This window comes from Bombina bombina, chromosome 6, assembly GCF_027579735.1.
Source record: "Bombina bombina isolate aBomBom1 chromosome 6, aBomBom1.pri, whole genome shotgun sequence".
Taxonomy (NCBI): Eukaryota; Metazoa; Chordata; class Amphibia; order Anura; family Bombinatoridae; genus Bombina; species Bombina bombina.
Window position 1 is genome coordinate 866061954 of NC_069504.1, and position 72089 is coordinate 866134042.

At 39.0% G+C, this 72089-nt stretch overlaps 1 protein-coding gene across 1 annotated transcript; it reads left to right on the forward strand.

The window, feature by feature from the left end:
- The first annotated feature begins 5181 nt into the window (after positions 1-5181).
- LOC128664714 (zona pellucida sperm-binding protein 3-like) lies at positions 5182-37035 on the forward strand. Its single transcript, XM_053719522.1, has 9 exons — positions 5182-5358; positions 6812-6930; positions 7076-7179; positions 7247-7424; positions 7499-7619; positions 27507-27598; positions 27777-27913; positions 33639-33838; positions 36832-37035. Exons 1-9 carry the CDS (start codon positions 5203-5205, stop codon positions 37033-37035), a joined length of 1311 nt encoding a protein of 436 aa, XP_053575497.1. The 5' UTR covers positions 5182-5202.
- The last annotated feature ends 35054 nt before the right edge of the window (positions 37036-72089 follow it).

The window sequence follows — 72089 nt, forward strand, 5'->3', positions numbered from 1 at the left end:
GAAGTGGGACGATCGCAATATGGGAATTTAGTTGGAAATGAAGACCCCTCTTTGAGATGGGCAGTCCTTTCGTGGAGCAGGGGGAGCAAGTGTCGGGGGAGGAGCGGGAGCAAGCACCTCTGTAGCGATCAGGAAAGGACTCTCTTTTCAGTTTAATGATGGGCAATGTCGTTTTGCAGGTGCCTGTAAGTATAAACATTAATGTTCCGGTTATGGAGGGGCCCACACCTTCTCCAAGTGTTTCAAGCAGAGTAGGCAGGGTGGCAAACTGGGAGAGGCGGGTTTACAGGGCCCGGACCCCAGTGAAGGTCACAAGGATGGTCCCGTGGCTAGAATGATACGGTAAGGGAGGCACTAGTCAGCGGGATGCTGAAGTACTATTGTCTGGTTTTAGTTCTGGGTTTTGGATCCCATTCAGGGAAGGGGGGAGTTGATGGTGCATGGGAACTTGAAATCTGCTAAGGAATATCCAGAGGTCTTGTGGGGTAAGATATTGAAGCAGGTGTCATTGGGTAGGATGGCAGGGCCTTTCTGGGAGCCTCCATTGGCCAATTTGAGGGTTTCTCCATTTGGGGTGGTAACTAAGAAGGCCAAGGGCCAATTCCGGATGATCCAGCACCTATCCTTTCCGAAAGGGGCTTCTGTTAATGATGGTATTGACCCTGAGATTGCTGCGGTTCAGTACGCGTCATTTAACAGGGCAGTGGAGTTGGTGCGCAAAGCTGGGGTAGGGGCTTTGTTGGCCAAGGTGGATGTTGAAGCGGCCTTTCGGCTCTTGCCAGTTTATCCTAGGTGTCACCACTTATTGGGTTGCTTTTTTGAAGGGTCGTACATTGTGGATCTTTGTTTTCCCATGGGCTGTTCAATTTCATGTTCATATTTCAAAAAGTTTAGTTGTTTTATGGAATGGGTGGTTAAACAGAGATCGGGGCTTGGTTCGGTTGTCCAATTTTTAGACGTTTTTTTGTTTGTTGGGTCGGATGGGTCTTCAGTCTGTACAGAGTTGATGGAAGCCTTTATGGAGGCGGCAGCTGATTTTGGAATACCAGTGGCGGAGGATAGGTCAGAAGGTCCCACGACTAGTTTGAGTTTTATTAGAATACATATTGATACAGTTAGGATGGAGTGTAGTTTGCCCAAGGTTAAGGTGGAGAATTTGCTGAACAAGATTGAGTGGCCTCTGGGGAAGCAGAAGCTTTGCCTGAAGGAATTGCAGTCTCGGATTGGCAAGCTCAATTTTGCATGCAAAATTATTCTAGTGGGGAGGGTCTTTACGAGGAGGCTGTCGACAGTAGAGGCAATGATGCCCTTTCATAGGATTTGTCTGAAAAAAATGTAGGGTGGATTTGAAGGTTTGGTGGCAATTTTTGAAGAACTTTAACGGGAGGACAAGGGTTCAGGAGGTGGGAATGTTGGATTCGGACATTCACACAGATGCTTCCGGGGCATTGGGATTTGGGGCCTTTCTGCAAGGGAAATGTTGTATGGGACAATAGCCGAGAGACTGGGTGGGGGCTGGACTGACTAGGAATCTAATGTACTTGGAGTTATTCTCGTTGGTGGTGGCTTTGCATGTTTGGCCTGATATGCTGTCTGACAGGTGTGTGATTTTCCATAAACTGTTTAACTGCTTCATCCCCCCCCCCCCGTTTGTTGCGTCTTTTTGTGTTAAAATGTTTGCAGTGCAATGTTTTGGTTAGAGCTGTGCACTTTTTGTTAACTGGCACCAGATGTGGAGGAACAAGGGGAGGAATGTCTGGAAGTCCTTTGGGAGATGGCCTTTATGACAGACTGAGTTTGGTGAGGGGAGCGTTAGCTCATGGGACATGGAAATTATATGTGCAGGTATGGTCTTTATGGGGACACTGGTTGCAAGGAACGGGTGTGGTCGATTCAACGGAAGGGCGGATAGCTGCACTTTTGGATTGGATGGAGGAATGGGGGAATGTGGGTATATCAAATTCCATGGTGCAGAGGAGGTTGGCAGCATTGGCATTTCTGTTTCAGCTGATGGAGTTGGAGGACATTACTAAATGCTTCATGGGGAAGTTAGCAGCTAGAAGCCTGTGCAGGGGAAGGGTGGAGTTGGATGGCAGACGCCCAGTGGTTTTTGCACTGTTGCAGTGGGTGGTGGACAAAGTGCAGGCAGTATGTAGATCACAATACGAGACAATGTTGTTCAGGGCGGCCTTTGTTTTGGTGTTTTTCTGAGCAATATAGAATATCAGAAATGATTGGTAAAAGTAAGAGGGATGTGGGAGGAATGCAAGTATCGGACGTGGTGGTTTCTGGGGAGGTATTGTCAATTTGGTTGAAAAAATCAAAAACAAATCAAGAAGGAAGGGGTTCTTAGATCAGAATGGGGCGATGGGGGGACCGAGTTGTCCAGTGACTAGGATGGGGAAATACTTGGGAGCTAGGCCCCGGGGGGCGGGTCCATTGTTTATTCATTTGGATGGTTCATCTTTATCTCAATACAAATTTTTGGCAGTGTTTAGGAGAGTGTTGGGGGTGATCCGAGTGTCCCCTGGGGAATGTGGAATGCATTCATTTAGAATAGGGGCAGCCACCGAGGCTCACTCGTTAGGTATAATGGTTGAAGGGATTAAGAGAATTGTGAGGTGGGCATCTAATAGGTATAGGTCTTTTTTCTTGTAAGTCCCATCCAATGCTGGCTGATAGGTCACTCCAATATATACTGGGCTAGGAAGACAGCAAAAGTGAAAGAGAAGGGGGTGCAACTAGGGTTTTCTGCGGAGGAGGTCAGCTTACGCTGGTTTGGAGTGAGAGGTATGAGGAGGGACCAGTTACTGATCAAGGTAGTAGAATATGCTAGATTGTTTCTTCCTCCTGACATATTGCTTATACACGCAGGTGGTAACGATTTGGGATATATGTCCCAGTGGGACTTGGTGGAAGGGATGAAGCGGGATATCAGGAGATTGTATTAATTGTTCCCAAAGTTAGTAGTGATATGGTCTGAGATAGAGACTAGAATGAATCGGAGGGTGGCATGGGATGTAAAAAAGTTAGACTCTTCCCGTAGGAAGATGAACAGGATGATGAGCAAGTTTGTGAGAAAGTTTGGGGGGTTGTCGATAAGACATGTTGAATTTGAAGGGGAATCAGGGAAATGTTTTTTTCCTGAGAGATGGGGTGCATTTCAATGAGGTAGGGTTACACTTATTTAATTGTAATATGAAGGAGGGGGTTTCAAAGGCCGTTGAGTTGGTTGGCAGGGCTCAGCAGGAGGCCTTGCCTCTGGCGGAGTGCTTGCTTGGTGGAATAGACGATTAAAGTGGGGTACCTCCTGGGTGAGCAGGAGAGGAGTATGTGGGAATCGTCTATCTGTTAAAAAATTGGGTCTGCTATAGGGCAAGCACTGGTTGGGTGTTTTGATTGGCTATTTATTTACATGTTAAAATATTTATAAATAAATGCTGCAGCCTTTGTAACCCATATTGAGTGTTATGTTTTATTTCAAAATGACCTAGTAGAGGGGTCATGACAGCCCTGGATGAGACCACAGTTTGAGGAAGGGGCAATTGACCCGGTAAAGGTAGAAGATGGGTGAACCGAGCCCAGGGGGTGGAGGTGAAGGGAGGAGTTTAGAGTAGGGCATAAAATGGTGGGGGTGGCCAGGAATAGGCACCAAGAAGTTACAGGAGATTACGTGCGAGCAGAAGCTCCCGCTCTCGCTATTTTAAGTTGTTGGAGTTGGAGTAATTGTTGCAGCAGAGTTGGCGGAGTGCTTGCTTGGTAGACTAGCAGATTAAAGTGGGGTACCTCCTGGGTAAGCAGGAGAGGAGTATGTGGGAATTGATTGTTTATCTGTTAAAAAATTTGGTCTGCTATGGGGCAAGCACTGGTTGGGTGTTTTGATTGGTTATTTATTTACATGTTAAAATATTTATAAATAAATGCTGCGGCCTTTGTAACCCATATTGTGTGTTATGTTTTATTTCAAAATTACTTAGTAGAGGGGTCAAATAAATTTCAGGGTATTAAGAAGTGGTGCTGTGGGGCAGGTATTAAACCCCCCCCCCCCCGCTTATCATTACATTACTGTAGTACCCCCCCCCCCCTTCGCAACTCTGAAAATAAGGTAGTCCCCTTTTTTCATACTTGAATATGTACAGTAAAATGATATCCCTTCCACACCACTGCAGCAGAAGGCACTAGAAAATGATGACCCTTACCCTAAAGATATAAGTAAAGATTTAAGCATGATAATATATAAATAATATATTATGTACTGCACTCATATTAAAAGTGGCACACACTTCAGGCTTTAGCATTAAAATCATAGATAATGTATTGTCACTGAGGTGGTTCTGTCTGTTCTCTAGTATTGTAACTGAAATCTTTTGATATACACACTCTATAGAGAAAGTAAACACCTTGTAATTAAAAGCATTTCTCTTGTCTTGCCATTGAATAAAATATCAGCTAAGTCTAAACATTTTTAAAACAGCTTGTTTGCTGCATTTATTTTTCAACAGCCAAACTCCACCAACCACTTCCCTTATCTGGGAAAGCCAATCTTGGCTTGAGTCTTCAGACAATATGGCTAGCCAGGGTTACATTGCTAGTATAATATGCATTGTTTTGCAGTGGTTATCAGTTAAATGCAAATAGGGGAAAATATGTAGCAGGGTTTGCCATAAGTAATTAGCAGGGTGCATTTTAAGTTCTGAGAATTAGAAAATCCACAATTTCTAAGCTAAATTACATTAAAGGGAACAAAATATATAATGAATGCATATTGCAAAGTGGTTTTATTAAAATGAACTAAACTTTTTATATTAAAATATCAAGGTGTTTACTGCCCCTTTAATTAGGTGAGATGAGTATACAGGCATGTGATTATCTGCTCCAGGTGAAAAGGATCTACAAGTTGGGGGAGGGTATAAAGGCTTTTTCTATGCAGTATCCCATGGTGATTTTCATGCTGTAGTCAGAATGGGTTTGTGGTGGAAACTGAGCTGGCTGTGCCTGGTGTTTGTGGTAGCTAAAATAACATGCCAGATGAATGTCCCTGCTCGTAACTGGAGACAAGGAGAGTCTTCATGGCGCAGCAATTTTGCTCAGCCTGGGATTGGAGTTGCTCAGAGTTTAGACAGGGGATATTCTCAGATGACTGGTCAATCTAGACAGCTGCCCCAGCATCAGGCTATCAGTGTGCAGTGTCAGGAGAACAACATGGTGGTCACTGTACTGAAGGATCTGTATGGGACTGGAAAGCTGGTGAAGGCCTCAGACCTTACTCTAGGATCCCAGCTCTGTGGGCCCAGTTTCCAAAGAGAAGACAGTGTTGTATTCCAGAATGGGCTGCAGGAGTGTGGAATCCAGTTACAGGTACATAAGTCTATTTTGTCCCCCTTTGACTGCATAATATTTAAGGGGTTGCAATAAAAATGTGTGTTCCATACATATTGAGTAGGTGTAAGGTGTGTTTTTGTTTTGTTTTCTTAATACATCCCTTAACAAGCTGTCTTAAAGGGACCAGGGATAGGCACAAAGCTGTGGTGGACATTCTCAAAAGTAGAGGACACCAAAGCACACTTGACATTAAGAACATTATTTTAAAGTGCTTGGTGGTGTTATACTAGTGTAGATACATCTGACCCTATAGTCAGCCCTTGTCTGGCTATATGCATGTGCCAGTGTCACTACTGTGTCTTTGTATAGTGCTGGGTGTTATTATGCAGATACACATCCAGTATTTCACTCCAGGCTTTATTAATTCCTTATCACCCAATATCTTAACTTAATGCTAACTTTATTATATATATATATATATATATATATATATATATATATATATATATATATATATATATATATATATATATATATTTCAGAAAACATACTAAGGTTGTGACGGACACCCTTGCCTTTCCCTGAAAGGGACACTAAATATAATTTCTCATAATTGTGCAGGTTTTTGTGTTTTGGATGTATTTTTGTACAAAAAAAAATCTCTCAATTTAACCCAAACTGAGAATTACATTTGACCCTGCAGTGTTATGTTTATTTTAGTGATTAAATGATTGTTGCAGGAGTTAAAAATTGTCATGGCCTGTTCAGAATAAACATTATTATGAAAAAATGTTTAAAGAGGAATATTCTGTGTTAGCACACCTTACAAAAAGTTTATATACACATCTTTGGGAGTGCTGTCAATATGACAGTAATTACACACACAAAAAGGTATTGGTGCACAACTTTTTTTTTTTTTTTTTTTTTTTTTTTTTTTTTTTTTTTTTTTTTTTTTTACTGCTGCAAACAAGGGACAACTTTTTTTCTTTTTAAATAAAATTTGGATCTTAGTCACACAATATGGCCATATTTTGCTTAGCCAGTCACCACTTACAAGATGCCCCAATATAGACTGGTCCTAACACTACAGTCCTTTGCCTCAGAGGGCTGAATCATTCCTGCTTTTACTCTTTATAATAGAATGAGACTCCCTGGCTTAATATTCACTACTCTATTACACTGTCATGAGCACACCTGAGCTTGGGTGGGGTGCTTTAACTAATGGGAGATGGTCAGTCTCCCTGATTATGCTTTAATACAAATACATAATTTGGTTTAGCACACCTTACAAAAAGTTTATATACAAATCTTTTGGAGTGCTTCCAATATGACCCAGTAATTACACAAAAAGGTATTGGCGCACATAAATTTTCAAAAGCACAACCTATATTTTTTGAACTGCTGCAAACATCAAGGGACACCCTGTGTCTGTCTTGATGCCATAAGTTATCTGTCTTCTAAGTTTGCCTTGTTCCCTTTTTGATTGTAGATGACACAAGACTTTGTAATCTACAGAGTAGAGTTGATCTACAACCCTACTCCATTAGGTAATGCTCAGATTCTCAGGACCAATGGTGCAGTGACATTAATCCAGTGCTATTATCCAAGGTAAGTGATGCAAGCAGATATCCATTTTCAGTTGCACTCTGATTATTGAGGTAATGTAACTGAAACAATTCAGCAAAATCTTTCTCTGCTTGGTATTTAAATTTTCCTTTTTTATATGGGATACTATGTTTTTCTCTAATTTTAGACATGGTAATGTAAGCAGTGATGCCATTAAACCAACATGGGTACCCTTTATCTCAACTATATCTGTGGAAGAAACACTAGTCTTCTCTTTACAACTCATGAATGGTAAGTGATATTAACCTACCTAAAGTAAAAGTCTGATCTGTGTAATATTTCTATGCTCTTGCTTCAGATGACTGGAGTGCTCCAAGAACATCTATGGCCTTCCAGCTGGGTGATGTCTTCCATATCGAAGCCTCTGTGGATATTGTCAATCATGTGCCTATGATGGTATTTGTTGATAGATGTGTGGCCACATTATCTCCAGATACTAACTCTAATCCCCGTTATGACATAATGGACTTGAATGGGTATGTTGCTTAATCTGCAATAAAAATGGTCTATTAACTGGAGCATGTTAGACTGATTACATTCTCAATGACAGGTGTCTGCTGGATGGAAAGCAAGAAGATTCCTCTTCAGCATTTAGACCTCAAAGACCCCAGCCAAACAAGATCCAATTTGCAGTTGATGCTTTCAGGTTTACTGGGACAGATGTCTCCACGGTAAGTTATAGTTATACTTAAAGGTACATTTAACTCAAAATGTAATCTTCATATAATGGTTTTTATTGGAAATAGAACATTACAATATACATTCATTGTCTATCTTAATTTTGCTGTAAACTGCATTTTTAACTCTGGATGAAGCTAAAACAAACTCAATGTTTGCTAGTATTACACTCTCCAGTCAACATTTTATTATCCATGTGGCAACAATATCCTAGCTTGTTTTTGTCCCATTAAACAACGTTTAGTTCTAGAGAATAGAAATGATTTTGTCACCATTTAAAAAAAAAAACAAAAAAAAAACCTACTACAAATAGCTGAGCAGAATAAGTAATGTTTGTAGATGTTGGGGGGGATAAAAAAGTCCATAGTTACAAACTATACAAATTTAATATACTTGCAAAAAAGCTCCAGTTGAGCTTAAATTAATCCCATTAAGTGACCCATTTAACACAAACAATCCTATTCCTGAAATCTGTATTTAGCAAGTAATGTATCTAAACAATTTTTAAATGTATCTTATACTTGTACTTACCACCTCAGTTAATGCGTTCCACAATTTGATTGCCCTTACAGTGAACAAACATTTCCGCTGCAGGAGATTAAATCTCCTTTCCTTCAGCCTTAACTTGTTACCTCTTGTCACAATTTGTTTTGGAATAAACGGCTTCTGCCATCTCTCTATATGGGACTTCAAGAATATATTTCTATTCTAGTAATCATGTTACCTCAATCTTCTTTTTTTTTTTTTTTTTTTTTTTTTTTTTTTGTATCTCCTTGTAAAAGTTCATCCTGACCTTACACAACTTTGCATCATTTACAAAAATAGCTATTCTCCGTCACTTAATTGATACATTGCCACATGAGATTAATGTACAAAAACTCCTTTGCAAAATTAAAGTATCACATCAACTGTTTACCCTTTATCTATTTTTACTTTCTTCCTCATAGAATCTAATTAGATTAGTTTGACATGATAGATATCTCTCATAAAACCATGCTGACTTGAAGGGATTATATTGATGTAAATGAGATGAGTTCAAGTATATTCCCCACTATAGATGGCAAACTGGTCGATAGCTTCCTGGATCAGCCCTTTCCTTTTAAAAAGTGGCACCACATCAGCTTTCTGCCAGTCTTGGCGTTACTATGCCTGAGGATAATGAGTCTTTTTAAAAAAAAAAAAAAAAAAATAGGTTTGTCTATCAGTGCTAAATTCCAATAAAACCATTGGGTGTATTCCTTCTGGACCTAGAGATTAATTTCCCTTAATCATATAAACATTTTCCCTGATATCCTCTAGCAACAACCCACTTAAAGGTATGGGCTTGTATGTTCTAGTTTCAAAATATGTCTCATTGGTTCCTTTTGTGTATACTAAACTAAAGAACTGGTTTTGTACCTTGGCCTTCTCCCTATCACTATTAGACAATATAGGTACATTTAAAATGTCTGAAGGGTAGCATGATTGTCTTAGATTTTATTTTTGCCACTTAGTTACTTCAAACCCTAGAGGGTGTTTTTTTTTGTGTTTTTTTTTGTTTTGTTTTTTTCTTGTAATTGTTTGGATTTCTTTCCCCAATTGTGGCTATTTAGATTGCATTTTTGCATGCTTTGTTACATTCCTTGTATATTGTGTTGTGTCTCTATTTTCTTAGCAAAAATGTAGGTCAATTTTTTTTAATTTTTTTTTTTTAAATTTAGCCACATAAGCTTGGATTTATTTTAATTTTTATAACCATGTGGTATGTTGTGTAATTATATAAAAATATTATTGGAGAAAACTGTCCCAATTTATGTTAAACAATTTCCTTAAATCATTGAATTTTGCTTTTTCAAAATGAAGTCTTAGTTGATCCTTTAACACTGTTAAAAAAAAAAAAAAAAGTGATTTTAAATGTGACCATGTTATGATCACTGTTGCACACAAGTTATTTGACTTCTGTTATCTGTATCATTTTGACAGCACTAAATCCAATATAGCTTTATTTGTAGTTGGCTCCTCTATTAATTGTGACAAGAGGTTATCACTGAACATTTAAACAATCTCCCTTAGCTGTATTACTAGTTTCATTGGCCCAGTTTGGTCTGGTTAGGTAAAATCTCCCATAATTACATTAGTAGTCAATAACAGTGCTGTAAATATGGAAGGCTGAGTACCCTCCATGCCAAAAATGTTGGGGCTTGTAGCATGTTTGATAAATGTGTTATAAATTTATATATTTTTTTTTGCCCACTCTCTCAACCCACAGGGTCTCTACATTATCACCTATATCATACATTTTGTCCGGACTGTTATCTGATGGACACTTGTCCGACAGACATTTGTCCGGCAGATAATCCGAAAGACATTTATCCTGGCTGCTGAGTGGGAAAGAGGCTTAAATCACTGTTTTAGCTAAAACATTTTTAATAGTGGACTGGGTATAAAAAAATTAAACTTGATGACTTAATATTTATGTTCGTGTTAATAACATTTTTAATAAGATTGCCCTCTATTGGAATATTTGAGAATCAAGAAAAGACCATTAAATAAAAATGTGTGTAAAATACATTGTGAGGGTAGGAACCCATGGATAGGTTCCCAGAGGCAGTTGCGGCGCTTGAGTTACTGATTATAACAAAACTTTGGATCATATGTGCACTCGGCCGAATGTCTCTTGATTTAAGTAAATGTTATGTGCTATTGACTTTAAACAGTGAATACTCAAGATTAGACACTTTATTCTAACATTTTCTTTATACTGTTTATTTCATAATAGTTTTTTTTTAATAAGTTTTTATTGGTGAAAAAGATACACAACAATTATGCTCAGCAAAATAGATAACAGATTGCATTCAAACAGTCAAGGGTTAATTGACATACAAAGAGAATCATGTTGCCTAACTCAATGAACAGGTCTATAATGAAATCATTCATCCGCTGTGTATTCGCACGTTTCAGGAGTTATGTATTGGTTTGTCATAGAGAAAATCTCGTTTCTTTTTTTGGGAATTTTAGGTATCGTATGGCCATTTACGCCATACACATTGAGCCTGACAGTTAAGGGAGGTAAAGTATAAAACCTATAGAGTATGTATGCTTGAGAGTAAAACTGGAAGGGGTCGACACCTTCCTCTCTTTACAGGGAGGGGGGGGAGGTATTGGGGGGAAGTAGTGGTATCAGAAAGTGGAGGGGGGGAAGGGGCAGAGCAGTGAGGGGCACCCCAGGTCTGACATAGTGGGGCGCTTCCTCTAGGGGGGGGGCAGAGAACGTAGTCACAGGGAGGTCGCTAGGTTTCAGGAGACAGGGGAGATCATGTAGTTGGCTTTAGGTAAGTCTCCCAAGGTACCCAGATTAGGGAAAAGACGTCTGACTGTTTCCTAGTCCGGAAGACATAGTCTTCCATTGATTTAACGTACTGCAGGTAGTCAACAACTGCCTGCCATCTTGGGGGCTGTTGTTTCTTCCAATTCCTGGCGATTAACATCTTGACTGATGTCAGTATGTAGACTAACAGATATCTCTTGTGCCTCGGCAGTTTTTTAACTCCCAAATGTAACAGGGCTAGGCCTGGAGTGTCCGGGGTCAGGAGTTCTAGTACCTTGCAGACCTCACAGGTTTTCGACCAAAGAGGTCTGAGTTTGCTACATGACCACCATACATGGAGCGGGGTACCTGTCTCTCCACACCCTCTCCAACATAAGGGTGAATGCACGGGGTACAGGGTCCGAAGTTTGGACGGCACTAAGTGCCATCTGGAGATAATCTTGAAGTAGCATTGCGTCCTTCCCCTCCTTGGGTATAGTCAAGATACTAGCTTCCAAGAATTTGGGGAGGAAAGCTCCCTCTTCTCTAACCTCATCAAAAAGATGGAGCATGATATGAGACAGCACGTGGGTAAAGGTACGATAAAAGAGGCTTGTGAACCCATCTGGACCTGGAGCCTTGTGGGGCTTCAAGGTCAATATAGCTGTTTTGATTTCCTCCAAAGTGAATGGGGCAGTTAAATCCTATGCTAAGTCTTCTGTTGGAGGGAAGGTTTAACTTTGCCAAGAACTGCTGTGCAGCTATTCTGCAGGCTCTGGTTCCCGAGGAGTTGTTATCAAGATTATATAAGGAAGCATAGTAGTCGGCAAACGCCTTCCCTATACTTCTTGGCGAGTGGACTACGCCTGTCGCCGTAGAAATCATGGGGATTCTGGCCTGAACCGCACGATCTGAGCTTACGGGCCAACAGCCTGTCAGCCTTGATCCCCTTGTAAAAATACACCTGTCTGAGTCGAAGTAGGGTTGCCTGGACTCGTAGTTGCTCTCTTGGCAATTTCCTCCCTTATAGCACCAACTTGGTTGCCCATAGTGGGGGTGGGAGAATACTTGTTAGCCAGTTCCGCATAGAGCTTAGCAAGGGAAACCTTGTTTTTAGCTTTTAATAATGCGCTTTTTTTTTTAATAAAACGGCCCCTAAGGTAGGCTTTGAGTGCAGCCCACAGGATTCCCTGGGTCGTGTCACCCTTGTCATATTGTCTCCACTAGCTGGGGGATTTCCCCCTCTGTTAAAAGATGGTCAGGGAGCTTCCAAGAGGGCCTGGAGTCTGGGGGGCGCAAGATGGAGCACCCAGCACTGACAAGGTCGTGGTCCGACCAGGGGCATGGTCTAATTCGTGGGGCATAAAATTGATCCAAGGTCCAGGAATCGCACAAGAGGTAGTCGATTCTGGAGTAGGAGTTATGGGGTTTGCAAAAATGGGTGTAGTCTCTTTCTGTCGGTGCAAGACAGCGCCAGATGTCATATAGGCCATGTTGGTACATAAGTTTGTGCAGTGCATTTGACTGGGTGTTAAGGTTTCGGTCAGGGGGGCAAGCTTTTGGAGTTTTTTTTTATCTAAGGCAGGATCCCAGACCGAATTGAGGTCGCCCCCTATCAGTAGGTGTCCCCTCTTAACTTCTCCCAGTCTCCCTAGAAACTGTCTCAGAAAAGGGATCTGTTTAGCGTTTGGGGCTTAGATAGAGACTAGGGTGTAAAGGATTCCATTTAGTGTGCAGATTAAGATAAAATATCTACCCTCCGGGTCACGATCTACATATTCCACACTGCAACAGATATCTGTGAATCAAAATTGCTACCCCTCTCTTTCTCTGAGAAGGAAGCGGTTTTGCATATGGGGTAGTGTATTGGGCTGCGAAATGGCTTGGATTTGGAGTCCCAATGGGTCTCCTGGAGGAACACTATCTAATTTGTGAGCGTTGAGATAATTAGATAGAAGGCTACGTTTAGTGGGGGAGTTTAAGCCCTGGACATTAAGAGTAGCTATAGTTGTGGGTGCCATTGGGTTAGAAGACTTTGTCACTAGTTGAGTAAACCTAGCGTAAGTGGGGAGTTCCTCTGTGGGGGCAAGGAGGGGGGGGGCAAAGGAGGGAGAGGTAAATCTGTCTGCTCTCGAGTAAGTATTTGGGGTTGTTAAAAACTGTCAGGATATTTATCGATGTGTATACTACACTATCGCTATGAGTGCTCTTACCAGAAAATGTAAGAGATCACAACTATCAAGGTGGGGGGGAGGCCAGCATGTAGAGCCTGGCCCCAGTCAGTCATTCTGTGGCATGTGTCAGGTGGCCCTTAAGAGGAAGGTTCTCCAGTCAGGATCCTGTGTATCATTTCGCATATGGTGTGCGGTAGGTCGTACATGACAAATACACAGCCTAACATGAACAAAACATTAACGCGTCTCAGCAAGGGTGAACATAGCATAAGTAATTGAGCATTGTCATAAACTATTAGATATCAACTGGAACAGACAATAGTATTAGCAAAAATATTAAATAGACTATTCTTATAGTACAGCTCTCTACTAAAGAGTATTCACTGGCAACCAACATTAGTAATATGGTAACTATTCCCACGGTATAGACTTTGGGACATTTCGACGGAACATTGTCTGGAAGTGTTGTAACATAGCTACCCGAGGAAGGATTTGTACAGTCAAGGTGAATCCCTACATCTAGGAAACTGGCGGAGTAGCCGCCCTTATAGCTAACTGTGGTGGCTAATCTATTCTACAAATATAAACACACATTCCACAACAATGCTTGAACGTATTAACACTTATGTATCCCTCTGTGATGATAAGAGAACAAATATTAAAAGGGGAGGGGGAGTAGTATAGGGGGAACCTCAGAACAGTAGGGACTGAAAACATCCATGCTAGGTCCTTTTAGGAAACGGTAACAAAGCAAATCCCAAAAGGTACACCTGGTACCCTAAGGGAGAGCAGGGGGCCTCATTACCCAATGGTTAGCATGGGGTGTTGAGAGAGAAGTCATGTTGTGTCTGGAACCGTTGTCGCACTGCCAGGGGGCGCATGCTTTTCAGCGTACTGTGGTGGTTTCTTCTGAGGGTTTCCCACTCTTTGAGGGAGAGGCCGCCACTCTGGGGCCGAGGCCCTCAATCCCCTGTTTGGATCCTTAGGTATCTGAGTCAGGCGGATCTGGCGGTAAAAGGTCCCATTTTTGCATGAGTTCTCTAGCCTGTTGTGGTGAGGAGACTGTGTATTGAGGGCCTTCTTTGGTGATATGCAACTTGACGGGAACCCCCAACGTTATTTGATGGCTTTATCTCTCATCAGTCTGGTAAAGGGTTGGTAATGGCGCCGCAACTGCAGGGTGTGTGAGGTACAGGTCTACCAAGATCTCTCACTAGAGTATTGGCCCGGAAGGGTTCTGCCCCCCGCTAGAGCTCGGAGGAGTTTGTCTCTGAAGGTGTAATAGTGTAAGCGGACTATAACATCCCGAGGCTTATCACCTTCACTGGATCTGGGTCTCAGTGCTATGTGCGCCCGATCCATCAACATCTCTTGACCTTCTTCTGGGCCCAATATCGCAGCAAACATCTCTCGGAGGTATTTTTCTAGATCCTGTGGGGAGACTGTCTCAGGGATACCTTTCACCCGGATATTATTGCGCCGGGTGCGGTCTTCTAGGTCTGCCAATTTGACTTAAAGATCCGTAATTTGCTCAGCTAAGCATTGAGAGTACCCTAGAAGGTTGGAATGGTCTATCATCAGATCCTCCTGTTTGCGCTCTGTGCGCTCACCTATGGAGGCTGTCGCGCTTTAGGTCCGCGTGGCTCTTTTCAAATTTCTTAGTCATGATGCGAGGCCAGGAGTGCTGTGATAGAGTCCATAAGGTTGTTATTGACCTCCTTTTCAGCACGCAGTGACCGTCCCACAGCCTGGGTCAAAGTAGACTCACCGGTGGCCTCAGCTGAGCTACTAGCATCTGAAAGTTCTTCATCTGAGGCAGCTCGAGATCTGGAGTGGGGGTTGCTGAAATGATCCACCACTGTACACTTAGGGGTATTCAAGGGTTTCTGTTTCCTTTTGAATGTTTGAGGCATTTTGTTGACCTGCATGGGTTTTCAGTGAAAATTGCGGGCACGTGACAACACTATAATCAGCTGTTCTCTGGCTGACTGGGGCCTTGGCATATAAAAGTAACCTACATATCTTTAGAGTACATCTCGGTAAGGAGAAATGGTTAAACTTAGGATAGCTGGGTGAGCTATCTCCTGGCCACCAGGGCCCCCTCTCGACTCAGGGATAGGGGATACGACTCTAAGGAAGGGGAAGTGACCAGCCTAGACAGGCTAGGCCGGAAATGGTGAGTCTTGAGGGGTCACAGTCTCAAAGAAACAGTAACAAGGCAACTGCAATAAGTAAGGCAACAGTGGTGGGAGCCTGTCAGAAAATAAAGGTGGTTAGACTGACAATGGTGATGCAGTTATAATGGGCCCCCTAAGAGCACACTGGGTATGTTAGGTTGACAAGAGTATTTATATAAACTCTTTGTGGAATACCTGACTAGGGCTGTCAGCGCTGTTGAGGGGAAGCAATTGTTAGACAAGAAACAAGTAGAAAATAAACATCACACTACACTTCGTGCCTAGTGCTCGAAGACAATAACGCTGACGCAGCAGCTTCAGTAAAGACAATTGACTGTTATTAAATTGAGCTATGCATACACCTCAAGCAAAAAGGATTGTCTCTGTTAATCTCTCCAGCAGAGTAGAGGTTTAGACCTGGAGCCTTTAATATAAAGTAGCACTGCGAAGAGGCCCCAGATCAGCACTTAAATAATGTAACTTTTCAGATAGTCCCCAGTAGAGACAATTGTGCCAACTTTTTGCAAAATTTTATTGTAGGCCTTGTAGTTGGGCATCCAGTGCACCCTGCGAGAGAGTGTCCCCCCCAACAGACCCTGCCGTGGGTAGGTGCTGCAAGGGCTGACAAGCCCGCCAATGTGTTAGGTAGGTGAATTCCCCCTGTTTCAGGGAAGATGGGTTTAGTCCTTGTTATAGTACCCCTAGGAAGGGGAGAGGGTATGAGCAAATAGTCCAGCAATCTCAGTGACTTGGGGGTTCACCTATATGTGTCTGTATTGGACAAAGGGCCCGTAGAGTATTCTTTAAATGTGCTCCTTATAATATTTGTCCCCCGCAGGACTTAGAGCAATGAAGCAGGGTGTTATGTGTGAAAATTGGGAGAGGGACACAGTCTAGCTCTAACAAAAGTTTTTCAAATGCCCCCAACACTGCAGCATAGAAAAGTACTTATCAATTTTGCTAAGTGGCCAGCACGGGTCTTGTGGAAAACACCGGTGCCCGGAGTGTTAGAAGTGCTAGAGAAACTGAGAAAGTCTTACCCGGTCTGCAGGAGAGAATGCTGCGGCAGGGATTCAAGCCAGTGTCAGAAGCAGGGTCAGTGGAAATCACCTCTCCGAATTGTCGTTGCTCCTGAACTTGCGGAAAGACAGAGGGCCCCAAGGCCCAAAATGGCGGATGTTCGCGCCTTTTCTCTTGAAGTGCGCAGCGGTGGATATCGGCAAAAATAAGTCTCCTGATCCACAAGAGACGACTGATTCGACCGGGTTCCCGGGACCGGGCACTGTGCAGGGAGTGGTGAAAGGTAAGCGAGCCTCCTGTTGCGATCACCCCGCCAGAATCCTGGAGGTCTCTGGCTACACCGGAATAGATTGCTTCTCAGGGACAGCAGGAATCGGCTGTGTTGCGCTCCGGAGCGGATCCCCGGCCCTCCAGAGCGTGGATGATTGGCGGTTACTGGTAGCAGGTGAGGGTCGTCGGTCTGTGGTATTTAGGCACTGCGGAGCCCCAGCCCTCCGGAGCAACAACAGCCATGGGAAGGAGTAGCTCACCACCTCTGGAATAGCAGTAGGATCAGGCAGGCTCTATAGAGAGGTCTGTGCTTGCTTTGGTGTTGAGTAGGTGGCCCGGGGCAGATCACTATCTCTCCTTGGAAAGTTTGGGGTTAGTCTGGTCTTTCTGCTGCTTCAGGCGGCCCCGCTCCCGGCACCACAGTTAGTCTTCTCTCAGGTGTCTTTGAAGTAGGTGTTGCAGGTATGGCGGGTCCCCCCGCAGAGGAACCACATTTACTTTCAGTAACACCAGCTAAATAAACTTTAAAACTATAAATTAGCACCTAACTTGGCTGAATTCGTTAGTTTAATTCAGGAGCTCAGCACCCATGCGACTAGTCCTCTCAGTAGCTAGCTCCGCCCCTTCATAATATTTTTTTTTCTCAGTTCAACTCCAGAATCTTTTCAATTAACTCCCATTCTGCTTGTTCCTTATTTTTTTAAACTAGTCTGTAAATGCTTGGGTGGGTTACAGACATTCGTTGGTCAAATGCTCTGTGCCATCCTTCTAGAGAGTTGTTTGTTCTAGGTAACCCTAGTTTTGTTCTTTCAAAAGTGTTCCACATTGTAATATCAAACACAATTTATGCTTACCTGATAAATTTATTTCTCTTGTGGTGTATACAGTCCACGGATCATCCATTACTTGTGGGATATTCTCATTCCCAACAGTAAGTTGCAAGAGGACACCCACAGCAGAGCTGTTATATTGCTCCTCCCCTAACTGCCATATCCAGTCATTCGGCCGAAAACAGGCAGAGAAAGGAGAATCCATAGGGTGCAGTGGTGACTGTAGTTTAAATGAAAAAATTACCTGCCTTAAAATGACAGGGCAGGCCATGGACTGGATACACCACAAGAGAAATAAATTTATCAGGTAAGCATAAGTTGTGTTTTCTCTTGTAAGGTGTATCCAGTCCACGGATCATCCATTACTTGTGGGATACCAAAGCTAAAGTACACGGATGAAGGGAGGGACAAGGCAGGTACTTAAACGGAAGGTACCACTGCCTGTAAAACCTTTCTCCCAAAAATGGCCTCTGAAGAAGCAAAAGTATCAAATTTGTAGAATTTTGAAAGTATGAAGCGAAGACCAAGTCGCTGCCTTGCAAATCTGTTCAACAGAAGCCTCATTTTTAAAGGCCCAAGTGGAAGCCACAGCTCTAGTAGAATGAGCTGTAATCTTTTCAGGAGGCTGCTGTCCAGCAGTCTCATAGGCTAAGTGGATTATGCTTCTTAGCCAAAAAGAAAGAGGTAGCCGAAGCCTTTTGACCTCTCCTCTGTCCAGAGTAGACAACAAAGATGTTTGACAAATCTTTTGTAGCTTGTAAGTAAAACTTTAAAGCATGAACCATGTCCAGATTGTGTAATAGACATTCCTTCTTTGAAGTATTAGGACACAAGGATGGAACAACAATCTCTTGATTGATATTCTTGTTAGATACCACCTTAGGTAAAAACCCAGGTTTGGTATGCAGGACTACCTTATCCGTATGGAAAATCAGATAAGGAGAATCACATTGTAAGGCAGATAATTCGGAGACTCTACGAGCCGAGGAAATGGCTACCAAAAAAAACTTTCCAAGATAAGTTTGATATCTATGAAATGAAGAGGTTCAAATGGAACTCCTTGAAGAACCTTAAGAACCAAATTTAAGCTCCATGGTGGAGCAACAGGTTTAAACACAGGCTTGATTCTAACTAAAGCCTGATAAAATGCCTGAACATCTGCCAGACGCTTGTGCAAAAGAATACAGGGCAGAAATCTGTCCCTTTAAGGAACTAGCCGACAATCCTTTTTCCAAACCTTCTTGAAGAAAGGATAATATCCTGGGAATCCTGACCTTACTCCATGAGTAACCCTTGGATTCACAACAAAGATATTTACGCCATATCTTATGGTAAATTTTCCTGGTGACAGGCTTTCGTGCCTGTATTAAGGTATCAATGACTGACTCGGAGAATCCACGCTTTGATAAAATCAAGCGTTTAATCTCCAGGCAGTCAGTATCAGAGAATTTAGATTTGGATGGTTGAAAGGACCCTGAAGTAGGTCCTGTCTCAGCGGCAGAGTTCATGGCGGAAAGGATGACATGTCCACTAGATCTGCATACCAGGTCCTGCGTGGCCACGCAGGCGCTATCAGAATCACTGATGCTCTCTCCTGCTTGATCTTGGCAATCAGTAGAGGGAACGGTGGAAACACATAAGCCAGGTTGAAAGACCAAGGCGCTGCTAGAGAGGACCTGGATCCGTAACAAGGAAGCTTGGCGTTCTGGCAAGACGCCATGAGATCCAGTTCTGGTTTTCCCCAACAATGAATCAATTATGCAAACACCTCCGGATAGAGTTCCCACTCCCCCGGATGAAAAGTCTGACGACTTAGAAAATCCGCCTCCCAGTTCTCTACACCTGGGATATGGATAGCTAATAGGTGGCAAGAGTGAGTCTCTGCCCAGTGAATTATCTTTGAGACTTCTAACATCGCTAGGGAACTTCTTGTTCCCCCTTGATGGTTGATGTAAGCCACAGTCATGATGTTGTCCGACTGAAATCTGATGTACCTCAGAGTTGCTAACTGAGGCAAAGCCTGAAGAGCATTGAATATTGCTCTCAGTTCCAGAATATTTATTGGAAGGAGTGTCTCCTGAGTCCACGATCCCTGAGCCTTCAGGGAGTTCCAGACTGCACCCCAACCTAGAAGGCTGGCATCTGTTACAATTGTCCAATCTGGCCTGCGAAAGGTCATACCTTTTAGGACAGATGGACCAGAGAAGAGAATCCCTGGTCTCTTGATCCAGATTTAGTAGAGGGGACAAATCTGTGTAATCCCTGTTCCACTGACTGTGCATGCATAGTTGCAGCGGTCTGATATGTAGGCGTGCAATCGGCACTATGTCCATTGCCGCTACCATTAAGCCGATTACTTCCATGCACTGAGCCACTGAAGGGCGCGGAATGGAATGAAGCACACGGCAGGAATTTAGAAGCTTTGATAACCTGGACTCCGTCAGGTAAATTTTCATTTCTACAGAATCTCAGTCCCTAGGAAGGAAACTCTTGTGAGTGGGGATAGAACTCTTTTCCTCGTTCACTTTCCACCCATGCGATCTCAGAAATGCCAGTACTACGTCCGTATGAGACTTGGCAATTTGGAAGTTTGACGCCTGTATCAGGATGTCTAAATAAGGGGCCACTGCTATGCCCCGCGGCCTTAGGACCACCAGAAGCGACCCCAGAACCTTCATGAAGATTCTTGGGGCTGTAGCTAATCCAAAGGGAAGAGCTACAAACTGGTAATGCCTGTCTAGAAAGGCAAACCTGAGAAACTATCTTTGTGTATCGGAATGTGAAGATAAGCATCCTTTAAATCCACTGTAGTCATATATTGACCCTCCTTGATCATAGGTAGGATGGTGCGAATAGTTTCCATTTTGAATGATGGAACTCTGAGGAATTTGTTTAAGATCTTTAGATCCAAAATTGGTCTGAAGGTTCCCTCCTTTTTTTTTTTTTTTTTTTTTTTTTTTTGGGAACCACAAACAGATTTGAGTAAAAACCCTGTCCCTGTCCCTCCTTTGGAACTGGATGGATCACTCCCATAACTAGGAGGTCTCGTACAGTGTAAGAATGCCTCTCTTTACCTGGTTTGCAGATAATTGTGAAAGGTGAAATCTCCCTTTTGGGGGGGAAGCTTTGAAGTCCAGAAGATATCCCTGGGATATAATTTCCAACACCCAGGGATCCTGGACATCTCTTGCCCATGCCTGGGCGAAGAGTGAAAGTCTGCCCCCTACTAGATCCGTTACCGGATAGGGGGCCGTTCCTTCATGCTGTCTTAGAGGCAGCAGCAGGCTTTTTTGCCTGCTTACCTTTGTTCCAGGTCTGATTTGGCCTACAGACAGCCTTGGACTGAGCAAAAGTTCCCTCTTGTTTTGCATTAGAGGAAGTTGATGCCACACTTGCCTTGAAGTTTCGAAAGGCACGAAAATTAGACTGTTTGGCCCTTGATTTGGACCTGTCCTGAGGAAGGGCATGACCTTTTCCTCCAGTGATATCAGCAATAATCTCCTTCAAACCAGGCCCAAATAGGGTCTGCCCCTTGAAGAGGGAATGTTAAGTAGCTTAGATTTTGAAGTCCCATCAGCTGACCATGATTAAAGTCATAGCGCCCTGCACGCCTGTATAGCAAAACCAGAATTCTTAGGGGGGCGGAGCCAACTGCCGAAGTGATCAGTCGCACATAGCATGAGCTCCTGATTGCCTTTTATGAAAATGACATTTGCCTGAAAATCATACGATTCTACAACCTTTGTTGATAGCTCAGAGAACACTGATGCCTATTCAGTACCGGTATACATGACGGGTGTTTACATGACAAGACCCTGAAGACTAATTTACACAACATGCAACAGAGGCGAGAAGCGCCATCTTGGCTTATAGATGCTTTCTTCCTAACCCTCCTGTAACAACGTTATCAGCTGACCACCTAGAGTATAATGGAGAGTCTAAATAGATGGGAATCTGAAGTGCAACAACTCCTAGATGACCATTTCAGAGACTTAAAAAGAGATTTGGAGCTTGTCTTAAAAAGAGATTTGGAGCTGTATATATTCCCTACCTGACCAGACATCGATTGCGAAATCACCAAGTCCGGCTGTATACCCTCCTTTACGGAACGTAGCACCAGACACTATTGGGGAACTAAATACCAAGCAGAGGGATGCAGCTGCAGGATGGTACAAGCAGGACTCTACGGAAACTACTGACAGCCTAAACACGCAGCTACTAGATGTTGATGACTCAGAGGCTGGTATGTTACCTATACTATGGATCCCAGGCACGCATTTACCTACCCCAAACGCTGCCCAAAACAAAGAGCGGCTGTGGTCCGGGAGCAGGATCGGAGCCACTCACGGACACGGAGGACCAGTTCAGCAGAAGTCCCAGCCCGCCGGACCCCTAACAGTAAACGAGCTCAGCGGAAGAGAGTTAGGAGGAATGCTCGCTACGATGCCGGAGCCGACGGCGGGATAACATGGAGGCCCTATATAAGAGGGCATTGGCTGAGGCCTCTATTTTCATAGGATGGATCCAAGGGCACAATCAGATTATCTCCTGGCAAGTCCCAGTTATGCTTCTGACACGAACTGGTTTTGATTCTTTTAAGACACCGTTTCTTATCTCTTTTATTGGGACAGTGAGTGGCCAAAAATTTTGTTATAGATCATCCCTGTGTCTCGTGTGAGACTTAAAGTACATCAGGCTAACTTTATTGAGTATTAGTTCAGCCCATAATGACTTAAATGCAGATCATATGCAGCGCTATAGGACACATGGACAAATTTGTAGCTTATGGAGTAAGATAAACACATTCGTCCTCGGACCCCGCTCAGACACTTGAGTTAGTTCACATCTAGTTAATAGAGCTGAGTCATAAACAATCCTGGCTGCTATCTATGTTATTATGTGCTTGTACTTATCTGCAGCTATTAATCCATATAGCTCCCTATAATATTAGTTAATGTACGAATGAATGCTAGTTCTAATATGTCTGAAGCTGTCTACAACTGTTATATTGCATTAACTGTTTAATGATAACCTATGCTTTTCCTCTTAATACACTAATGTACATATTGGATAATTCTACTTGTTACATCTAAATAGGGGCAATACCTAATGGATCTATGGTATGCAGTCCCCACATTTTTGCATAGAAGTCCCTCTCTTGTATAGCCCCAGGTAATAAGACTGCAGTCCTTTCTGTTCTGCAATCTCTAAATAGACAGCACACTGTGCTGTAATAGAGGATGTTACATTTCACACTATACGGTTAAGTTATCTACTAGACCCTGGATTTGGTATGACTTATTACTTGAATTTATGCATATCCTCCTAAGACACTTATTCCCATTATAGCTATGACCTATGGGTTTATCACCCCATCTGTTATTTTTTTTAATACCAGACTTGGGTATTGCACCAGTTTCATAGGAGGTAAGTGTGTTCCCAATAAAACCCCAGGGCTTCATAACCCAACTATATATTGTACTACATATTTAAACAGAAGTTATTCCCTTCAGTACACATTCCCCCTTAAGGTAATATTTGAGGCTAGATGAAGTAAAAAATTTTGTGGATAATAACTATTAACTTGCTCCTCTTTATACCTGAAAGAGTCAATATATCTCAGATTGGACGGTTTAAATCGTCCTTCCTTTATGTACTTGTAATAAAAATTTAGATTTAGGTAATAGCTAACTCCGCAGCTTATTCAGCCTGCACAATTAATATTATTGTTATGAATAGACACTCTTGCAGTTAATATTATACACCATTATGTGTTAGTGCTTGTTAACCTTGCTCAATGTACATCTCTCTACGATCAGTAGGTTTATATTTTGTACGCTCACCTTTGTAACCGAGGGGACTAGCATATAATACAGTTTCTATAGGTTTTATGTTAAATACGCGAAGCAATGTCTACTTGCAGAATGGTTATATTAGTTAAGCAGAGGCTCCCAAGTGGCAGGTATTTGCCACATGTTCACATGACTAATAATTCATAGCTGGGTAACTAGATATCTTAGCCCATTTACTTTACTACATTACCAAGATTAATAGGCCCCCCCAAGTCTCCTACTATACTTCTATATTTCTATGGCTCCGCCCTCCACTCTCTCCCTAATATACATAGCGGTGCTTATCCGCTGAATATCCCCCTTCCCCCATTTATTATGCACGTGTTCATGCTCCTTTTGAAGCTTTTTAAAAAAAAAAAAAAAAAAAAACTAGTTTTCTAGACATCAGTTATCTATTATTTCCTATGCTCTAGGTCCATTGGGCCTAAAACAAAGCTCCTCATAGGCAAGCTATGCATGATATACTTTGAAGTTCCTTGCGAGCTAGACTCCTGACCATCAGATAACTATTTTTCATATTTTGTTCCCATAGGGCCTGAATCTTTGTTCCTAACAGGTCAGTCACATGTGATTATATTATTGAAAAATCGAGGTTTCATTAGCCTTTCACCAAGCTATTGTATGATTTCCGAAATTTTTCGGGTAACTATGTTTGTATTTTGTTCCTTTTACAAAATGGTGTATTATGTTTTATATATGTTCTACGCAAAAACCTCAATAAATTATTTAAAAAAAAAAAAACAGAATTCTTAGCCGTTTAGTCAAATGAACAATGGCATCAGAAACAAAAGAATTGGCTATCTTAAGTGCTCTAAGCTTGCCAAGTATGTAATCCAATGGAGTCGCTACATGTAAAGCTTCTTCCAGAGACTCAAAACAGAACGCCGCAGTGACAGGAGCAATGCATGCAAGGGGCTGTAGGATAAAACATTGTTGAATAAACATTTTCTTAAGGTAACCTAATTTTTTTTTTTATCCATTGGGTCTAAAAAAGCACAACTGTCCTCGACAGGGATAGTAGTAGTATGTTTTGCTAGAGTAGAAACTGCTCCCTCCACCTTAGGAACTGTCTGCCATAAGTCTCGTGTGGTGGCGTCTATTGGAAACATTTCTCTAAAAATAGGAGGGGAAGAGAACGGCACACCTGGTCTATCCCATTCCTTAATTTCTGTAAACCTTTTAGGTATTGGAAAAACATCAGTACACACCAGCACTGCATAGTATTTATCCAGTCTACACAATTTCTCTGGCACTGCAATTGTATCAGTCATTCAGAGCAGCTAAAACCTCCCTAAGCAACACGCGGAGGTGTTCAAGCTCAAATTTAAATGTAGAAATATCAGAATCGGGCATCTTTCCAGTCAGAAACATCACCCACAGACTGAAGCTCTGCTTCCTCAGCTTCTGCATATTGTGAGGCAGTATCAGACATGGTTCTTAAAGCGTCAGTATGCTCTGCATTTCGTCTAACCCCAGAGCTATCTCACTTACCTCTAAATTCAGGTAGTCTGGCTAATACCGCTCACAGTGTATTATCCATGACTGCCGCCATGTCTTGTAAAGTAAACGCTATGGGCGCCCTAGATGTACTTGGCGCCATTTGAGCGTGAGTCCCTTGAGCGGGAGTCAAAGGATCTGACACGTGGGGAGAGTTAGTCGGCATAACTTCCCCCTCGTCAGATTCCTCTGATAAATTTTTTAAAGACAAAATATGATCTTAAAGTGAAATCAGTACATTTGGTACACATTCTAAGAGGGGGTTCCACCATGGCTTTTAAACATAATGAACAAGGAGTTTCCTCTGTCAGAGATGTTTGTACAGACTAGCAAGCTTGGAAAACACTTTAAATCAAGTTAACAAGAAAATATAAAAAACGGTACTGTGCCTTTAAGAGAAACAAATTTTGTCAATTTGAAAAACAGTGAAAAAAGGCAGTAAATCTAAATTTTTACAGTGTATGTAATAAGCTAAAAGCATTGCACCCACTTGCAAATGGATGATTAACCCCTTAGTTCAAAAACGGATAAAAAAAAGACGTTTTTTAACATTCACAACAAACTGCCACAGCTCTGCTGTGGCCCTACCTTCCCCAATAAATGACTTTGGAAAGCCTTTGAGCCCTTTAGAGATGTCTAGCATTCAGGGGACTAATGAGGGAAGCTGGATGTCTGTCTGTAATTTTAACTGCGCTAAAATAGGACCCTCCCACTCATACTACAACAGTGGAAAGCCTCAGGAAACTGTTTCTAGGCAAAATTTAAGCCAGCCATGTGGAAAAAAACTAGGCCCCAATAAAGTTTTATCACCAAAGCACATAAAAACGATTAAACATGCCAGCAAACGTTTTATATTGCAATTTAATAAGGGTATTACCCCTGAGAGTAAGCATGATACCAGTCGCTATTAAATCACTGTATTCAGGCTTAACTTACATTAATCCGGTATCGCAGCATTTTCTAGCATTTTCCATTTCTAGAAAAAATTGTAACTGCACATACCTCAAAGCAGAGTAACCTGCACGCCATTCTCTCCTCAGACATGTGAGAACAGCAATGGATCTTAGTTACAACAACCTGCTAAGATCATAGAAAACTTCTTCTTTTTACTGCCTGGGATAAAATAGTACAACTCCGGTACCATTTAAAATAACAAACTTTTGATTGAAGATAAAACTATTTCACCACTCTCTCTTACTACCTCCATGCATGTTGAGAGTTGCAAGAGAATGACTGGATATGGCAGTTAGGGGAGGAGCTATATAGCAGCTCTGCTGTGGGTGTCCTCTTGCAACTTCCTGTTGGGAATGAGAATATCCCACAAGTAATGGATGATCCATGGACTGGATACACCTTACAAGAGAAAGTAGGTTTTCTTCTTGTACCTTGTTGTTGTTCGCCAATCAAGGTTTTTTTTAAAAATTTCAAAATTCAATCAATAGAACAGTAACATTTTATCTGAAGTCATTAAATGTTTCAACTAAATCTTCCACTGGCGCTAATGCTTCTAAGCATTTTATGATCAGCATTTTTATTTCATTATACCATATTTTTAAGACCAAAGATTGTATTTTTCTCCGCAGGCATTGGGGGGGGGGAGCATCTAAATTGTATTTTGTAAAAATATCAAGCCATTTATTGCTGCTCTTATAAAAGAAAAATCCAATTACTGTAGATTTTAAAATACTAAAAATATCATTAATCCTATAAATATTTTTTTTTCAGTATACTAATGGTATGATTATCTTTTATTAAAACATGTATTGTATACAACTAAAAACCTAAAGGAGCTGAGTCAAATGTTCCATCACAGAGCCAGTTTTTTTGCTTTTTTTTAGACAGATTAAATTTTCACTTTCGTGCATGATGAAATCTTCTCCTGGTTTTTCTTAATTCATTTAAAATGTTTCCATTTGGTGTTCGCTGTCGACGTACCATTTTGGCAAGAGTTTATTTTTCTTAGGTAGTACTCCTGCTTCAAGGGGGAAATTAGATGTGCAATTTTGTATTATGCTTGAGGTTACTTCCTCTGAAAACAATTGAAAAAAGAAAAACTTGCTAAAAATTCCGAGATACATTTCTTTCTGCATCAGGTGGATGTGAATGATTTGATGCGTCTTTTTTTCAATTATATCAATGGCTTTTAGCCTTCCTCCACAAACATTATTTTTTTTGTCTACAATGTATGCATAACCTTCATGTAACATATTTATTTTCTTCCTCCTTTACACGTCTTTATGAACTCCTATGTTTTTTTTTTTATTTATTTGATATGGTTTTTTAAATTTAAGTGTTTGTTACCTCAGTATTGCACAATATATATTTAAATTCTCTGCTTTTTTTTTTTTTTTTTTTTTTTGACAATTGTGTGATTGTGTTTGGCGTGCAGTCGGAAGCAGTGTATCTCGGACATATGTCTGACAGACGCTTCAGCATTCTGTCTGTTGGCATTTTATCAGAGCACTATCATAAATATCTTATTGAATGTTTAAGTTCAGGCATAATATGCATGCAAATTCAGAATAGGTTCTAATCTACCTTTCATCTATTGTCCATGCACAAACTTTGCCTGTTGAATCACCATATACAGGGTTGTGATTGGAAAGGGTTTATTTTTGTTTTGGGGAAACTGGGATAGATAAGATAGCATTTAAATAGTCTTGGGAACAAGACTCCCATATGCTTCAAGATAGACCTACACTTGACAATTTATATTCCATGACAATTTTAAAGTGTAGAAATGAAACCTGTTTTATGAGGACCTTCTTTCTCAGATCTACATAACCTGTAACCTAAGAGCTGTTCCAGTCACCCAGATACCAGATCCTATGAATAAAGCCTGCTCCTTTAGCAAAATCACCAACACGTGAGTAGATGTGAGGGGGCAGTTATGAAGTGAATTGTATATTTTCTTTGTATGGGGGGAGGGTGGTTTTCTATAGTCCATATTTTGAATTGTTTAACTGTGTACAGACCTTTTAGTATATAAACTTAATATACTGTAGCTTCTAAAGTGGTTTCATCTTAAGACTTTGTACCTATAGTTGGTCCCCTCTGGAAGGCACCAGTGACATCTGTATCTGTTGTGAAACTGGAAATTGTGCAGTCTCTGCTGGTCAGAGTAGGCGGATGGGGCCACAATATGCTGGAAGAAGACATTGGAAGAGAGGAACTAGACTTGGTAAGTCTAATAAAGCAACATTGCAGAATTATAACCTGCTATAGAAAGTGAGTCATTAGCTAGATCTGTTATGCAGAATCAAGACTCCTGAAAGTTTAGTGTTGGGAAAAAAATTAGTTATGTTTTTTATTTTCTCCTGACACCCCCCCCTACCTTTGCAACCAACAAAATAATATTTTTGTGTTCACTACTTTAGAACAAATTAATCAAATCAGGCTAATCTCTTATAAAGCAATAACATTCCATTTGTTCAAGGTGTGTGTGTGTATCCTACCAGGAGGGGCAAAGTTTCCCAAACCTCAAATGCCTATAAATACACCCCTCACCACACCCACAATTCAGTTTTACAAACTTTGCCTCCTATGGAGGTGGTGAAGTAAGTTTTTGTGCTAAGATTTCTACGTTGACATGCACGTCTCAGAATTTTGAAGCACGATTCCTCTCAGAGTATAGCAAATGTCAGAGGGATGTTATGGGAGTATCACCTATTGAATGCAATGGTCTTCCTAACGGGATCTATTTCATAGGTTCTCTGTTATCGGTCGTAGAGATTCATCTCCTACCTCCCTTTTCAGATCGACAATATACTCTCCTATACCATTACCTCTACTGATAACAGTTTCAGTACTGGTTTGGCTATCTGCTATATGTGGATGAGTGTCTTTCGGTAATTATGTTTTTATTACTTAAGACACCTCAGCTATGGTTTGGCACTTTTTGCATTAATATTAAGTTCTAAATATATGTATTGTACTTATATTTGCCATGAGTCAGGTTCATGTATTTCCTTTTGCAGACTGTCAGTTTGACTACATTTTTCTTGCAAATTGCGGGCAGGATTAGGCCCGCGGGTGCGCCAAATGCTAGACTTTATTGCGTCATTCTTGGTGCAAGAATTTGTTGGCGTGAAAGTACGTCCGTTGACGCAAGTTCGTCATTTTTGGCGTCGCAGTTGACGCAGAGTTCCTTACACAGGGTTGCGTCATTAGTGATGCGAGTGTCATTTCCAGATGTTGGCGCCAAAAAAAAAAGTTATGTTGTGCGTCATACTTGGCGCCAAATTTTTTTCAGTAATTTAATACCCCATTGCTATTTGCCTCTTGCCTTTTTCTATGTCAGAGGGCTATGCTATTTGCATGTTTTCCCATTCCTGAAACTGTCGTATAAGGAAATTGACAAATTTTGCTTTATATATGTTATATTTTGCAAGATGTCTCAATCTGATCCTGCCTCAGAAGTATCTGTTGGAACTTTGCTGCCTGATGTCGGTTCTACTAAAGCTAAGTGCATTACATTTCCGAATGTCATTTGTATTGGTTATCATGATAAACTTTTAAAGACAGATGTGTCCATCAGTAAATAGTACATTGCCTGTTCCTTCAACTTTTAATGTACATGTTATACCTATGAAATTAAAAGAATTTGTTACTGATTCTATTCAGAAGGCTTTGTCTGCTATTCTGCCTTCTCATAATGTTGATGAAATTTCAAAGACCTTTATATTAATTAGAAGTTTTTTAAAATGACAGACAACATACTGAATTATCCTCCTCTGAGGATCTCTCTGATTCAGAAGATCCTTCCTCAGATATTGACACTAACAAATCTACTTATTTATTTAAAATGAAGTATTTTCGTTCTTTGTTAAAGAAGTCTTAATAATTTTGGATATCATGGAAACTAGTCCTCTTGATATTAGAACTAGTAAATTCTGTTTTTAAAACCTCCTGTGGTTACTCCAGAGGTTTTTTTCCTGATGCTATTTCTGATATGATTTCTAAGGAATGGAATAAGCCGGGTACTTTTATTCCTCCTTCAAGGTTTAAAAATTGTATCCTTTTACCAGCAATTTCTATAGCGTTTTGGGGAAAGAGCCTCAAAGTTGATGGGGCTATTTCTACTCTTGCTGAACGTACCTCTATTCCTATGGAAGATAGTACTTAAGTTCCTTTAGATAGGAAACTTGAATCTTATCTAAGGAAAGCTTATTTATATTCAGGTTGTCTCAGGCCTGCAATTTCTTTGGCTGATGTTGCAGCTGCATCAACATTTTTGTTGGAGAATTAGTGCAACAAGAATTGGATTCTGATTTATCTAGCATTGTTCATTTACTGCAACATACTAATCAGTTCTGATGCCATTTTTTGTTATCAAGATTGATGTTGGATCTATGTCTTTAGCTATTTTTTTTTAGCTACAAGAGTTTTGAGGCTTAAATCTTGAAATGCTGATATGACTTTAAGTCTAGATTGCTATCTTTCTTTCCAAGGTAATAAGAGACCCAAGGGTAAATATAAAGCTTCTAATCATTTTCATTTTTGTCAAATAAGGAACAAAAACCTAATCCTTCCCTATGGAATAGGTTTCCAATTGGAAACCTTCATTAAATGGAATAAATCCAACCTATTTAAGAAACCAAAAGCCAGCCCCTAAGTCTGCATGAAGGTGCGACTCTCATTCCAGCTCAGCTGGTAGGGGGCAGATTAAGTTTTTTTTTTTTTTTTTTTTTTTTTTTTTTTTTTTCAAGGATGTTTGGATAAATTCTGTCCAAAATCAATGGTTTCAGAGTATTGTATCTCAGGGGTATTGAATAGGATTCTGAGTAAGTTCTGTGAGAAGATTTATTTATTTTTTCTCACAAATCCCAGCAAATCCAGTTAAACCTCAGGCTTTCCTGAAGTGTTTCAGGAGTAGTTATGCCATTTCCTTTTCAGGAACAAGGTCTGGGGTTTTATTCAAATCTATTCATTGTCCCAAAGAAGGAAATTTCATTCAGACCAATTCTGGATCTGTAAAGTTTGAATCGTTATGTAAGAGTACCAACTTTCAAATGGTGACTTTAAGGACTGTTCTGCCTCTTCCATTTGGACTAGCAACCGCTCAAAGAATCATTTATTTATTTTTTTAAAGGTTCTATGTGCCCTGCTTTATGGAAACCAGAGAGCCAGGGTATTGCGGTGTTTCCTTATTTGGACAATATCTTGGTACTAGCTCAGTCTTTACGTTCTGCAGAATCTCACACGAATCAACTAGTGGTTCTTCATAAACATGGTTAGAGGATCAATTTACCAAAAAGTTTGATTCCTCAGACAAGGGTCACCTTTTTTAGGTTTCCAGATAAATTCAGTGTCCATGACTGTCTAACAGACAAGAGACGTTTGAAAGTAGTTGCAGCCTGTCGGCACCTTCAGTCTTGGTCATTCCCTTCAGTGGTTATGTGCATGGAAAATTTCAGTCTCATGACTGCAGCATCGGATGCGATTCCCTTTGCTCATTTTCACATGAGACCTCTCCAGCTTTGTTTGCTGAATCCATGGTGCAGGGATTATACAAAAATATCACAATTAATATGCTTAAATCCCAATGTTTGACACTATCTGACAAGGTGGTTAAATAACCAATGTTTAGTTCAAGGGGCTTCTTTGTTTGGCTAACCTGGACTATGATCACTACAGATGCAAGCCTTTCAGGTTGGGGAGCTGTTTGGGGATCTCTGACAGCACAAGGGGTTTGGAAATCTCAAGAGGCGAGATTACCAATCAATATTTTACAACTCTGTGCAATTCTCAGAGCTCTTCAGTTTTGGCCTCTGTTGAAGAGGACCATTCATTTATTTTCAAACAGACAATATCACAAACAGTGGCATTTGTCAATCAGCAGGGTGGGACTCACAGTCCACAAGCTATGAAAGAAGTATCTTGGATACTTATTTGGGCGGAATCCAGCTCCTTTCTAATTTCTGCGGTGCATATCCCAGGTATAGACATTGGGCGGCGGATTATCTCAGCAGTCAGACTTTACATCCGGGGGAGTGGTTCCCTCCATCCAGATGTGTTTTCTCAGATTGTTCAGATATGGGGTCTTCTATAGATCTGATGGCCTCTCATCTAAACAAGAGACTTCCCAGATGCCTGTCCAGGGATTTTCAGGCAGAAGCAGTCACTTCCTTAGTGTTATCAACCTGCTTATATCTGCGCACCTCTAGTTCTTCTTCCAAGAGTGATCTCCTAAATCATCATGGTACAATAGTTTGTATTGCTGGTTGCCAGCATGGCCTCACAGGTTTTGGTATGCGGGTCTTGTTCGGATGTCCAGCTGCCAACCCTGGCCACTTCCGTTAAGGCCGGACCTACTGTCTCAAGGTTTGTTTTTCCATCAGGTTCTCAATTCATTTGAAGGTATGGAAATTGATCACTTAGTGCTAAGTCATAGAGGTTTCTCTGACTCGGTGATTAATGCTATGTTACAAGCTTGTAAATCTGTCTCTAGAAAGATTTATTTTCGCGTTTGGAAGACTTACATTTCATGGTGTTCTTCTCATAAATTCTCTTGGCCTTCTTTTAGAATTCCAAGAATTTTAGTTTCTTCAGGACGGTTTGGATAAGGGTTTGTCTGCAAGTTTCTTGAAGGGACAAATCCCTGCTCTTTCTGTTTTATTCACAGAAAGATTGCTAAACTTCCTGATATTCACTGTTTTGTACAGGCTTTAGTTCGTATTAAGCCTGTCATTAAATCAATCTCTCCTCTGAGTCTTAATTTGGTTTTGAGGGCTTTACAGGCTCCATTTTGAGCCTATGCATTCTTTGGACATTAAACTACTTTCTTGGAAAGTGTTCCTTTTGGCCATCTGTTCTGCTAGAAGAGTTTCTGAATTATCTGCTCTTGTGAATCTCCGTTTTTTTTTTTTTTTTTGTTTTTTTTTTTCATCAGGATAAGGTGGTTTTGCTGACATTATTAATTTTTTTTCCCTAAGGTTATGATTTCTAACATTAATAAAGAAATGGTTGTCCCTTGTGTCCTAATCCTAAGAATTTTTTGGAAAGATCCTTACATTCTTTGGATGTGGTGAGAGCTTTGAAATATTATATTGAAGCTACTAAAGATTTCAGGAAGACTTCTAGTCTTTTTTTTTTTTTTTTGTTATATTTTCTGGTCCTAGGAAAGGTCAGAAGGCTTCTGCTATTTCCTTGGCTTCTTGGTTAAAGCTTTCCAATTCTTCAAGCTTATTGGAGTCGGGTCAGGCCCTGCCTCAGAGAATTACAACTCATTCTACTAGATCAGTTTCCACTTCGTGGGCTTTTAAGAATGAAGCTTCAGTTGATCAAATTTGCAAAGCGGCAACTTGGTCTTTACATACATCAAAACGGTAGAATTTAGTAAATGTATTTGATTCTTCTGCTATTTTTTTTTTTATTTTTTTTTCTCATTTAAAGAAACTTATTTTGGGTTGTGGATTATTTTTTCAGCGGAAAATGGCTGTTTATTTTTATCCCTCTCTAGTGACTCTTGATTGGAGTTCCACATCTTGGGTATTGATATCCCATACGTCACTAGCTCATGGACTCTTGCCAATTACATGAAAGAAAACATAATTTATGTAAGAATTTACCTGATAAATTAATTTATTTCATATTGGCAAGAGTCCATGAGGCCCACCCTTTTTTATGGTGGTTATGATTTTTTTTTTTTTTTGTATAAAGCACATTTCCAAATTCCTTTGATGCTTTTTACTACTTTCTTTATTACCCCACTACTAGGCTATTAGTTAAACTGAATTGTGGGTGTGGTGAGGGGTGTATTTATAGGCATTTGAGGTTTGGGAAACTTTGCCCCTCCTGGTAGGATTGTATATCCCATATGTCACTAGCTCATGGACTCTTGCCAATATGAAAAATGAATTTATCAGTTAAATTCTTAAATTATGGTGTGTATTTATTTATTTCAGATTCCACGTCTGTGCAAGATCATGGCTTGGTCGCACTTGGACCACTAGTGGTAACTGGACTTGGTAACCATAATGAGGTTGAAAACGCAGCACAAGCAATGAGGCAGGAACACAAACCTCTTGAAGTCTGGGTGTTAGTGGCAACATGTGGTATAAGTGCTGCAGTTCTGGTGACTTGTGTTGCTGTGCTTATAAATTATGTATTTTTTAAGCAGTAGCTCCTGTTTGTAAAATAAAATATTAAATAATTCTTTGTCTGTCGTGGCTTTTTTTTATTACAGAAAACAATGTAACTAGATCTAATCTATATAAAGAATACAAATGCAGTTGTTGGCCTTTAGTAAAAGAATGAGGATGCTCAATGCCTAAAATATAGATACAATATAAATATTTTCTTTCTCAAAACTCATTCTACTTAAATGAACAGTCAACACAAAAATTACTGTTACTAATTTAGATTAGTTAATAATCTTTACATCAAACTCTAGCCCAATTTTCATCTAAATACACTTACTAGATCTCATCTGGCTGTTTTGAAATGGCCACCTGACTCCTCCTTCTGACGTCTCCCAAAAGCTTGAACTGCAGCACTAGTACAGGATCTTCTCGTCCCTGCTCGCTCCTTTCATTCAGCTCCTTTCATCAATCTCATGGCTGACTGATATGACAAAGATCCCACAATCTAATACTTTATAGAGGGGAGGGAGCTATATCTACAAGATGCTTCTTAATAAATTAAAAACTATCAAGGGGTAAATGTGTGTTGCAGTAAAAAAAAAAAATTGTAGACACTGTATCACAAAACTAAGTGTATAGAGTTGCACACACTGCAGAGCTTTATAAAAACAATCTGACAGTTAATTTCACTTTGTTCCGACTGCTGCAGGCTTATGGATAGATCTATGGATACTCTACCATTGTGGGCTGCATATTTGTTACCGACTTGTTTGGAAGATATTTACTATAGTAATACGTATCATTATAAATAGGCTCACTTGATGGTATGCGTTTTTTTGTTTTTGGTTTTTTTAATCATTTATTTTCAAGTCGGCAATAGAAAACAAAATACATGCTTAGGGAAGATGTAAACAATGGATAGAAATGATTATACATATCTTGACAAGTATAACGAGCGTCTGTATATTTGCAAACTCTCAATATCTTGCTGACATACTTTTCCAGTATATAAATCCTAGAGTGCAGAAAGAGAAAAAGAAAGGAAAAAAAAATTATATATATATATATATATATATATATATATATATATATATATATACTCTGCTCCATCGTCCCCCTCCCCCCGTCCCCTCTACAAAAAGTTGTTAGTACCATGATACAGGGAATATGTTACGTAAAATTAGACCTTCAAAATATACATATCTCTGAAATGCTTTGAGTATATATTGTGTGGGGAGCGGATAGGCCTTTATTACTTTCAACCATTTGTTAAAAAATCGTATTTGCTTCTCACATGTACTGGAAACATTATATTGCTCAAACATAATCTGTGCTTTAACCGCTTGTAGGAATAAACTAAAAGGAGGGGTTTAATTATTTTTTCCAATTTTTCAGGATTAGATTCCTGACTAGTAACGTAATGGTATTACTTAGGTTATGGTATGCTGAATCTGATACCATAAAAAAAAAATTTTTTAGATCAAAAGAAAAGTGCTCCTGTGTACTCTTATTTAACCAGTAATTTACTTTGCACCATAGCTGATTTATTTTTGGGCAGTACCAGAAACAGTGAAATACATTTTCTGAGGGAGATTGACATTTATAGCAATGTCCTTGCTGTTCTAAAGACCAGCGAGCAAGTCTTTTGGTTGAAATATATGCGTTAAGAAGTTTTAAATGAGATTCCTTCCAGGAGAAGGGAAGGAGCGCGTCGCTCACCCATTTAATGCTTTTACTGATTATTTCATCACCCATTTCGTCAAAGTGTTTAGCCCAGTATGCTGAACATTGTTCCATAATTAACTGGCCTTGTTTTGCGAGCAGTATTTTGTATAGTAACGAGATTGAATGATTCCCCTGACTATATGAATTAATGTAGTCACCAACTCTATCATATTTCCCTGGCCATGGCCCCATCTGCAGCTTTTCCTGTATAAAGTGGCAAATCTGTAGATATGCATAAAAAGATTTGTTCGAAAGATTATACTGTATGGCAATATTCTCGTAAGTGCGCACCCCAAATCCATCGTCTAATAATTGTACTATTGAGGTTAGGCCCTTGCTAGCCCAACTATTATATATTGTATATTGGAATCCTGGCTGAAACTCCGGGTTACCTCTAATAGGAAGAAAGCTGGATACGTGGAAGTTGATCTTTAATCGGAAACAAAGTTGCTGCCACGCTTTAACAATGTTATAAATGCTGACTAGTGTTTTAATTTTTCCGGGAAGTCGCCTATGGGGGTAATGTAAAGCAGCTGTGAGGGAGAAAGGCTTTATAAGCTCCTCCTCCGCTTTACTATTTGTTAGATAATCAGAGGAAAGTAGCCAGTCTACTCCGAATCGTGCAAGTATAGCTATGTTGTATGTCTTAATATCCGGGAATGCAAGGCCTCCAAATTCCTTAGATTGAGAGAGCTTTCTGAAAGAGAGCATATGTCTACCTTTGTTCCAGATAAGATCCGCACACGCTCGGTTAAAGAACTTAATATCTTTGTCAAGAATAAGTAGCGGCAAATTATTCATTTATATATAATAACTGAGGAAAAAGAATAGATTTAATAAGCATTATTTTGGCAGTTAGTGAAAGTGGGAATAAATTCCAACGGTGTAGTCTATGTATAATATTAGAAAAGAAAGCTGTGTAAGTTTATACCATAACTCAGGGTCTCTATGCAATTGAATCCCTAAATATCAAACTTTCCACTTCTCTAAAATTATGTTGCTTAAAGCTCTCCTTATGTTTATGAACCCATAGTATCTGATTTAAGAGCATTGACTTTATAGCCTGAGATTAGACTAAACTGTTCTAATATTTCAAGCGCTTTTGGGATATTTCTTTTAGTATTTTTGAAATAGAGTAATAGATCGTCGGCATATGAGAGAACAGACTTGGGAACCTAATTTTATGCCTGAGATTTCTTTACGGAGATATATTGCCATAGGTTCTATGGCAATATTAAAAAGAAGGGGGGGAAAGAGGGCAGCCCTGTCATGTCCCTTTTTCTAATTTAAGAGACGAAGTTTGACTGCCATTGACCAAGGTAGTGGAAATGGGGAAGTTATAAATGGCTTTAACAAAATGGGTTATGTTTCCAGAGAAACCAAAATTAAACAAAGAATTGTGAAGATGTTGCCAAATGATAGAATCGAAAGCCTTCTCAGCGTCAATCAGCACCAAAGCGAAGTCCTGTTTACATGTTACTTTGTCTCTGTGTAGTTTATTCCATAGGTGTTCAAGTATCATGTATGTTCTACGAATATTTTTTGTAGGAGATCTGCCCATCATAAAGCCTGACTGGTCTGGATGAATAATTTCCTGTAATACGTTTTTAAGTCTGTTAGCAATGATAGTTGTAAGCAATTTATAATCTACGTTTAATAGAGAAATCGGTCTATATGAACCAGGGTCTGATGGGTCTTTATTCTTTTTAAGTATAAGAGTGATGATTGACGCTGAGAAGAATCTGGACATAACTTTTTTTTTTAACATAATACTCATTAAACAGCTGGGTAAGAATAGACACAATCTCATCTTTAAGCAATCTATAAAACTCAGCAGGTAGTTGATCTGGACCAGGGGCCTTGCCAAGTTTAGCTTCCTCTATAGCTTTTATGACTTCCATAGTTGTTATGGGAAGATTCAATATTTCAATCTGATCGGGAGAGACTACTGGACATGAGATATTGTTCCAAAACCTCACACTGTCCTCTGGATCAATTGTTTTGGCTGCATAAATCTTTTGATAGTAATCAAAAAACACGTTTTTAATATCCGCCAGCGTTGTATAGTTCTTATCGCCCACTACTGGAAGAAAGTAAAAAGATATTGGTGCGCAAATCTTACCCCTGCATATACACTACTCTGTTCCCAAAATACAGTGTGGATAAAGATACAATTTTTAGAAAAATCGTGTAAATGCGCTATACAGCACGGGGATGTTTATAAACAGGAAAAAAAATGACAATACCATGTATGTGCTTGCCTTAAATTTTGGATAATACTGGTTCTATTTTATGGATGGGGAGTTACATACTATGTATGATTGAATGGTGATATAATCCCCTATTTCAAAGAATCTACCAACCCCTAATAGGAGTATGCAGAATATAACAAAAAAGAAATTGCTTGAATACTATAAGATATTGGAGACTAATTGGAGGTTATGCGTACTTTCTATCTTGTAGATATACAGGTTGCATACTATGTATGAATAAAATGTTGACAAGATGTGGAAAAAACAACAAATGCTCCGCTATGACCCTAGATACAGATAAACATACTATGTATGAACTATTATGTATATTAGGTATAAATGACAATGTTGGGTTATCCCCAATGTAAATATATATTGATTAGGAAATGAATACCCAGGTGCATTCAATAAAAATAACATACATATACTAAAAATAAAAATAAACTGAAATGTAATTAATTTAACTGGTTTATTAAATTGGCATAAAGTCTAAAGAACACATATATAGATCCTAGGTGACCGGTCACTTTGATTTTTGCAGTATTAAAAATTCTTTAAAATATTAAAAATATATATTATCTAAAAAGTGTAAAAAAAGTTGAGAATGTGCGTCTAATTTTGATGAACCTTATATGTATATTCCACCATAAACTAATGGTACTTTTCGATTCCCAATAGGATAGTATTAGGTTTGTAGGGAACAAGTTTTCATTAAAGCTGTTGCAAGAAATAATTCCTCTTTTTGGCCACAATTTTATAAGTGCCGTTATAAGACGTTCAAGTTCTTTGAATGTCCCGGATAGTGTCAATAACAACCGTGTAAGTCTTATCCGCGCTGCCGGGCTGACACACTCTCAAGTGCTTACCTGTTCTTTGATGCAAACTTACTTCTGGTAGCACTAGTGTCTCTGCAGCTCACGGCCAGCCGGTGACGTCACACGCTAGATCTGGGAAATTGTGCAAAGTAGATCCGTCTGATATCCTTGCTCCTTCACTCTGCGCAGAGTTTTTGGCTTGTAAAAGTAGTCCCAAATAGAATCTTCTGTAATCCTCCGTTCCCGTTTGTTTTACAAACTTGGAATTTCTTCTGTTTAATCTTCTATTGTACCATCAACGCATTTCGCCACTCCTGGTGGCTTTATCAAGATGGTTTGATTGTGGTGGATTGCTCTCTTATAAATGTGTTGGAGGAATTTCATTGGTTAAGAAAAAAAGTCACATTTTCACTTTTTTCTCTTTTTTTCTTTTTTAAGGTGGAATCGGTAAATGTCCCTATAAGGTGGAATTCTTTCTTCACATTCTCCTCTTATTTTGTGTATACCATCTATCTCTTAGTGAGAAAAAACAATATTGCACATCTTACTCATAGATTAAGCTTTTCTTTTTTATACATCTATTTCTAAAAATATATCTGTATATAAACCAAAAATATAAATTATCTCCAATATAGGTGGATTATTAGATCTTTTAAAAGATTTGGTCTTGTAGCAATATTTCCATGGATATTCTTAAATGTTAACACTGTTAAAATCTATAAATTCTAAAATGGACCAACTTTTTATTTGAACCTTCATATTACTAATATTCGGCTATGTTGTTCAATAAAATATCATATATATATATATATATATATATATATATATATATATAAATATTGTGCCCATAAGTGAAATATATACATCTTGATGTGCTAAATAAGTGTAGATAATAAATATAAATATCTCAAACAATCAGATTAATATAAATCTCTTATACAATCAGATTAGAGCTAAATTGGTGTCTTCTAAAAATAAGGTATGTCTCCATATTTAAAGGGTTAAAAAATTATACAGCTATGTCTGGTTGTTTAATCAATATTGGTCCTAAATAATATTCCTTAATTTCTCAAATAACAAGATGAGATTATGCAGATAATAAATATAAATCTCTCAAACAATCAGATTAATATAAATCTCTCAAATAATCAGATTAAAGAGCTAAAATGGGGTCTCCTTGAAATAAGGTGTGTCTACATATTTAAAGGATCAAAAATTATACAACTATGTCTGGTTGTTAAATCGATATTGGTCCTAAATAATATTCCTTATTTTATCAAATAATAGAATGAGATTATGATCCCAAATTTAAAAACAACAAAAATCCTCAGTCTAAAATAAATGGATTGAGGTCCAGCTCTGAGTTTAGACCTTTGGGGTACAAAGTTTGCATTTCATATATATATTCAGCTTCTTTTCTTAGGAGCAGACGCTCATAGTCCCCACCTCGCCATGGTTTCTTAATTTTGCAAATCCCCCAATATTTTAGGTCTTTGATGTTATTTTTATGTTTTAATCTGAAATGTTCATATAGTCTGGTGTCCTGATCTCCCTTTTCAATTAAATTTAGGTGTTCTCTAATTCTAGTTCGTAAGGTTCTTGTGGTCTCTCCTATGTATTGTTTCCCACAGGTACACTGGATTAAGTATATGACTCCCTTATCACTGCACCTAATGGTGTCCCTTATATTATGTTTCTTGTTTGTATTAGTGGATGTATAGTCTTTGCATTTAGTGCTATGTTTGCACGCTTTACAACTATAGCATGGATAATAACCCCTTAATCTGTTGCCTGTTAGGTCTTGTTCCTTCATTTTCAGTTGTTGTATTTTCTTATTGAAGTCACTTGGAGCCAAGATGTTCTTAATATTTGTTGTTTTTCTAAAAATAATTTCTGGATAATCTGGGATTACTTCTCCTATAATCGGATCTGATCTAATCAAGTGCCAATATTTGTTTAATATTTTCCTCAAAAGATTGTGGTGACAGCTGTAGTTTGTTACTAATGGTACTTTAAAATTATCATTATTATTTACTTTATTTATATTTTTCTTCGAGAGAAGATCTTGTGTCTCTATATTCCTAACATTGGAAATATCAGTCTCCAAAATCTCAGGGTCATAGCCTTTTTCCAAAAATCTACTTTCCAATATCTTAACCTGTTGGTCATAGTCTGAGATCTTAGAGCAGTTACGTCTAATTCTTAAAAACTGCCCTTTAGGGATATTCTTAATCCAACGTTTAAGGTGACAGCTGTGTGTGGGGATATAATTATTAGCGTCTATTGGCTTAAAGTGATTTTTTGTCGCTACTTCTCCATTCTCTACATAGATGTCTAGGTCTAGGAAGGTAATCAATTCCCTACTTATATTGTGAGTAAATTTTAAATTAACATCGTTTTTGTTCATATCTTCTAAAAAAGAGCTCAGACTATCCTCGGTTCCCCTCCATACTATCAAAATGTCGTCGATATATCTTTTATAGAGCACGAGGCTTGCTCCCAGCTCATGCCCCTGGATAAAGTGGTGTTCCCACTTACCCATAAAAAGGTTGGCATAGCTGGGAGCAAACCTCGTGCCCATGGCAGTTCCCTGTACCTGGATATAAATATTTTCATTGAATGCAAATACATTATTCCCCAAAATAAACTCAATGCATTCTAGAAAGACATTTTTTTGTTTCAACTGTTTCTCATTTCCACTCTTTAAAAACCAGTCTACCGCAGCCAAACCTTTGTCGTGTTGGATGCTGGTATATAGGGAACTAACGCCTAGAACAGCGAGCATAGCCAACTTCAAAACACAAATAGATAACATCAAACAAAGAATAGAAATTCATCAAAATAGTGAGATTTTCTTGAATAGACAGAAACAAATTATTGATAGACTTAATGATACAAGTAAAAATGTACTAACAGTAAAATGGAGAAAACTAAACAGGGACCAACAAGATTATCAACAACCTATCACTTCCCCTGAAAACATAGAAGGGATACGACCAAGAGGGTCACATAATGAGTTAGACACCAATAAGGACATAGAATCACAAGAAAATGACACTGAAAGAACACAAAGAAAAAATTGCAGCACATTACCAATATACACCCACAAACAACCAGTTTAAAGAAAGACACAGGGACTGGCCAGAAAACCAATATCAAAGACAAAATACATCTCAAAATAGAGATTATAACCCTAATAAAGTTTATTCACCTAATTATGCACAAAATTATTCACATAAAAAAGAGAATTACTCTTTTCAAAGAGGGAAAGATAGAACATATTTTCCAGATTATAATAATTATCAGAATCACAATCACCAAAATAGGAATGAGCACTATGAATATCACGACAGAAATGTTATACATAATAGAAGGAGATGGACAGAAAATAATCACAGACACTATGGGGAATACAGTTATCGTAGAGAAAGGGGGGATCGGGATTTTGATAGGAACACCTACTATAGAGAGATACCAACACATAGGGAATATGATAAAATACAACAAAATGATCACTATGCACAATACAGACAACAAGGAAAACACATAGGACAAATACAACAAACTTCATTTAAAAAGAAGGAATGGACAATCCCAATTAGAAACAGATATCAAACATTAGATACACAGAAAGAAATCAGAGAAGAATTATGCAATGACAAAGATACAGAAAGAGCAAGTACCTCTGGGGATTTTTTAGGGGTAAATACCCCGCTAGACCAAAGAAAAATACGGTCAAAAAGAAACATAGAGGAGTTAGAGGAAATGGAAGGGGAAAGAAATGTACAGTCCAAAAAGAAAATGAAATAGAACATACTGGTATATTTAATCTTAGTAAAAAGAAACTCACAGAACAGGAACAGAAAGTATTGAAATTAGGCTTGACCTTTGCACCCACGTCCAAATTAAACAAATTTGAAACCCACATCCACGTAAAAAAATTTGTGAGGAATTTAACAATTAAAAGACACTTTTTAAAAAATCCAATAGAGAGACCATTGTTGAAAGGTGCGATTGCCACTATAGAAACTCCATACACACAACTTAAACCTAGATCCTCTTTTTACCCCTACCAAAGTAAAGGAAGCAATTTGGAAGTATTTGAAAGATCAGTCTTATGTGATTTGGCAAAATTGAAAATTGATGATAAAAGTAAAACCAAATTTAATATGACAAAGAAAGAAAGAGAGACCCTAACCCAGTTACAAAAAGATAAAAACATCACCATTAAACCAGCGGATAAGGGCGGGATTACTTCTCCTATAATCGGATCTGATCTAATCAAGTGCCAATATTTGTTTAATATTTTCCTCAAAAGATTGTGGTGACAGCTGTAGTTTGTTACTAATGGTACTTTAAAATTATCATTATTATTTACTTTATTTATATTTTTCTTCGAGAGAAGATCTTGTCTCTCTATATTCCTAACATTGGAAATATCAGTCTCCAAAATCTCAGGGTCATAGCCTTTTTCCAAAAATCTACTTTCCAATATCTTAACCTGTTGGTCATAGTCTGAGATCTTAGAGCAGTTACGTCTAATTCTTAAAAACTGCCCTTTAGGGATATTCTTAATCCAACGTTTAAGGTGACAGCTGTGTGTGGGGATATAATTATTAGCGTCTATTGGCTTAAAGTGATTTTTTGTCGCTACTTCTCCATTCTCTACATAGATGTCTAGGTCTAGGAAGGTAATCAATTCCCTACTTATATTGTGAGTAAATTTTAAATTAACATCGTTTTTGTTCATATCTTCTAAAAAAAGAGCTCAGACTATCCTCGGTTCCCCTCCATACTATCAAAATGTCGTCGATATATCTTTTATAGAGCACGAGGCTTGCTCCCAGCTCATGCCCCTGGATAAAGTGGTGTTCCCACTTACCCATAAAAAGGTTGGCATAGCTGGGAGCAAACCTCGTGCCCATGGCAGTTCCCTGTACCTGGATATAAATATTTTCATTGAATGCAAATACATTATTCCCCAAAATAAACTCAATGCATTCTAGAACGAAATTTTTTTGTTTCAACTGTTTCTCATTTCCACTCTTTAAAAACCAGTCTACCGCAGCCAAACCTTTGTCGTGTTGGATGCTGGTATATAGGGAACTAACGTCACTTGTGGCCAAAATGTAATCATCTTGCCATTCTATGTCTTTTAAGAGATTCAAAACCTCTGTGGTGTCTTTTAAATAGGATGGTAGTTTTTGTACATACTCCTGAAGATGTGTATCTACATAAAGAGAAAGGTTTGAGGAAATGGAGGATATCCCCGAGATTATGGGGCGTCCTGGGGGGTCTATTAATGTCTTATGAATTTTTGGCAAAAAATACAGCATTGCCATTTTAGGATGCTTCTGATAAATGAAATTTAGTTCTTTATTATTAATTAGTTCATTTTCTTTTGCTTTTATTAATATTTCTTGCAGATTCTTGCTGATTTTATTCATTGGATTCAGTTTTAACTTTTTGTATGTATTTACATCGTTCAATAGGCGGTTTGCTTCAATAATATATTTGGACGTATCCATAATAACAACACCCCCGCCCTTATCCGCTGGTTTAATGGTGATGTTTTTATCTTTTTGTAACTGGGTTAGGGTCTCTCTTTCTTTCTTTGTCATATTAAATTTGGTTTTACTTTTATCATCAATTTTCAATTTTGCCAAATCACATAAGACTGATCTTTCAAATACTTCCAAATTGCTTCCTTTACTTTGGTAGGGGTAAAAAGAGGATCTAGGTTTAAGTTGTGTGTATGGAGTTTCTATAGTGGCAATCGCACCTTTCAACAATGGTCTCTCTATTGGATTTTTTAAAAAGAGTCTTTTAATTGTTAAATTCCTCACAAATTTTTTTACGTGGATGTGGGTTTCAAATTTGTTTAATTTGGACGTGGGTGCAAAGGTCAAGCCTAATTTCAATACTTTCTGTTCCTGTTCTGTGAGTTTCTTTTTACTAAGATTAAATATACCAGTATGTTCTATTTCATTTTCTTTTTGGACTGTACATTTCTTTCCCCTTCCATTTCCTCTAACTCCTCTATGTTTCTTTTTGACCGTATTTTTCTTTGGTCTAGCGGGGTATTTACCCCTAAAAAATCCCCAGAGGTACTTGCTCTTTCTGTATCTTTGTCATTGCATAATTCTTCTCTGATTTCTTTCTGTGTATCTAATGTTTGATATCTGTTTCTAATTGGGATTGTCCATTCCTTCTTTTTAAATGAAGTTTGTTGTATTTGTCCTATGTGTTTTCCTTGTTGTCTGTATTGTGCATAGTGATCATTTTGTTGTATTTTATCATATTCCCTATGTGTTGGTATCTCTCTATAGTAGGTGTTCCTATCAAAATCCCGATCCCCCCTTTCTCTACGATAACTGTATTCCCCATAGTGTCTGTGATTATTTTCTGTCCATCTCCTTCTATTATGTATAACATTTCTGTCGTGATATTCATAGTGCTCATTCCTATTTTGGTGATTGTGATTCTGATAATTATTATAATCTATAAAATATGTTCTATCTTTCCCTCTTTGAAAAGAGTAATTCTCTTTTTTATGTGAATAATTTTGTGCATAATTAGGTGAATAAACTTTATTAGGGTTATAATCTCTATTTTGAGATGTATTTTGTCTTTGATATTGGTTTTCTGGCCAGTCCCTGTGTCTTTCTTTAAACTGGTTGTTTGTGGGTGTATATTGGTAATGTGCTGCAATTTTTTCTTTGTGTTCTTTCAGTGTCATTTTCTTGTGATTCTATGTCCTTATTGGTGTCTAACTCATTATGTGACCCTCTTGGTCGTATCCCTTCTATGTTTTCAGGGGAAGTGATAGGTTGTTGATAATCTTGTTGGTCCCTGTTTAGTTTTCTCCATTTTACTGTTAGTACATTTTTACTTGTATCATTAAGTCTATCAATAATTTGTTTCTGTCTATTCAAGAAAATCTCACTATTTTGATGAATTTCTATTCTTTGTTTGATGTTATCTATTTGTGTTTTGAAGTTGGCTATGCTCGCTGTTCTAGGCGTTAGTTCCCTATATACCAGCATCCAACACGACAAAGGTTTGGCTGCGGTAGACTGGTTTTTAAAGAGTGGAAATGAGAAACAGTTGAAACAAAAAAATTTCTTTCTAGAATGCATTGAGTTTATTTTGGGGAATAATGTATTTGCATTCAATGAAAATATTTATATCCAGGTACAGGGAACTGCCATGGGCACGAGGTTTGCTCCCAGCTATGCCAACCTTTTTATGGGTAAGTGGGAACACCACTTTATCCAGGGGCATGAGCTGGGAGCAAGCCTCGTGCTCTATAAAAGATATATCGACGACATTTTGATAGTATGGAGGGGAACCGAGGATAGTCTGAGCTCTTTTTTAGAAGATATGAACAAAAACGATGTTAATTTAAAATTTACTCACAATATAAGTAGGGAATTGATTACCTTCCTAGACCTAGACATCTATGTAGAGAATGGAGAAGTAGCGACAAAAAATCACTTTAAGCCAATAGACGCTAATAATTATATCCCCACACACAGCTGTCACCTTAAACGTTGGATTAAGAATATCCCTAAAGGGCAGTTTTTAAGAATTAGACGTAGCTGCTCTAAGATCTCAGACTATGACCAACAGGTTAAGATATTGGAAAGTAGATTTTTGGAAAAAGGCTATGACCCTGAGATTTTGGAGACTGATATTTCCAATGTTAGGAATATAGAGAGACAAGATCTTCTCTCGAAGAAAAATATAAATAAAGTAAATAATAATGATAATTTTAAAGTACCATTAGTAACAAACTACAGCTGTCACCACAATCTTTTGAGGAAAATATTAAACAAATATTGGCACTTGATTAGATCAGATCCGATTATAGGAGAAGTAATCCCAGATTATCCAGAAATTATTTTTAGAAAAACAACAAATATTAAGAACATCTTGGCTCCAAGTGACTTCAATAAGAAAATACAACAACTGAAAATGAAGGAACAAGACCTAACAGGCAACAGATTAAGGGGTTATTATCCATGCTATAGTTGTAAAGCGTGCAAACATAGCACTAAATGCAAAGACTATACATCCACTAATACAAACAAGAAACATAATATAAGGGACACCATTAGGTGCAGTGATAAGGGAGTCATATACTTAATCCAGTGTACCTGTGGGAAACAATACATAGGAGAGACCACAAGGACCTTACGAACTAGAATTAGAGAACACCTAAATTTAATTGAAAAGGGAGATCAGGACACCAGACTATATGAACATTTCAGATTAAAACATAAAAATAACATCAAAGACCTAAAATATTGGGGGATTTGCAAAATTAAGAAACCATGGCGAGGTGGGGACTATGAGCGTCTGCTCCTAAGAAAAGAAGCTGAATATATATATGAAATGCAAACTTTGTACCCCAAAGGTCTAAACTCAGAGCTGGACCTCAATCCATTTATTTTAGACTGAGGATTTTTGTTGTTTTTAAATTTGGGATCATAATCTCATTCTATTATTTGATAAAATAAGGAATATTATTTAGGACCAATATCGATTTAACGACCAGACATAGTTGTATAATTTTTGATCCTTTAAATATGTAGACACACCTTATTTCAAGGAGACCCCATTTTAGCTCTTTAATCTGATTATTTGAGAGATTTATATTAATCTGATTGTTTGAGAGATTTATATTTATTATCTGCATAATCTCATCTTGTTATTTGAGAAATTAAGGAATATTATTTAGGACCAATATTGATTAAACAACCAGACATAGCTGTATAATTTTTTGACCCTTTAAATATGGAGACATACCTTATTTTTAGAAGACACCAATTTAGCTCTAATCTGATTGTATAAGAGATTTATATTAATCTGATTGTTTGAGATATTTATATTTATTATCTACACTTATTTAGCACATCAAGATGTATATATTTCACTTATGGGCACAATATTTATATATATATATGATATTTTATTGAACAACATAGCCGAATATTAGTAATATGAAGGTTCAAATAAAAAGTTGGTCCATTTTAGAATTTATAGATTTTAACAGTGTTAACATTTAAGAATATCCGTGTAAATATTGCTACAAGACCAAATCTTTTAAAAGATCTAATAATCCACCTATATTGGAGATAATTTATATTTTTGGTTTATATACAGATATATTTTTAGAAATAGATGTATAAAAAAGAAAAGCTTAATCTATGAGTAAGATGTGCAATATTGTTTTTTCTCACTAAGAGATAGATGGTATACACAAAATAAGAGGAGAATGTGAAGAAAGAATTCCACCTTATAGGGACATTTACCGATTCCACCTTAAAAAAGAAAAAAAGAGAAAAAAGTGAAAATGTGACTTTTTTTCTTAACCAATGAAATTCCTCCAACACATTTATAAGAGAGCAATCCACCACAATCAAACCATCTTGATAAAGCCACCAGGAGTGGCGAAACGCGTTGATGGTACAATAGAAGATTAAACAGAAGAAATTCCAAGTTTGTAAAACAAACGGGAACGGAGGATTACAGAAGATTCTATTTGGGACTACTTTTACAAGCCAAAAACTCTGCGCAGAGTGAAGGAGCAAGGATATCAGACGGATCTACTTTACACAATTTCCCGGATCTAGCGTGTGACGTCACCGGCTGGCCGTGAGCTGCAGAGACACTAGTGCTACCAGAAGTAAGTTTGCATCAAAGAACAGGTAAGCACTTGAGAGTGTGTCAGCCCGGCAGTGCGGATAAGACTTACACGGTTGTTATTGACACTATCCGGGACATTCAAAGAACTTGAACGTCTTATAACGGCACTTATAAAATTGTGGCCAAAAAGAGGAATTATTTCTTGCAACAGCTTTAATGAAAACTTGTTCCCTACAAACCTAATACTATCCTATTGGGAATCGAAAAGTACCATTAGTTTATGGTGGAATATACATATAAGGTTCATCAAAATTAGACGCACATTCTCAACTTTTTTTACACTTTTTAGATAATATATATTTTTAATATTTTAAAGAATTTTTAATACTGCAAAAATCAAAGTGACCGGTCACCTAGGATCTATATATGTGTTCTTTAGACTTTATGCCAATTTAATAAACCAGTTAAATTAATTACATTTCAGTTTATTTTTATTTTTAGTATATGTATGTTATTTTTATTGAACGCACCTGGGTATTCATTTCCTAATCAATATATATTTACATTGGGGATAACCCAACATTGTCATTTATACCTAATATACATAATAGTTCATACATAGTATGTTTATCTGTATCTAGGGTCATAGCGGAGCATTTGTTGTTTTTTCCACATCTTGTCAACATTTTATTCATACATAGTATGCAACCTGTATATCTACAAGATAGAAAGTACGCATAACCTCCAATTAGTCTCCAATATCTTATAGTATTCAAGCAATTTCTTTTTTGTTATATTCTGCATACTCCTATTAGGGGTTGGTAGATTCTTTGAAATAGGGGATTATATCACCATTCAATCATACATAGTATGTAACTCCCCATCCATAAAATAGAACCAGTATTATCCAAAATTTAAGGCAAGCACATACATGGTATTGTCATTTTTTTCCTGTTTATAAACATCCCCGTGCTGTATAGCGCATTTACACGATTTTTCTAAAAATTATCGCCCACTACTAACTGCTCAATCGTATTATTCTTTTTCCTAACCGTGTCAAGTCTGGCGAGGTATTTTGCAGATTTACCGTAGTGTCCCGTATAGAGGGCATTCATTCTCATTTCTTCATTGGTTAATTTAGATTTTAAAAAGAGATCCCTGTCTTGCCTAGCTAAATTATATTTATCCCAAAAAAAATTTAACAGCGTATTTACGTAGTTTCTATAGGCATTCGTGACTGTGTTTGATAACTGCAGTTCACGTGCAGTATATTTCTTATTGGCTATGACCATATAAGCTTTAATCTGTCCCCGGAAGAATGCCTTTGCGGTTTCCCAGAACATTTCTGGTTTATATAGATAATTATCAGAGCTATATTCTTGCCATTTGTGACGTATCCAATGTTGAAACGGGATGTTGTTAAGTGTTTTGGAAAATAGAAATTATTAGTTGCTTCTGCTAGAAGAGGTCGAAGTTCCATTTCAAATGAGATTATAGCGTGATCAGTAATTACAATATCATTTATCTGAGCCTTACTTCTAACTTTAAGAAGGGGACTAGAAATTAAAAAAAAAATCAATCCGTGAGAAGGATCTGTGAGATTTAGATTCGCAGGTATATAGTTTAGTATCGGGGTGTTGAATACGCCAGATATCATGGAGTTTGAGATTTTTACAAATCTGACGGAATAGGCGAGTTTTTTTGGGGGGGGAAGTATATTGCTTGGGTGTAAATCTATCGAGGGAAGACATGGGAGTTAGATTGAAATCGCCAGCCACTATAATTTTCTGATCTAAGTTAGGTGATAATTTGATGATAATGTCATCCCAGAAAACCTGGTCTACATTATTAGGCCCATATATATTACCCAATACATATCGGACCCCAGCAATCTCGATATGTAGAATTAACCACCTATCATGTGTGTCAATTTGAATGTTCTGTATGTTATATTGTAAGTTTTTGTTAATGAGAAAAGCAACCCCTTTCCTCCTCCTGGAACAATCTGAAGAGATAACTTTTCCTATCCATTTACATTTAAACTTCTCCATCTCTGCTTTTTTTAAATGCGTCTCCTGCAACCAAACAATATCTGGTTTGTATCTAGCAAGTTGTTTGATAATTATTTTCCTTTTACTGGGAGATGTTACTCCACCAACGTTCCAAGAGAGACATTTTAATTTATCTATCATTGTACTTGGGTGTCAAGACTGGGGGTAACAATTCATAAAGTATACCAAATTTGAATATGAACAAGGAAAAGGGCAAGGGGGAGAGAGGCAATGTGGGAGGAGAGAGAACAAAAAAAAAGGAAAGAAAGAAAGACAGCACTCAAATCCATGGACTGCGGACAAGTTACTAGTATAGGCTTCTCAAAACACATCATCAATTTTAGCCTCAGCCGGCTAACACACAATTTAAAAATAAAAAAACACATAATACTCGTGTATGCTTCTGGTTTGACATATCGTGGTCTGGGATTCTTACCAGATAACTTTCTTATTTTTACATAATTCCCTGGCTTCTAACGTATTATTGAGAATACATTTACCATCTTGTTCCTCTATTACAACTTTAGCTGGATAGACAAGTCTGGCCTTAAAGCCAGCATTAATCAGTTTAGTGCAATATGGAGCTAAATCTTTCCTTTTAGAGGCAGTCTCACTAGAATAGTCTTGAAATATTAAAACTTTACTTTGGCCAATATATAGATTATCCATAGTTTTAAGATATTCATCTTATCCTGGTAATTAAGATATTTAACCATTACTGGTCTGTTATAGTTCTTGTCACTTATAGCTTCCCTAATTGGCCCCAACCTATTTGCCCTTTCTACTGGTATTGGTGTATCTTTCTGTAAGATACCAACAGCCATGGGGAGAGTTGTATTTGAGAAATGCATTAAATCTACATAATCCCCATTGTCGGGGAGGCCAATTATTTTAAGGTTATTTCGCCTCGAGCGATCTTCTAACTCATGTATTTTTGCTTGCAGCACTTTCAAGGTTTTAGTGTTTTCATCTATATTTTGTTCCTGCTTATGTATTATATCCTCATTTGCCGATACCCTATTTTCAACTTCTGTGAGTCGATTCGAAAATTGTTTAAATTCTGACATTATGTTAGTCATTTGGGTTTTTAACAACTCGAATTGTGGCAAGAACAGATCCGACATCTGAGTGACTAACGGTTGGGTATCAAGTTTATGTAGTATTGGCTCGTTTACAGCATCTGTGTGTACATCAGATGTACGTGGTTTTTTGTCTTTCTGTTTGGGGGGCATGATTGGCGAGTTAGCTTTAAAATTCATGCGAAATTTATCCATGTGCTTTTAATCTAAAGAAAAAACAAAAGAAAAAAGTGCAGGGAGGGAATTTAATTACAAAAAGGGGCGGGCATAACCCCATAAATTCCAGTGGTAGAGTGAACAAGTGTATTTAGTGTGGTGATACTAATTAGTCTCTGCCCAGTGCAAATGTGGTCATGCAAGTGTCCTTAATGACGAGAGAAAAAAAAAAAAGTGAAGCGTGAGTTTTCCTAGCCAATCATGTCGCCCAACAAAACAAACTTAAGTGTACTAATATGTGGGGTTTTTTTTCTTTTTTTTTCCTTTTCTGTCCCTTTTTTTTTTTTTAGAAAGATGCTACTGTTATATAGCTAACATAAACAAATTCTGCAAATCAGACATGTGTATGCAGGTATGTACGTAGCTTATGTCTTAATATAAGGATATGTGGTGGAATTGCTCCACCTCCGAGATATTACTGTAGCTATTATTTAAATCTTATACTAACACCTCTATTACCCGTTTACTTCGCCTTACTTAACCCTGGTTAGCCTTCCAGTATACTGTATGATGATTCCCAGGCGATACAGACAAAACCAAATTAGAGGTGTATCAAAAACAATGATACTAAACAATGCTACTATGTAATCAGCAAGTGTTATCTACCGATAGCAAGAATTTATCAAACAACTCCTTCTTTAACTCTTAAAACGGTGAAAATAGGGTCTAAATTACTTAATGTATTACCAGAGGATACTTTTATACAACAGATAACAGTGTTGCAATATATCAGGCTAAACAGGGAAGTTTAACATAAAGACAATTCGCTATGTTTTTATGGCAAAATCACATATCCTCTATTTGACCATATACGTATTAATATGGGAATCGTTTAGATACATTAGATGCACTCTTCAGCAATTTGGTATTTTTACAATTATGAAAGATATATTCATGAGACATGTCCTTAAAAGTCCAACTCTTGTTTGCTTGTAGGGTATTATATTGGGGTACTTTTTTACAGATATATGACAGTCGCCCATTTCTTTAACCCTCAAAGTTGGGGGTCCAAGGCATAGCTTGCTAGCGTGGTGTAGGAATGTGTAGGCTTTATAACCTGCTGTGTCAGAATTGCAATCAAAAAACAGATGAAGGCATGTAACCTCTAACTTATACAGCGGTAACAAAGCTAAAGGTCCCAACGTGAGATAGGAAAAATCTTATATTGATTCTCATACTATCTTATTTTTTCCTTTTTTTTTTTTCTCCTTTCCCTTAACGTCTACTTTCCCCTTCCCTTGGATTTACTTTAGGGAAAGATTACTTGTGTGTGGGAACCTTTTGGTTAAAAGTCTGTGTTGCAAAGTATCTCTGAGAGTTCTGAGGACTTTTTCCAAATAACAGCCTCGATTATAAGTACCAAAATCTCTGCTTACAGTCTGTAGATCAAATAACACAAGAAATTGGCAAGCCGTGTTATATCAGCTCTACAAGATTTCCCCAAGCATATCCTCTGCTTGTTACTTCGGTCTTTATCAGGTAATTTCTTGGAACTTCATCCAGTGCTGTATCGCCAGTAGCAAGGGGGTTTGTGCAAGCTTTACTCTTCTAGTTCCTCCACAGAAAAATACTGCTCAGCTTGTCAGCCCCCCATAGTGCGATTATATCCAGCGAGACTTTATATATAGCCACCGGGGCTAGTTCCTGCGGCGGACCTCCAGGCAAGCAGCAGTTTAGCAGGGACACCGGTATTGCGTGTCAGGCACCAGCGACTGAGCCAGTCGGCTTGTTCCGGGTCTCCGAGCTGTGCACCAGTGGTCTAGTGCAAAGGCCCTAGGCAGGCAGGTGGCCTGCAGCAACGGGCAAGAAGCAGGGGTTGGTGTAACGCGAGCTCTCCGCAGCAGCACTCAGTGTTCCTCGTGCTGCGCTAGCTCCTCCCACCGGAACCAGAACCCCTGCATTATACTGTTAGTAGTTAGTACTGATCATCTGCCGCTGTATTGTATTTTATAATTATAAAGAGAAAATAAGTAAGTGCTGTCATGGTTAAAATATCCCTGCGTTTATTCATATTGTGTAGTCTGGTATACAAACGGCAAGTGGTCATTGTTAACCGTATTAACCCTTTTTTTTTTTTTTTTTTTTGTTAATTAGCAAGCAAGTATTTAATGTATACACAAATTAACATTGTGCATTATTTGGCAATTAACAAGAATGAGACATACATATTTATCTTATGACCCCTGCACATACGCTTTGTTCTTGGCGCCAAAAGAAAATGCAAAGCTCAAGCAAATTTGTTACAGGGTTAGGGTATAGGGAGGGGGTAGAGGAGCTCTGTCATCTTTATACCCAGGCATCAGTCAGAACAGAGTGACTGTCAGACCGGGTCACTGGGAGCCATGATGGTGCCAGTGCACAGCCCGGAGTCAACAAGCAGCGAACACCCGCCACCCCCCCCCCCCCCCCCCCCCCGGAAAAGACAGTGGCTCACACATCTCAGCCCAGAGGAGAAAGCGTGCTCAGGAGGTGCGGTTACAGTCTGAATATAATGTCACTTGGGAATTTGACTAAGGGGGGGTAGTGTGTGTGTGTGTATATATATCTCCAGCTTTCTAGAATATACTGACGAGATGTCATTCCCTTTGACGTTGTTCTGTGTGATCTAATGGGCCGTGTTACTAATACAGAATAACATCAAAGGGAATGACATCCCTGAATCATGAAAGGAAAAAATGGCTTCAGTGTTCTTTTTTTAAAGGGACATAAAACAAGTTGGGATAGACAAAATATATGTACTTTACCTGCAAATTTATACTGCAATGCCTCGCCATTACCTTTTTGGTTTCTCAATTGTAATTCTATAACTTCCCGCACATATTTCCTTCTATGGCTTTTTTTCTATTGTTTTGGTAAATGCATAGGGATTATCTCCTGGAGCATGCCTTGAAGCTGTGAACTCAGTTAAAATACAAAGCCTGTGTCTAAACACTGATAATGGGGGGGGAGGAGGGAAGTTGGCTGTATTTTAAAATGCTTGCCAGCAATATCTTTTTATTTTTAAACTTCTTTTTTTTTATGAAACTATTTTTTAATTAGCCTTTTTTAGGATATGCACAGATCTCAACCTGTTCCTTTTTAAGAAGGGTCTGGCATCAGCAATAGCCGGCTGCAATAAAATGCTTGCATTTATCTCTGTGCAATTCACCACATGTGCAACGTAGCCCCCCGTTAGCGACTGGCTTATCGCATGTGAACAGGGGGGATGGATTCAGAAATGCCACTTGTAGTTGACAGTGAGAGGCAGCAAGTCTGCAGCAGAAGACCTTCTGAAGCTGCATGTGCAGCAGCTCAAATGGGGCCCTAAATGTCATGCTCCTCCCTGTAACTTAGGATACTACTATCTTGTAACCTAGGTTACACTGCAGGCGTCTATTGAAATATAACTTAATGCATTACAGCACAACTCTCCTTCAAAGTGGCACCCATACTAGAGGGAGGCGGAGCATAACCAATACAATACTTATAAAATGTGTTTTATCTCCCTCTAAATTTTTACTGTCACCATAAATCTTGCTTCCCCCTAGACCAGAATATGTCCCTGACTTTTATTATAAAATCTTATAAAGATCATTAACCCCTTAAATTCTCAAGTCGTACAGGGTACTTCACACACAAACTGGTCTTTAAAGACCAGCGACGTACCCTGTACGTGGTTGGGGGTTTAAAGCAGCTGGAAGCGATCCTGATTGCTTTCAGCCACTTTCAAGGTATTGCTGTGATGTCTCGATATTGAGGCATCACTGCAATACATTCCCCCCCCCCGACCGATGCAGAGAGAGAGACTCTGTGGTCCTCTCTGTAGTGATGGTGATGATCATTGGTGGATGGGAGCAGCTGTGGGTGGGCGGCCCATCGCTACCCAGCATCCGGTTCCTATGTTTGCAATGTGCACGCTGTGGGGCCTGCAGGGTGCGTGGACGCGCAGCAACCACTGCCACCAATGTACTTGAATGGGAAGGAGGGAGGGGGATATTGAAGGAGAGCCAGCTACACTATAGAAGCATTTATATTTAAAAAAAACAACTTATTTTGGGAGGCAAACTGGGTACTGGCAGACAGTTGCCAGTACCCAAAATGGCAGCAAGTAGGTAGCGGGGGAGGGTTAGAGAGCTGTTTGGGGGGAATCGGTGAGGTTGGGGGCTAAGGGGGGGGGGTCCATCACAGCTGAACCTATATATATTTTTTTTATTCAATTTTTAAATTAAGAAAAAAAGCCTTATTTTAGTACTGGCAGACTTTCTGCCAGTACTTAAAGGACCAGTCAACACAGTAGATTTGCATAATCAACAAATGCAAGATAAGACAATGCAATAGCACTTAGTCTGAACTTCAAATGAGACAATTTTAAAAGTTGTCTTTTTCCACTCCCCCCTGTACCATGTTACAGCCATCAGCCATTCACAAATGCATACACAGTTATTCTTGCACATGCTCAGTAGGAGCTGGTGACTCAAAAAGTTTAAATATAAAAAGACTGTGCACATTTAGTTAATGGAAGTAAATTGGAAAGTTGTTTAAAATAGCATGCTCTATCTGAATAATAAAAGTTTAATTTTGATTGAGTGTACCTTTAAGAGGGTGGGGACATTTGTGGGGTTGGGAAGAGAGATCTTTGGGAGGGATCAGGGGGTGGGATGAAGAATTTTTGGGTTGACTGTCCTTTTAAGATGGCGGGGACAATTGTGGGGTGGGGGAGGGAAGAGAGCTGTTTAGAAGGGATCAGGTTGGGATGTGTCAGGTGGGAGGCTGATCTCTACACTAAAGCTAAAATTAACCCTTCAAGCTTCCTACCAGCTACCTAATTAACCCCGTCACTGCTGGGCCTAATACAAGTGTGATTCACAGCGGCATTTAGTGGCCTTCTGATTACCAAAAAGTAATGCCAAAGCCATAAATGTCTGCTATTTCTGAACAAAGGGGATCCCAGAGAAGCATTTACAACCATTTGGGTCAAAGTTAGAAAAAGTGTGGGGGTTTTTTTTTGTTTTTTTTTTTTTTCCCCATTGTTTCCTCATATTTTATAAAAAAAAATTATGGTAAATTATAAGATATGATGAAAATAATGGTATTATTAGAAAGTCCATTTAGTGGCAAGAAAAATGGTATATAAAATGTGTGGGTACAGTAAATGAATAAGAGGAAAATTAAGGCTAAACACAAACACTGCAGAAATGTAAAAATAGCCCTGGTCCTTAAGGACAAGGCCATTTTTCAATTTCGTTGCCTTAAGGGGTTAAATACATTTCATGATAATATTCCTATAGCACAAGCTTAACCTACAACTTTAAGGGACAGTAAACTACTGGTTACAACTTTTTTTTTCTCCAGTAGCTGCAGCTCTCTTTAAAGCCTTTCTCTTGTTTTAACCAATTACAGAAGCCTGTTGGTGAAGCTCTGCATCTTTAGACTGGGTACCGCCATCTTGTAGCGTGCATATTGTTGCATCCTGTGATACAAGCAGTGAGCTTTTACAGATCAGAAGCTACTGCCTTTTGACAGCTGTACCTTGCACTTTGGGTTAGCTTACACAACAGAAAACAGAGGCTTTACATAGTTGCAGTTTCCCTCCTACAGTTTAAGTTACATAATATATAAAAAGGCCTCAGGAATAATAAAGAGCAATGTACCCACAGCAAAAATGTACAGCTCCTGCTCAGTATTGTGCACTCTGAACTGAAGAGAGCAATGAGGCTTGTCAAGAAATATCACTGATCGGTGAATGTGCACTGTTTCTGTCATAGTGTGTAGGGTAGCCAGCTGTCCTTCAAAAAAATACTGGACTTCTAAACGGGGGAATTAAAGCATGGTAGGGTTTAAGGGCTGATGCTCTACCGGATAGCTGCAACCCTTAAACCAATAACTTATTTAACTTATACTCTATAGCAATAAAGACATGGACACAGAGAGCTGGGTATAAGACCATGTCATGGTCATGTTTATTTAACATTTACGTAAATAAACCCGACTTCAACTGAAGTCATAATTCTAAACAGTTAACTTGTGGCGGCATTCAAGGCCTAGTAAAATAGTAATTACTATTTGACTAGAGGTCGAGGCCAGGTGTTATTGGAATTGCAAAGCAAAAGGGGGGCCCGAAAACGAGGCTCCACCCCATTCCGTCTAGGAGGCGCAAACGTCTTAAGGGATCTTCAGCCAGCAGACCCGTGGGATGGGGGCCCCCAGGTCACGACCTGGTGACATCTCCCCTTCCCATTAGCCCGACTGTCACCCCTACAGACTCTGCCCTCAGGTAGTTATGGCCATGACCTCCTGCCTCTAGGAGATAAGTTTGTCATTTAGCTTCAACCTATAAGGCGCTGGAGAGAAAAAGCCCTGCAGCAATTTCTTCCAGGAAGCTCGAAAATTAACGTCAAGGTCTTACATCGATTAGGCCCACTAACCCTATCCCTGCCTTCAGCCTACTAAACCAGCAACCACTAGGAAGCCATAATCCTGAATGCCGCCATTGAAATGCTAGCCCTACGGCCAACAACAGAAAGGGGTGGGAGGTAGTGATGTCGCAAACCTAAAATTTTCGGTTCGCGAACCGCAGACTCGAACTTCTGGTATTGTTCGTGAACGCGCGAACCGCCATTGAATTCAATAGGCAGGCGAACTTTAAAACCTACAAGGACTCTTTCTGGCCACAATAGTGATGGAAAAGTTGTTTCAAGGGTACTAACACCTGGACTGTTGCATGCTGGAGGGGGATCCCTGGCAAAACTCCCATGGAAAATTACATAGTTGATGCAGAGTCTGCTTTTAAGCCATAATGGGTCTAAATCAACTAACATTCCCAAAGTGGCTGTCTCAAAACATCCCGGACAGAAGATAGATTGATAGTGATAGATAGGATAGATAGATATACATAGATTGATAGTTAGATAGAATCGATAGAAGAGAAATAGATAGATTTGTTAGATATATAATTACCCTAATAAATTCTAATAATCAAACATGCGTTCTTGGACCCAACTAGCTTGTGTCAATTAGTACTTTTCTTAGCACTTTAATCCCTGTTTCCCCCCCCCCTATCGGGGGAGTTCTATATGGCCTGCCAGATTACCCTGAAAAATTATAATAATAAGACATGTGGTCTGCTACCTATTTTAACGAGGTTGTGTTTTAAGTACTACCATTCTTAGCACTTTAATCTCTGTAACTCCCCCTATTTGGTGATTACCCATACAAAATATAATAAGACATCTGCTCTTGGTCTGCGACCCATGGTAACTATGTTGTGTTAATTAGTAATGTCCTTCACATTTTAATAGCTGTTACTCATACTCACCCTATCGGTGGAGGTCTATATGGCCTGCATGATTACCCTTACAAAATATAACAACCAAACATATGCTCTGGGACCCATGGTAAGTAGGTTGTGTTAAGTAGTACTGTTCTTTGCATTTTCATACCTGTTACAACACCAAATGGTGGCAGATCTATCTGGCCTTCATGATTAGCTGTACCCAAACCCAAAAAAAGCCGAGTGGTCTTAGACTAACACCCATGGCTAACTCTGTTGTTTCAATTAGTACTATTCTTGGCACTTTCATCCCTGTTACGGGCGGTCTACATGGCCATCATGATTAGCCGAACAAAATACTACAATCCAACCTTTGCTCAGTCTTCATAGGCCCTTCATTGTCTGTATTTTGATAGTACAGTTCTTATTATTTTTATAGCTGATACAACACCGAATGTTGTCAGCTCTATATGGCCTGCATGATTAGCTGCACCCAATACAAAAATAAATCCAAGCGGTCTTGGATTAACACCCATGGCTAACTCTGTTGTTTCAAGTAGTACTATTCTTAGCACTTTCATCTCATCATCCCTGTTACTTCCAGGACTCTCGGTGGTGGTGGTCTACATGGCCATCATGATTAGCCTAACCAAATACTACAATCCAACCTTGGCTCAGTCTTCCTAAGGCCCTTCATTGGCTGTATTTTGGTAGTACTGTTCTTATTACTACATGGTGGTCTACATGGCCATCATGATTAGCCTAACCAAATACTACAATCCAACCTTGGCTCAGTCTTCCTAAGGCCCTTCATTGGCTGTATTTTGGTAGTACTGTTCTTATTAGTTTAATAGCTGATACGACACCGAATGTTGTCAGCTCTATATGGCCTGCATGAATAGCCGCACCCAAAGCCAAAAAAAAGCCAAGTGGTTTTGCACTAACACCCATGGCTAACTCTGTTGTTTCAAGTTCTAATATTCTTAGCTCTTTCATCTCATCATCCCTGTTACTTCCAGGACTCTCGGTGGTGGTGGTCTACATGGCCATCATGATTAGCCTAACCAAATACTACAATCCAACCTTGGCCCAGTCATCCTAAGGCCCTTCATTGGCTGTATTTTGGTAGTACTGTTCTTATTAGTTTAATAGCTGATACGACACCGAATGTTTTCAGCTCTATATGGCCTGCATGAATAGCCGCACCCAAAGCCAAAAAAAAGCCAAGCGGTTTTGCACTAACACCCATGGCTAACTCTGTTGTTTCAAGTTCTACTATTCTTAGCTCTTTCATCTCATCATCCCTGTTACTTCCAGGACTCTCGGTGGTGGTGGTCTACATGGCCATCATGATTAGCCTAACCAAATACTACAATCCAACCTTGGCTCAGTCTTCCTAAGGCCCTTCATTGGCTGTATTTTGGTAGTACTGTCATCCTTTTGAATAATAGATTACAGGAAAGGCATTGATTTTAGAATCCCAGAGATCATTTATATGACCCGTAAAATAAAATAAAAAATTCATTAGATACCCGTTACATAATTATTTATCCTCAGGCCTTTTTAATAAGAGGGTCCCGGAGCCTCAACCGAAACAACAGCATGAAAGAGGAGATATGTCATCCTTTTGAATAAAAGATTACAGTAAAGGCATTGATTTTAGAAACCTACAGATCATTATTTGCAACCGTGAAATTAAAAAAAAACATTGATTACACAGCCGTGACACTTATTTATGCTCAGGCCTGTTTAATACGAGGGTCCCGGAGCCTCAACCGAAACAACAGCATGAAAGAGGAGATATGTCATCCTTTTGAATAAAAGATTACAGTAAAGGCATTGATTTTAGAAACCCACAGATCATTATTTGCAACCGTGAAATTAGAAAAAAACATTGATTACACAGCCGTGACACTTATTTATGCTCAGGCCTTTTTAATACGAGGGTCCCGGAGCCTCAACCGAAACAACAGCATGAAAGAGGAGATATGTCATCCTTTTGAATAAAAGATTACAGTAAAGGCATTGATTTTAGAAACCCACAGATCATTATTTGCAACCGTGAAATTAGAAAAAAACATTGATTACACAGCCGTGACACTTATTTATGCTCAGGCCTTTTTAATACGAGGGTCCCGGAGCCTCAACCGAAACAACAGCATGAAAGAGGAGATATGTCATCCTTTTGAATAAAAGATTACAGTAAAGGCATTGATTTTAGAAACCCACAGATCATTATTTGCAACCGTGAAATTAGAAAAAAACATTGATTACACAGCCGTGACACTTATTTATGCTCAGGCCTTTTTAATAAGAGGGTCCCGGAGCCTCAACCGAAACAACAGCATGAAAGAGGAGATATGTCATCCTTTTGAATAAAAGATTACAGTAAAGGCATTGATTTTAGAAACCTACAGATCATTATTTGCAACCGTGAAATTAAAAAAAAACATTGATTACACAGCCGTGACACTTATTTATGCTCAGGCCTTTTTAATACGAGGGTCCCGGAGCCTCAACCGAAACAACAGCATGAAAGAGGAGATATGTCATCCTTTTGAATAAAAGATTACAGTAAAGGCATTGATTTTAGAAACCCACAGATCATTATTTGCAACCGTGAAATTAGAAAAAAACATTGATTACACAGCCGTGACACTTATTTATGCTCAGGCCTTTTTAATATGAGGGTCCCGGAGCCTCAACCGAAACAACAGCATGAAAGAGGAGATATGTCATCCTTTTGAATAAAAGATTACAGTAAAGTCATTGATTTTAGAAACCCACAGATCATTATTTGCAACCGTGAAATTAGAAAAAAAACATTGATTACACAGCCGTGACACTTATTTATGCTCAGGCCTTTTTAATACGAGGGTCCCGGAGCCTCAACCGAAACAACAGCATGAAAGAGGAGATATGTCATCCTTTTGAATAAAAGATTACAGTAAAGGCATTGATTTTAGAAACCCACAGATCATTATTTGCAACCGTGAAATTAGAAAAAAACATTGATTACACAGCCATGACAATTATTTATGCTCAGGCCTTTTTAATACGAGGGTCCCGGAGCCTCAACCGAAACAACAGCATGAAAGAGGAGATATGTCATCCTTTTGAATAAAAGATTACAGTAAAGGCATTGATTTTAGAAACCCACAGATCATTATTTGCAACCGTGAAATTAGAAAAAAACATTGATTACACAGCCGTGACACTTATTTATGCTCAGGCCTTTTTAATACGAGGGTCCCGGAGCCTCAACCGAAACAACAGCATGAAAGAGGAGATATGTCATCCTTTTGAATAAAAGATTACAGTAAAGGCATTGATTTTAGAAACCCACAGATCATTATTTGCAACCGTGAAATTAGAAAAAAACATTGATTACACAGCCGTGACACTTATTTATGCTCAGGCCTTTTTAATATGAGGGTCCCGGACCCTCAACCGAAACAGCATGAAAGAGGAGATATGTCATCATTTTTAATAAAAGATTACAGTAAAGGCATTGATTTTAGAAACCCACAGATCATTATTTGCAACCGTGAAATTAGAAAAAAACATTGATTACACAGCCATGACACTTATTTATGCTCAGGCCTTTTTAATACGAGGGTCCCGGAGCCTCAACCGAAACAACAGAATGAAAGAGGAGATATGTCATCCTTTTGAATAAAAGATTACAGTAAAGGCATTGATTTTAGAAACCCACAGATCATTATTTGCAACCGTGAAATTAGAAAAAAACATTGATTACACAGCCGTGACACTTATTTATGCTCAGGCCTTTTTAATACGAGGGTCCCGGAGCCTCAACCGAAACAACAGCATGAAAGAGGAGATATGTCATCCTTTTGAATAAAAGATTACAGTAAAGGCATTGATTTTAGAAACCCACAAATCATTATTTGCAACCGTGAAATTAGAAAAAAACATTGATTACACAGCCGTGACACTTATTTATGCTCAGGCCTTTTTAATACGAGGGTCCCGGAGCCTCAACCGAAACAACAGCATGAAAGAGGAGATATGTCATCCTTTTGAATAAAAGATTACAGTAAAGGCATTGATTTTAGAAACCCACAGATCATTATTTGCAACCGTGAAATTAGAAAAAAACATTGATTACACAGCCGTGACACTTATTTATGCTCAGGCCTTTTTAATACGAGGGTCCCGGAGCCTCAACCGAAACAACAGCATGAAAGAGGAGATATGTCATCCTTTTGAATAAAAGATTACAGTAAAGGCATTGATTTTAGAAACCCACAGATCATTATTTGCAACCGTGAAATTAGAAAAAAACATTGATTACACAGCCGTGACACTTATTTATGCTCAGGCCTTTTTAATACGAGGGTCCCGGAGCCTCAACCGAAACAACAGCATTAAAGAGGAGATATGTCATCCTTTTGAATAAAAGATTACAGTAAAGGCATTGATTTTAGAAACCCACAGATCATTATTTGCAACCGTGAAATTAGAAAAAAACATTGATTACACAGCCGTGACACTTATTTATGCTCAGGCCTTTTTAATACGAGGGTCCCGGAGCCTCAACCGAAACAACAGCATGAAAGAGGAGATATGTCATCCTTTTGAATAAAAGATTACAGTAAAGGCATTGATTTTAGAAACCCACAGATCATTATTTGCAACCGTGAAATTAGAAAAAAACATTGATTACACAGCCGTGACACTTATTTATGCTCAGGCCTTTTTAATAGAGGGTCCCGGAGCCTCAACCGAAACAACAGCATGAAAGAGGAGATATGTCATCCTTTTGAATAAAAGATTACAGTAAAGGCATTGATGTTAGAAACCCACAGATCATTATTTGCAACCGTGAAATTAGAAAAAAACATTCAATAGACACCGGTTACACTTATTTATCCTCAGGCCTTGTTAATACGCGGGTCCCGGAGCCGCAACTGAAACAACAGCATGAAAGAGGACATATGTCATCCTTTTGAATTATAGATTACAGGAAAGGCATTGATTTTAGAAACACTGAGATAATTACTTGCAACCGGGAAATAAAAAAAAACATTGAACAGACACCCAGTACACTTTATTATCCATAGGCCTTTTCAGCAGAGGCTCCAGGACCCTCAACAAAAACAAGAGCAGGGAGCTGGGCATAGGAGTACAATGGAGTGTGACAATAATAATCTGAAGGTGAAGATTGCATAGTTGTGGCATTTTAATTTTGTTATCGTGGGAACTTAGTACTTGCAATGACCTTGCTCTGGTGAATCCATATTGCAAATGTGTTATTTAAGGCACTGTTTGTCTATTTTTTTGAATATCAGCATTTGGTAAATGAAGCTCAACTTAAGGCTGGTGAGAAACGACCTTTCTTCTGGCTGTTTGCAAATGTTGTGGCTCTGGACAAACAATTCAAGGAAACTAGGAGACTGATTACTGACAGTCTAAACAGTGATGATTGACAATTTTTGAAATACTGTTAACAGAAATATGATTGCTGACAACAATTGGCTAGATGGGCCTGGCTCACAGCAGGCTGCAAGGCAGGAGGAAAGTGCTATTCAATGGCACCAGCAAACTGACGATTCAAATCACAGCAACTATTACCAAAAATTTTAATTTTTAATTATTAGAATACTGTCACAACAAATATGATTGGTGTAAATATTTTTTTAAGTAGGCCTGGCACACAGGCTAGGAAGGCTGTAGAAAAGTGCAATTCAAAGGCACGAGCAAACTGAGGGTTAAGATCATCAACAATAAAGATTTTTTTAATTTTAATTAGTAACTATACTGTGACAAAAAATTAGGATTGGTGTAAATAGTTGGCAAGACGGCCTGGCACAAAAGGATGGCAGGCAGGAGGGAGATGCAATTCAAGGACACTAGGAGACTGATTACTGACAGTCTAAACAGTGATGATTGACAATTTTTGCAATACTGTTAACAGAAATATGATTGCTGACAACAATTGGCTAGGTGGGCCTGGCTCACAGCAGGCTGCAAGGCAGGAGGAAAGTGCTATTCAATGGCACCAGCAAACTGAGGATTCAAATCACAGCAACTATTACCAAAAAATTTAATTTTTAATTATTAGAATACTGTCACAACAAATATGATTGGTGTAAATATTTTTTAACCCCTTAATGACCGAGGACGTGCAGGGTACGTCCTCAAAAAAAAGGCAGTTAACGCCTGAGGACGTACCCTGCACGTCCTCGGTGTGGAAAGCAGCTGGAAGCGATCCTGCTCGCTTCCAGCTGCTTTCCGGTTATTGCAGTGATGCCTCGATATGGAGGCATCCTGCAATAACCTTTTACGGCCATCCGATGCAGAGAGAGCCACTCTGTGGCCCTCTCTGCACCGGACATCGATGGCCGGTTTCGTTGGTGGGTGGGAGCCGACTTGGGAGGCGGGTGGGCGGCCATCGGTGTGCCGCATGACGTCAAGGGGGGCGGGATCGGGGGCGCGATCGTCGGGGGCACGCACGGGCGCGCGCGCGTGCACGGAGGGTGGCGGGCGGGCGCGTGCACGGGGCGGGAGCGGGTGGGAACCGCTACACTACGGAAAATGTTTTAATAAATAAGACCTAATCTTGTTTGTGCAAAAGCACAAAAAGTGATCATGGAGGGGTGGGGGGTTGGTTTTGTGTGGGGGGAAGCTACACTACAGAAACTTTTAATAAATGTAAAAAAAAAACATTTTTTTCTTCTAAACTGGGTACTGGCAGACAGCTGCCAGTACCCAAGATGGCGCCCATTAAGTTAGAGTGGGAGGGTTATAGAGCTTTTTAGGGGGGATCAGTGAGGTTGGGGTCTAAGGGGGGATCGTACACATCAGCATATGTAAATATGCTTCTTTTTTTTTTTTAAAAAAAGGGCCAAATACCTTTTATTTTAGTACTGGCAGAGTTTCTGCCAGTACTTAAGATGGCGGGGACAATTGTGGGGTGGGGGAGGGAAGAGAGCTGTTTGGGAGGGATCAGGGGGTCTGATGTTTCAGGTGGGAGGCTGAGCTCTACACTAAATCTAATATTAACCCTGCAAGCTCCCTACAAGCTACCTAATTAACCCCTTCACTGCTAGCCATAATACACGTGTGATGCGCAGCGGCATTTAGCGGCCTTCTAAATACCAAAAAGCAATGCCAAAGCCATATATGTCTGCTATTTCTGAACAAAGGGGATCCCAGAGAAGCATTTACAACCATTTGTGCCATAACTGCACAAGCTGTTTGTAAATTATTTCAGTGAGAAACCTAAAATTGTGAAAAATGTAACTTTTTTTTTTATTTGATCGCATTTGGCGGTGAAATGGTGGCATGAAATATACCAAAATGGGCCTAGATCAATACTTGGGGTTGTCTACTACACTACACTAAAGCTAAAATTACCCCAAAAAGCTCCCTACATGCTCCCTAATTAACCCCTACACTGCTGGGCATAATACACGTGTGGTGCGCAGTGGCATTTAGTGGCATTCTAATTACCAAAAAGCAACACCAAAGCCATATAAGTCTGCTATTTATGAACAAAGGGGATCCCAGAGAAGAATTTACAACCATTTGTGCCATATTTGCACAAGCTGTTTGTAAATAATTTCAGTGAGAAACCTAAAGTTTGTGAAAAAATTTGTGAAAAAGTGAACGATTTTTTTTATTTGATCGCATTTGGCGGTGAAATGGTGGCATGAAATATACCAAAATGGGCCTAAATCAATACTTTGGGTTGTCTTCTAAAAAAAAATATATACATGTCAAGGGATATTCAGGGATTCCTGAAAGATATTAGTGTTCCAATGTAACTAGCGCTAATTTTGAAAAAAAGTGGTTTGGAAATAGCAAAGTGCTACTTGTATTTATGGCCCTATAACTTGCAAAAAAAGCAAAGAACATGTAAACATTGGGTATTTCTAAACTCAGGACAAAATTTAGAAACTATTTAGCATGGGTGTTTTTTGGTGGTCGTAGATGTGTAACAGATTTTTGGGGTCAAAGTTAGAAAAAGTGTGTTTTTTTCCATTTTTTCCTCATATTTTATAATTTTTTTTATAGTAAATTATAAGATATGATGAAAATAATGGTATCTTTAGAAAGTCCATTTAATGGCGAGAAAAACGGTATATAATATGTGTGGGTACAGTAAATGAGTAAGAGGAAAATTACAGCTAAACACAAACACCGCAGAAATGTAAAAATAGCCTTGGTCCCAAACGGACAGAAAGTGCTGTGGTCATTAAGGGGTTAAGTAGGCCTGGCACACAGGCTTGGAAGGCTGTAGAAAAGTGCAATTCAAAGGCACGAGCAAACTGAGGGTTAAGATCAACACTAAAAAATTTTTTTATTTAAATTAATAACTATACTGTCTGACTGTGACAACAATTATGATTGGTGTAAATAGTTGGCTAGACGGCCTGGCACAAAAGGCTGGCAGTGGCAGGCAGGAGGTAAATGAAATTCAATGGCCCTAGGAGACTGAATATTTGCAGTCCAAAAAATTATGTTTTTTTTTTTTTTTTATTACTGTTACAAGAATTGTGATTGGTGCCACTAATTGGCTACTTGGGCCTGGCAGACAGGCTGGCAGATATGAGTCGTGGATGGTAGGTAGGGCAGCAATTTAACACAGTATGCTGTGTAAGTGACAAAAACACAGGACTGATAGAAAATTAAGTTACATTACACTAGCAAAATATTTTAAAATTTTAGATTTTAATATTAAAATTATGTTAAGAAGTGCAATGCACATATGACTCTATGAGTGGTCGCACTGGCTGGCTGCTACGTAGGGCAGCAATTATAACAACAGTATGCTGTGTAAGTCAGATAGACAGTTAGACACAGGCCTGATAGAAAATACAATTAGATTACACTAGCATAATGATTTAAAGACTTTTTTTTTGGAAATTTTAAGAAAAAGGTTAAGCACATACATATGAGTCGTGGCTGATAGCCTTGGAAGGGCAGCTATTAAAAACAGTAGGCTCTGTATGTCGGATACACACACGCCTGATAGAAAATACTATTAGATTACACTAGAAAAATGATTGAAATTATTTTTTTTGGGGGGGGAATTAAAAAAAGGTTAAACACATATGAGTCGTGGCTCATAGACTAGGGAGGGCAGCAAGTAAACACAGTAGGCTCTGTATGTCAGCAAAACACACAGGCCGGATAGAAAATTATATTAGATTACACTAGCAAACAAATTTAAACTTTTTTTTTTTTATATTAAAATTAAGGTGAAAGAAAAATAGATATGAGTGCTGGGTGGCTGCCTGGCACAGACCAATTAACCAAAAGACTGAAAAAAAAAGAGGAATATTAATGCTGAGTGAGCCTGGCAGACACAGGCATGATAGTAAATGTAATTAGATTACACTAGAAAAATATTTTTTTGTGTTTTTTTTTTTAAAATTAAAAATAATGTTATAAACGGATATTAACACTGCTGGCTGCTGGCTGGCACAGAGCAATGAACCAGAGTATATGCTGTGTGACACTGGCCTGATAGAAAATGAAAAAAATTACACTAGAAAAATAATTATATTTTTGGGTTAGTTAAATTTAAACTAATGTTGTTAGGGAGATACCAGTGGTGGCAGTAGTCACAGCATATGCTGTGAGCCTTAAACACACAGCTGAAAGCCAGGCAAATGCTAATAAAAAAAAAAAGAAAAAAAAAAAAAAACGGCACGAAATATAGCCCTAAAAAGGGCTTTTTGGGGTGCTGTGCTTGCAGCAGAGATGAGTGGAGTCCTTCTGGACTGTAAATACACTAGCCTAGCTATGTTTTTCCTATTAATGTCAGGAGCAAAAACACAACACGTCCTCTCATTAAAAAAGCAAGGTCGTTATGAGTCTAAAATGGCGGATTCCGAGTAGCTGGGAGTGTCTGTGAGGGAGTGTCTGATGTTGATTGGCTCTAATGTGTCAGGCGGCTGTGACATAAACCTATGTTCGCTGTGAACCGTTCGCGGGCGAACAGTTCGGGACATCACTAGTGGGAGGGAGGGAAACTTTCTCCTTGAAAATCCCAGGAAGAAGAGGCAGGATCTTTCTAGAACTACCCTTTTAACTGGTAAGTCTATGACCTCCCCTTACTTTGCAACAATGTTGCTAGCACACTGAACTAGGGATTTTCACTACCCTGAGATGCACAGACCCTTAAAGGGCCACTAAACCCAAAATCTTTCTTTCATGATTCAGATAGAACATACAAATTTAAACCACATTACAATTTACTTCTATTATTTATTTTGCTTCATTTTTTTTAGATATCCTTAGTTGAAGAAAAAGCAATGCACATGGGTGAGCCAATCACATGAGATTTCTATGTGCAGCAACCAATCAGCAGCTACTGAGCATATCTAGATATGCTTTTCAGCAAAGAATATCAAGAGAATAAAACAAATTAGATAATAGAAGTAAATTAGAAAGATGTTTAAAAATGCATTCTCTTTCTAAATCATGAAAGAAAACATGTGGGTGTCATGTCCCTTTAACTTCGTTACTGGAGACCTTGCTACCCTGCACTCCCCTTGTGGCAGAAAAAAAGGCACACACAAATTGTTTTAAATTTATTTTTATTATTTATAATCATTTTTTGAGGATGATTTTGCAAACACATACCTCATGGTGAGGGGAACTCCAACTGTCAGTTTCCAAATTGAATCTGAGTCACACTTTAACTTTTTAAACTTCTGACTGCCTGGCAGGCTGCAAATTTACTACAATCGGTCTCAGACCACACAGACAGCAGCTTGTTCTCTTAGCCAGACAGCGCATTGACTTGTTTTGTTGTCTGACACACTCTCTCGTCTCAATAGCATGTGTGCTGTGCGGGTCTACAGACTCAGTGATGTCACTTAATCATGTGATGTGTGTGTCACAGTCTGATTACGCTGCTAGCCTGCTACCCCGACTGGTGTTGTGAATTGACTTTTGTCAGAATAGAACACCGGCAGGGTAGCACCAATCCACCACCTGTTAGGCTGTTACTGACACTTTACACTGAGCACGGTACACAAAGCCACATGGTAGTTAAGTGACAAAATAAAAAAAAGGACATTGAAATGTCCAGTTTTTCGCCACAGATAATACTGGACAGAAAAGTAAATTACCGGACTGTCCGGTCTAATACTAGACACCTGGCAGGTAATTAACATTGCACACGAGCGCAATTTTGCGCTCACGTGCAATCCCGCCCCCTGCCCGCGCACAGCCAATCACGCGCAGGCAGGAGCTGTCAATCTCCTCGGTCAGACTCGACTGAGGAGATTGAATTTCGCCGCAATAGAGGTGGCGTAGATGTTAGGGAAGCAGCGGTCTGGTGACCGCTGCTTGATAAATCCTGGCGAGCAAGTTCTTGAGAGAACTTGCTGCCGTAGGGGCTTAATAAATCTAGCCCATAGTTGCAAAAGTCCCTGGATTTTTTTTCACTGGAAATGTCCCCTCCAAGAGCTTTGGAGGGCTGCAGCTAAGCTGGGGCATGTGTGACACAAGTTAATGGGGAGGTGCTCCTGGTGAGGCTGTGCATATAGCAAGTATTCTACTTGATCACGCAGACCAGGTCTAGGCCGGGAATCCTTGCCGCACCTTCTCTGAGTAATCAATGTTTAAACTACCACAAATTAAAAACACATGCAAACAGCTCATCCACACTAGGTAAGGAACTGTACTGATGTGTTGTAAAAGAGGGGAGATTACTTGGTAACAACTGTAGATAATTGTTTGCATCTATGCATTATTTAGTCTGACAGTAATCTTCATATTTTAGCACTCTGTATCGTTTGCAGCTTATTGGTTTTAGCATGAGTTTTAAATTTACAACACTTCCTACACAATTTCCAAAAATATGAAAATTGCTAAATAATACAAAAATCTATTTGCCCCCCAACAGCTCCCACACAGTAAGATCAGCTGCTGTGTCTCCCCTCCTGTTTATAGAATTTTGACACATTGCAGCCTAGCTCTTCCCCTGTACCTCTGCCCTCATAGTGTCATTAGGAGTCCAGGATAACTCAGGAAACATTGCTGCTGGATCTAAGGTAGTTTTGTTTCACTTCAGTTCTGTATGTCTTTAAGCACTCCGCTGAGCCCTGCATTAGTGTAATATATAATGAAGTGATAATATAAGAGCTGGGCAGTTAAAATGAATTGATTAGAAGATGGTTTATATTTAGTTATAATGTTACTGCAATAGTGCAAGAATGCTTTAATTTTTATGGTCTTTTGTAAATATATGTGCACATGTATTACTTGTTTAAATTAGATACGTTAATACATTTAGACTAGTGATGCAGACTACATTAGAATTTGTACCAGTAAACAGAAAACAAAGGAATTATTTTTACTCTTTAAAAGTCTGTTTTTGCGTATTACTTTACTTCATGGGGCATCTCTACATATGAAATCTATAACTGTGATGTCACTGAATATGGAAATTAACTGCAAATTATTAAATTTAAAGTTGTCAAGATTGCACTTTCAGACCTCCCAACTGTCCCTATTTGAGAGCTATGTCCCTGTGTCCCTCTAAGACAGCCACATTTCCCTCTTTACAGAATTTTCCTAAGCCCCACCCAGAAACACCCACAATCCCGCCCACTAATTACCCATTTTCCCTCCCAACATGGCTCCACACACAAATTGGTGACAGGCTCTTATCAACCTCCTGTATCCCAAGAAGTCAAGAAGGGTCAAGCACTCACGCCACTTGTGGTATCCTATGCCCTGGGTGCAATCCTGGCTGAATACGTAGATAATGAGAAAAACGGAGGCACACTCACAGGGTCTTAAGTAATTGGGTTTTTATTCCCACAAAAAGTAACGTTTCGGGGTCGCCCCCGTCCTCAGACCACCAAATCTTACATAAAATTGTATATGCTCCCCTTACTTATACCTTCCACCGTGTGCTAGCCCTCACGCCCGCTGTCACCAGCAAAATGGAAGTACTTGACGTCATCATCCGGCTCGAGTGACTATCAATGACTCACCAGGACAGCCCATTAACATGGATACCAGACGCCCTCCAACAGCGGTTGCGATAGCTGCGTGCTACCATTAATGAACACCCTAGTGAAACGAGCAATGAAAAAAATACCAAATGTAAACACACAATCTAATATATAACTAAAAGCAATCCCTGCTATGCTAAATGGAAAGAATAATAGAGGATAAATCCGTTATGGGATCCTAAAGAAGGGAAATTAAATATACATGCCACAATTTATAAACAAAATGTCT

Bases quoted from the DNA above. Each gene is read 5' to 3' on its own strand.
- LOC128664714 (XM_053719522.1), top strand. From the start codon at position 5,203: ATGGTGGTCACTGTACTGAAGGATCTGTATGGGACTGGAAAGCTGGTG. The intron at 7,180-7,246 runs GTAAGTGATATT...CTCTTGCTTCAG, and splicing joins CTCTTTACAACTCATGAATG to ATGACTGGAGTGCTCCAAGA. The intron at 7,620-27,506 runs GTAAGTTATAGT...CTTCTTTCTCAG, and splicing joins CTGGGACAGATGTCTCCACG to ATCTACATAACCTGTAACCT.